Source organism: Ambystoma mexicanum, chromosome 3p (assembly GCF_040938575.1).
Source record: "Ambystoma mexicanum isolate Mex_15411 chromosome 3p, UKY_AmexF1_1, whole genome shotgun sequence".
In the NCBI taxonomy this organism is placed as follows: Eukaryota; Metazoa; Chordata; class Amphibia; order Caudata; family Ambystomatidae; genus Ambystoma; species Ambystoma mexicanum.
Window position 1 is genome coordinate 564,861,938 of NC_090925.1, and position 72,089 is coordinate 564,934,026.

At 46.5% G+C, this 72,089-nt stretch overlaps 1 long non-coding RNA gene across 1 annotated transcript; it reads right to left on the minus strand.

Moving 5' to 3' along the window:
- Positions 1-7,898: 7,898 nt before the first annotated feature.
- On the minus strand, positions 7,899-9,824 carry LOC138579568 (uncharacterized). Its single transcript, XR_011304077.1, has 4 exons — positions 9,717-9,824; positions 9,145-9,276; positions 8,906-9,004; positions 7,899-8,445 (listed from the first exon to the last, which is right to left on the minus strand). It is a non-coding gene; the product is annotated as an uncharacterized lncRNA (long non-coding RNA).
- Between the last annotated feature and the right edge of the window lie 62,265 nt (positions 9,825-72,089).

Here is a 72,089-nt window from a genome sequence, read left to right on the forward strand (position 1 = left end):
CTACTGGGGGAGCGTATAACAGCTGCACGCCAGAACGGTCAAGGGAGCGAAAGCGTGCCTTGAGCACTCCGAATGTGCGCTCCACTATGCCCCGGGTTGCAATATGGGCTGTGTTGTATGTTACCTCGGGTGGCGTGGTGGGGTTCCGAATTGGCGTCATCATTTGGGTGCTCAGAGGGTAGGCACTGTCCCCTGGGGAGGTGGTGATGGGTATCATTAGTAGGGTTGTGACATTACTCAGTATCTGGCATGCATGCATGTGCTGTGGCATTTATACTCACCGAGCAGCCATGTATCGCCATGCCGCCCAGCTTCTAGGTCCCGGTTTAGGGTTGACATTCTGTAAATGAAACTGTCGTGGGTGGACCCTGGATAGTTGGCATATACTGAGGTGATGATTCCCTTGGCATCACATACTACCTGGATGTTGATGGAATTCCAGTGCTTGCGGTTTCTATAGATGTGCTCTGATCCCCTGGGGGGACGTAGAGCCACATGGGTGCAATCAATGGCACCTAGGACTTTGGGGAATTGTGCCACCCCATAGAAATCCTGGACGGCAGCCTGCCTTTCTGCAGGTGTTCTGAGCAGGTATATGTGCCTGCGGACTGATGGGCGTGCAGTCATGATGGCCAAGAACTGGTGTAGGCAGCGTGACTGTGTGGCCTGCGACACCCCCCCCCCACTATGGCACTTGTCCGCTGAAATGATCCGGTGGCCAAAAAGTGCAGTACATTGAGGACCTTCTCCAGGGGGCTGAGTGCTTGGGAGTAGAGGGTGGGTGATGTGAGGTCATCCTCCCACTCACTGACCAGGTCGAATATTATGTGAGGTGGAAACCTGTACCCCCCCCATACACCTGGTCATCAGGCATGCCAAAAAGGCTGGTTCTGGGTGTGAACATTCTGGGCCTGACTATCCTCCTCCGCCTCCGCCTCCTCCTCCTCCTCCTTCTCCTCTGGTATCCCACGACCACTGCTGCTAGGAACGGTATGTTCATCCTGGCGTCTGAGCTTGCTTGTTGTTTGCATGCACATTTATGCTGTGCGGGTCCACGTACGCCTGCTTCCTGCTGGCGTACGTGTTTCCGGATAAGCGCGTCTTTTTTGGCACGTGCGTGTGGGCGTTCTGCGCATTTTCCTCCTGTACTTCCCCGCCCACCCCAGTAATACACGTACCCAGCTCGCCCAGGCCCAATCGTGTGTAAAACTTCCTGCGAGCCCCTGAAGTACACGTACCCCGCTCGCCCAGGCACAATCGCGTGTGAAGCTTCCTGTGCACCCCCGAAATACACGCTATTTTTGACACAGCGGGTGTCCGTGTTTGTTGCGTACCCCTTTGCACATCATTTGTCCTAGAGGGCCACAGTATGGGACATTCATCAGAGCTGTATATACAGCCTTTTTGTTAGCGCAGGGACACTACCGCCTGCCTTCGTGTGGCGGACATGTGTTGATGTACATAGTTGACTTTTGGTTTGTGTCATGAGATCGCCATTTCACTGCTGGGGGGTGGGTGTGCAAGGGGACATGAGTGGGACATGAGTGGGGGCCTGCTGGCAGGTGCCCCTCAGTGCTGGGGGGTGGGGGTTCAAGGGGACATGAGTGGGGGCCTGCTGGCAGGTGCCCTGCACTTCTGGGGGCTGGGGGTGCAAGGGGACATGAGTGGAGGCCTGCTGGCAGGTGCCCTGCACTGCTTGGGGTGGGGGTGCAAGGGGACATGAGTGGGGGCCTGCTGGCAGGTGCCCCTCAGTGCTGGGGGGTGGGAGTGCAAGGGGACACGAGTGGGACATGAGTGGGGGCCTGCTGGCAGGTGCCCTGCACTGCTGGGGGGTGGGGGTGCAAGGGGACATGAGTGGGGGCCTGCTGGCAGGTGCCCCTCAGTGCTGGGGGGTGGGAGTGCAAGGGGACATGAGTGGGACATGAGTGGGGGCCTGCTGGCAGGTGCCCTGCACTGCTGGGGGGTGGGGGTGCAAGGGGACTTGAGTGGGGGCCTGCTGGCAGGTGCCCCTCAGTGCTGGGGGGTGGGAGTGCAAGGGGACATGAGTGGGACATGAGTGGGGGCCTGCTGGCAGGTGCCCTGCACTGCTGGGGGGTGGGGGTGCAAGGGGACATGAGTGGGGGCCTGCTGGCAGGTGCCCTACACTGCTGGGGGGTGGGGTGCAAGGGGACATGAGTGGGGGCCTGCTGGCAGGTGCCCTGCACTGCTGGTGGGTGGGGGTGCAAGGGGACATGAGTGGGGGCCTGCTGGCAGGTGCCCCTCTATGCTGGGGGCTGGGGGTGCAAGGGGACATGAGTGGGGGCCTACTGGCAGGAGCCCTGCACTGCTGGGGGGTGGGGGTGCAAGGGGACATGAGTGGGGGCCTGTTGGCTGGTGCCCCTCAGTGCTGGGGGGTGGGGGTGCAAGGGGAAATGAGTGGGACATGGGTGGGGGCCTGCTGGCAGGTGTCCCTTAGTGCTGGGGGGTGGGTGCAAGGGGCCATGAGTGGGGGCCTGCTGGCAGGTGCCCTGCACTGCTGGGGGGTGGGGGTGGAGGGGGTCATACGCTGGTGATCAGTAGTGCAAGCTGACATGTGGCTTGGCTGGGGGGAATGCCCATGGTGGATGGGCTGCCTGCGGGACATACCCTGCACCCCTGGTTATTCCCCTGTAGTGTGGGCTGCCTGCAGGGGACGTGGAGGGTGTAGAGGGAACACCTGGGAGGACCCACACTGCCAATTCACGTGTAGGACTCCCCTGCACCCCAGATATACACGTACCCCACTCGCACAGGGCCTGTCGTGTGTGAAACTTCGCGCGCACCCCCGAAATACACGTACCCCGCTCGCCCAAGGCCAATCGCGTGTGAAACTTCCCGCGCACCCCAGATTTACACGTACCCAGGCCAATCGCGTGTAAAACTTCATGCGAACCCCAGGAATACACGCACCCCACTCGCACAGGGCCTATCGCGTGTGAAACTTCCCGCGAACCCCAGATTTACACGCACCCCGCTCGCCCAAGGCCAATCGCGTGTGAAACTTCCCGCGCACCCCCGAAATACACGCACACGCTATTTTTGACACAGTGGGTGTTCGTGTTTGTCGCCTACCCCTTTGCACGTCATTTGTCCTAGAGGGCCACAGTATGGGACAATCATCAGAGCTGTATATACGTGCTTTTTGTTAGCGCACATTTTTTTCATGCGCAGGGACGCTACCGCCTGCCTTCGTGTGTCGTACGTGTTTAGGCCTGTGCGCGTCTTCGCCCATGCGCTGGTTTGCCCTATTCGATTCCATGAATACGTGTTGTAGGCGAGTGTGTGGGGATTCCGCGCACTTGCCTCCTCTACTTCCCCCGTGACGCCCACATTTTCACACGTTGTTCCCCATTCCGCGCCCCGTGTTACGCCTACTTTTGTTATGTGTGCCGCGCTATGTGCGCTTTCGCTATGGCCGTAGCGCATGCCGTTAGATGACCTGTGCGCCGGCGTGCGCCACGCAGATTTTCAGCGCACATCCCAGATTTTACTCGCGCACGGACTTCCATGAATCGATGTGCGCAGGTTTTGCTGCAATTTTCACACTTGCACTGCGATTCGCACAATTTTGCACGCTTGAGCAGGAATTTTCAGTGCACATTAATTCCATGAATCGCCCAGTTAATGTTGGATTGTGAGATGAGGCTGGAGAACGCATAAAGTTTTCATTATTGTGTTCATTTGAAATAAACGAAGAGTTGGTATCCAAATCTATTACAACCGGTTCAGGTGTTGGCATTTCTACGTTGGGCGTTATAGGTTTTAATAGAATTAGTGGCGACTTTTCTGACACAAGCGACATCTATCGAGCAATCAGCTATAATAGCATTGTTTTCTTCTGTTTTCAAATGAAAGTCATGTTTTAAAACAGAAGGTATTTCAGCGCCTTTAATCATAGAAGTATCTGACAATTCATGGAGGGTCATTGATAAGGAAATTTCGAAACAGACACGAACAGGATCAAAGGATCAAAGTCACAACAGTAATGTCTAATATCGTTCATTATCGTTTGTTTGGAAGCACTGGAAACGGACACGCCACATACTTGCACATTTACACTAATTTGCGAACGGGAAGGGGCACGCCTTTTCGGCGTGATACCCATTTGTTTGCGTGTGGCGATAGGAATCGCATCACCAACTGACCCCGGCATATTGTTTTTAAGAGTATATAGACCACCAATCATTAATAGTGGGCAATTTTAGAATATGTGGTTATGTCACCAAGCCTTATATAAAGTATAATTTTGCTCAGAATAGTGTTTAAAAAGAGTGGCTAAAACGTAATCACGTAATCTCTAATCGCAAGGCATACATACAATTTTTCCAATCTTAGTAAATCTAAAGAACAAAATGAATACTTGGACGTATGTTAGAAAAATGCAGTGGCTAAAGCTAAATCACTACCAATTCACATGTGATATACAACTTTATATGCTTTACGCCCTTACATAAAAAGAAAGAATAAAAAGCACAGGAATTAGTATAAAATGTTGCACAAAAATAGGGCTTGAGCACACCACTGCCATTATAACACTACAAAACATTGTTGAACATTGTTAAGGAAAATACAGATTTTGGGGCTCATCACAACTTTGGCGGTAACCCTTGCATCCGGCGGTCGTGCTATTACCGCCGGATTTAAGGGTCCGCCAAATCAGGACTTCGGCGGATTTCGCCCCAGGGGAAATCCGCCGAAAATTTGCGCTAAAAGCGCAAATTTTCCCCATTGAGCCCAATGGAGAACGGGGCATTCCCGAATGGGCTCAATGGGGAATTACAATACCGCCGAACTCGTGATCCGGCGCTATTAGCGCCGGGGAGTTCGGCGGTAGGGTTAATACCACCGGTGGTAATACCGCCGGCATTACCGCCAAAGTCGTGATCAGGCCCTTTACCTGCTGTGATTCCACATAGAGTGGGAGAGCCTCGTAACGTACAATATGCAGTTGAAAAGGTTTTCACCATGTAACGTGTGTGTGGTTTCTGAACGACATTCAATGTTGTGCTACAAACGAATCTTGAGGCTGATTCACTTTAACAATTGTGGAGGTAAGAAAGAACTACAAGCTAGAATAATCATAAAAGAAGTTAAGCCAAAAATTAGGCCAAAAGCCAAGTCTGGGCAGCTTCAGGTGCTGAGGCTGTGCGCGAGCAGCGAACAGCAAACAGCACCTTAGGAAGCAGCTTGAGACGCGCTCGCTGAAGCGCGTTCACCCAGTTGATGTAGGCAGGCTCCAAAAAAAAGGGGCAGGCACAAGGACACAGCACAATTGTTACCAGCAAAGCAAATCCCAGATGTCTCAAGCAGCGGTCTTCACCAGAAAACAGCACCTTAGGAAGGCTCTCCTTCAATAATAATAATGTTGTGATATTTACCAGAGGATATATCTTTTATCCTCTGGTCTTCTCTTGACTTTTACTAAAGGATATTTCTCTTTTACTTTGGTATTCTTCTGACTTTTGCCGAAGGATATCTCCCTCTCCCCTTGGTCTTCTCTTCTCATTATGTGGGTCCCAGACGCCTTTCTCAGGTTTGTAGTGCCTCGTAATCAGGCCTAGTTCACTATGCTGTCAGGCATTTGCTTGCATGTACAATTCTCTCAACATATGGGTCCCAGACAACTCTCTTCTGCTTTCTTTGGGGTTCTCTCACCTAGTGTGTTGGTTTCTTCTGTACTCCCTCCCAACCACATCCTCTAGGGGTTTGCAGCTCTGCGTACCTTCCAACTTGGTCAACTAGGTTTCCGGTCCTCTGCAACAGCAGCAAGCTTCTCTAGCTTCCCCTTGGCTCTTGCAGTCTGCTCTTTGCACTCTGCCATGCTGGTTTCTCCCTGCATGTCGGGTCCCACCTGGACCACTAGGTTAGCTTACTTCTGGCACCGGGTTTCCCAACATTCAGGTGACTTTAAGCTCTCCTTCACCTTTTTCGGACGCCCACTTCCTTCTCCAGACGTCCGGGTCTGCAGCATGTCCTTTCTACGCGGCTTCGCTACCCAGCTCAATTCTCCTCTGGGGCAGGACTGACCCTGAGGGAAAGTCCTTAGTCAGTTTTTATGGCAAGTCGGCTCTTGAATCTCAGATAGCTAGTACACTTGTCTTGATTCCATGTAGGGCTCTTCATTGCCCTGCTCTTAATTGTGTCAATACTTGTGGTGCCATCTACTCCCATACTTTCCTCACTCTTGCTCGGCACAGTATTATCTATCTGATAGTTACTTCATGCAATTTTCTGGCTGCCTCTAGGCCCGTTGAGCCCCTTTCCTCCACCCCAGCCCTCGTCTTTCTCCCCCTCTCCCCTACCTGCCTCCCAGTCGACCTCTGTATGTCGATTGGCCCTTGGACCCAGTGTTTGCAGTACCTGTGTGGTGCACTAGGAAGAAGAACAGTCGGAGCTGCATTTTTGATCCAGGTAGCCTCCCGATTTGGTAATTAATAGTATTGTGCGTGCACCACTCCTGCGAAGCATTTAGTTTGAACAAAGTGTATGTTTACTTTTTTTGCAATTTTCGGCCCCCTCGAAGCCTGCAGAGTCCCCTTCCTCCACCCACAGCCAGACAGCCACCTGAAACGGTATTTATTAATTAGTGTTCTCTGCTCCTGGAAAGCACTTCCTTTGGCAAATTGTGGCCTTTTTGGAATTTTTCGATCGTCTTGGGGCCTGCTGAGCCCCTTCCCCGCATCCCCAGCCCTCTTCTTTCTCTCCCTCTCCCATGCCCTCCTCCCTGCCTGCCCTTGCATCGTGATTGGCCCTTTGTGCCCATATTACACAACTCAATAGGGCAGCCCACTGCCCATTGCAGCCCCTGTGGCTAAGGGCTCCAAGACAAAGGACAGCTCATGAAGAGGCACTTCCAAATTGTGTCAGCAGTGGAGGTGGGAAGTGAGCAGCCATCACCCATCAGCAACTAACCAGGTACGTGGGGTGCAGCTGAGGGGGGGGTGACAGCAATCACTGCACCCCATTTAAAATTACCCACCTCTCTACTTAGCTATCTTTTCAACTTTTGTATCTTATAACATATTTCCATGTTAGACTCACATTTAAACCATTATGCCAGCTAGCCAGGTTATAACCACCCCTCAAATTCTCCTACATATTCTTACCCCCAGGCACTTTGTCTTCTTCCCCCATCAGCTCTCGCCCAGAAGACTGACACGGCTTTCGCTTACAGAGCAGGCACAACGATACATCTGTGCCTCTTTCCATTACTAGGGTTGTTGTGGAACTCTGATTTTTCCAGCATAGTGGCCTCTATTTAACACTGTGGACTCTAGTTACCATCCACAGACTAGGTGGGCGTGCTGCCCCCGCTTTCCTTGAGTATTCACTGCAACTGAATTTTATCAACACCCCATGGGATTGGTTCCCTCCAGGCACCCTCACAAGCCAATGACAAGGGCACTGGTCACCATTTGATGACTGACAGCTACAATCAATTTAATCTGTCCCTGCAAGTCCATCACTTAAAGATAAAGAAGTCATTTGGGTTTTTGGAGGGTTTATTCCTCATTATTATCAAGTTTTGTCCTGATGAAGGCCCGGTTTAACTAAAGAGGAGACCAAGTTTCGTGTGGGCCGAAACGCACCGCGGCAACACTATTCTCTGCAATTTCCTCCCTTGCTAATAAAATACCCTGTGAGGTGATAGGTATTCAACCACCAAACAAGTGAGGGACTCCAAGCGAAAAAATACACACGTTCGTGCTTGGGAGAAACAATTATATATATAAAGCAACTAGGAGGCCGAAGTATAGGATCTTGTTTAGGTGAACAGACAAGACTAGACCATAAATACCACCGGTGGTCAAAAAAAACAACAAATTCATCGATACAGACCACATCACAGAATCAGGGATGAAAAAATTCAATTCACATCCTGAATTTAATAGAAAATTTTATTTTATTTAATAAAGAATCTCATAAGAATTGTAAAAACTCCTAATGTTTCTTGTAACATTGAAGTAATAAAATGCAATCCATGAAAGAAATTAGTTCATGAATGTCCAAAAAATTGCTCAGAACAATATGCAACACAACCAGACCCAAACAATTCACCAATCATTCCATTCTTACTAAAACTCTTACACATCTAAAATTCTTACCTCAAATGCAATGGTGAAACACACGAATACATTAACACAAATGGACTAGTTACACAAGGTATTGTAGCATCATGTTCAAATTCCAGTCAGTATCAAGCACTAGATAACTAGAAAGAATATCCTGGAATTAGAAACGTTCAAGAGTCATATCAATTGACAAATTAGGCCACGCCAAGAGTGGACCGCTTAAAAAACCGACATGTTTCTTTCCATATTCATAGTTCTATTAATTATGTGGAAACTCATCAGGGTGACAGAAGTCATCAATGATCGATGGTGCTGGGGTATTGCAAACTTCCATAAACCAGTCTTGTCCCGTCACCTAAACAAGAAAAGAACAGACATTACTGACTTCTAATGAAATTAATTAATGGGTTCAGTATAAATCTGTGAAACGCTCTATTAATGGGCGTAAATACAAGGTCACATGACTTAGTGAAAGAACACATGACCTGTTCAACGAACACCTACAGGTCGTCACAAGCAACAAATGAGGACCAACGGGGTAAGAAAACTAAATGCATTAGGTTCTAACCCACTGTGCAGTGCAAGAGAATGGGTACAATCGGAGGAACTGAAAAGTAGAAACTCTGAGGACAATTGTGTGAGACTAATTCTACCATCACAGAGATTACTCTAAACACAGAATAGGCAAAAATGTTATGAATAACCAACATTTACCACTTCAAGATGGCTCAAAAATGGTAATATCATAGCAAGGTAATCTACTATGTTAATTGTTAGTTAATAACTTTAAGACTGAGGTAAAGAGTGACACTTACTCTGCCGTTGGCCAAAACACGGCATGTACATCAATAATTGGATTGGACAAATAAAACCGGGCACAATGTGACCAAGCGGCAATCCTGCGAAAATACGCCCTAGGGAAAATGAAACAAGTAGAAGAATATAACAGGTATCTGATCAGTTGGTGAATGTGTGGGCTTTAATATTCGCAGATAAGTGGGAATATAGCACAATTGGGTGACAAAAGCATAAAATGAGCGCTAAATGGACTTACTAGGGTGCGTCAGTGCCAGCTGAAATTAAATTAACAGATGAGCTGAAGCATGCGCCATCAGGTTACTGGAGCCACGTTCGCAAGTGCAGAGAGTCACAATAAATGTGTCTCAACAAAAGCCATTCGAAGAGTCTGGCAAAAAACAATAAATGCAAACGTCATAACCAAATAGTTCTACCTATCAGTGTTATCAGTGTGCATGCTGTTGTGGTACATGGTGTCACAGACCCCAGTGAAAACCCGTGCCGTATAGTAAAATAATGTTATGAACGGCACTTGATAAGAGAAAGGGAAAAAACTTCATGCTTCTGACAAGCAAAGGCTGCATAATTAAGTTTAATGCCAGAACGACATCATGAAACAAACAGGTCCTGTGAAAACATGTACATCAGACTCAGACAGGAACAAACCCGAACTGTCCGTGTCTCCAAATCTAATCAGGTAACTCAGTGACGGGAGAAACAACAAACGAAAAAGCGGGGCTCCAGGGAGCAGCACCATAAATCAGCGGTGGGTGCACTCGTATGCAGCCGGTATGTCTTTGCCCGTAAATAATGAGAATATGTGCTTACCAAAGGCAGGGGCCTCCATCTGATGTCCGGAATGGAAAAAGAGCACAGCCTCTCCGAGAGAAAAAGACAGGGACACAAAGTGAAATTGACGGCTCAATATATACTGAAGAGCGTCACGTAGCTAATCACGTGTGAATACACGTATCTAGGGAAATAAGTGCGGCCATATTGCAAGGGTGCTAACCATTCTCATAATTAAAGCCCTCACTGAAATAAGCACAACACACAAGAAAAACCGCATGTAGGACAAAATGCGGACAATTGTAAAGAATAATAAGAACAAATAACAGATAAAAAGAATTAGTAACAGCCAAAACGAATTGCATTTTACAATCCGGATGTTGTCCAGAAAAGAACGATTTAGAAAACGTAGTCCAATTGTTCATTGAGGCCGATTAAATGGCTCTTAGTAAGAAACACCAACCTCATCTCCTCCTTTATCAAAATGCTTCTGCTTGTATTACTCCCCTTGGCAGTGTGTACCTTTTTTAAAACTGTCCATTTCAGATATTTGCAGTCATGATTATTTATCAGAAAATGACCAACCATAGGAGCTGTGATGTTTTTATTCCTGATGCAGCTCTTATGTTCGGTAATGCGGATCTTTATTTTGCGTTCTGTTTGCCCAATGTACAATTTTGGGCAAGGGCACCAGATGGCATATATAACCCCGCTCGTATTGCAGTTGGTAAAGGTACGTTGTTGCCAGGGTTTTGTCAAACCTATATCCACTGTTGTCGTCCGTTTAGTAGAAGAGCAGCATTTGCAGCTACCACATGGAGCATGGCCACTCGGTCTTGTTAAGCCCCATTGTTCAGTGATGGTAAGCTGGGATGTAGAGTGGTCGCTAATGTCATTCCTGGTGACAAGTCCTTTAAGGTTGCGTCCGCGTTTGAATGCACATCTAGGTGCCGAAACCGGATTGCTGCTTTTGGATAACAGATGCCAGTTTTTCTTAATAATACTGACAATTTTATGTGACAGCGGATTATAAGTACTAACAAAAACTAGGCCATCCGGGTCGGGTGTGGAAGATTTTCGCTTGTACTCAGAAGAGCTTGTCGATTTACAATTTGCCGAGGATACCCTCTTTGTATAAGATTATTACTCAAAATCCCGGCTTCTTACTGAAAGGTATTGATGTTGGTGCTGTTACGCTTCAACCTAAGAAATTGGGCAAATGGAAGATTGTCACGGAGAGTTTTAGGATGAAAACTGTCGTACCTCAATAAAGAATTCCTGTCTGTGGGTTTATGAAACGGTTGTACTACTAGCGTATTGTTGGTATTGTTGACAAGAATAGTGAGGTCTAGAAAATCGTTTCTATATTTATCGTAATGAATCATAAATTGTAAAAATGGATTAATGCCATTGAGCCAGTCAAAAAATGCCAGTAGTTGTTGCTCATCTCCGTGCCAAATCATGAGCACGTCATCAATATACCTTTTCCATAGGGTCTGGTGCTGGCGAAAGATGTTGCTTTCGCTATAAATGCTCTGTAGTTCAACTGAGTTAACATAGAGGTTGGCCAGAGTCGGTGCCACCGCTGAGCCCATGGCTGTTCCATGGATCTGTTGAAAAAATCATTATTGAATTTGAAGTAATTCTCTGTGAGAACTAATGAAGTGCACCAAAGGATGAACGAATTGGGCGTGATGCCAGGTGTGCGTTTATCCAACAAAAGCTCTTCAATCATATCTAAAGTAGAGGATTGCGGGATTTTGGTATACAGTGAAACAATATCCAAAGTGACCAAAATATCTTCGCTGCTCTTAAAAGGAAAATGTTCGATGAGATTGAGGACACTAGTTGAATCTTGTACAAATGATTGCATCTCTGGCACATAACCCTTTAGGAAAGAATCTGCAAATTTTGCTAAGGGTTCAAGTAGTGAATTAGTACCTGAAACTATCGGTCTTCCCGGGGGGTTGACCAAGGTCTTATGTACTTTAGGTAAAATGTAAAATTCAGGAACTCTAGGATCGCTCTTGACTAAATATGCTGCCTCTTTGTTGGTAATCCATTTTCTGTCTCTTGCTTTCTCTACTTTAGTTGCAATCATGGCTTTCAAACGAGCCGTGGGATCCTCATTCAAAGGCTTATAGAAGCTGGTATCTGACAGCTATCTAGCACATTCGGAGATATAATCCGCACGGTCAAGTAAAACGGTGGCACCACCTTTATCGGCACTGCGAATAACAACTGATTTGTTGTTTTTTAGTCCGTTAATGGCTGAACCCTGTGCATTTGAACAATTCTGAAACGTGCGTGTCATCGCTGCAGCATCCAGTTTGTCTAGTTCAGAAAGAACTCTTTGTTCGAACACCACTGACTCAGGGCTATGGCTGGAGCTCGGAGGGCAAAATGTGGAGGGGTTGTGTAACCCACTGTTGACCTGCTCTATGTCAAATGGATTGTCCTTGAAGTATTGTTTCAGATGTATTTTTCTGAAAAGATTCTGTACTTCGAGGCGTGTATTAAACCGATCATAGGTGGCAGTGGGTACAAACCCAAACCCTTTTTCCAACACAGTAATCTCTACTTCAGTAGGTGTGTATTTGGAGAGATTTATTAGTAGGCTGTGTTGCTCCTTGTCACCCTGGGTTCGTAATCCCATGTTGACATGTCCTGGTCTAAAAAACCAGTCCAGGGACCACGTCCACGCTGGGTGGAACGAAAGTTTTGAGCTCTCCGTCTGTTGTTGCCATTACCCCTATTCCTGCCTGAGCCACGTCTCTGAAATCTGTAATTAGGATCCTGTTGGAAGCCATTGTCATCAGAGCTGTGTGAGCTATATGAAGTGTTGGCAAAACGTACATTTTTCTTAGCTGTTCTTTGGGCTCCGTCATATTGTTGATTGGGGATATACCCCTCTAGTGTGTAACGGAAAGCCTTTTCGTGTTTAAAGTCAGCTATGTATTTTTTTTAATCTTCTAATCCTGTCCCTCACTGTAGATTCCTTGAAATCGTTCATTTCTTTGATAATTTGTTCCAATCTTATAGTAAAAGCTTCTAGCGGGACTAGCTTCTTAATTTCGTCTTCAAGTTTTGCTAATTCTGCAGTTTGTTTTTCCATCATTTCTTTCGCTGTGTCTATTATTAAAATCAGCCAATCGCGCCCACATTTGTTGGCAATATAACTCCATCTGACAATGAACTCCTTGTTATCAAGAAAAAGTCTGGGTTCATTATTTACAACGAGTCCCTGGGGTAGAACTCCCATTTCTAAGGTACTCTAACATAATGGTACCGTGGAGTTCTGTGCGTATCAAGCGTTTTTTCATTTGGAACAGCTCATCCTAGTTACTGATGTTAGTTAAAGGGGAACTTTCCCCTTCGGTGGAAAATAGGGAGAACTTGGCTAATAATTCCAAGACATACTTGTCATCGTAACTGTGTGTTTTGTCTGCCGCCATGGCTGAAAAATGAGCACTCCAAACCCAGTAGGCGGGAACAAACTAATATATGGTGCCTTATACTGGAAAAAAGGTAAATCCAAAACACAGTTCTACCAAAAAACAATTTCACCGAAGACCACTCTTGCAACTGAACATCTAGATAGGTATTCAACACCTGTTTATCATCAAGAAACCAACTGTTTACATATGTGTTGTTTTTTCTTCGTTGTCTAATGTAATGTATAGAACAATTTTGTATGTTTCATCCAAACCCAAAGCACATTGTGATATGTTTTATGTGAATTATGTACCTTTTAATCAAAAAGAGAAAAGGGAAGCCTCAAGATGAGTCAACAATAATAAAACGTTTTAGGTTCTAAATTTACAAAAGAATATGGTTTGTCTGATTATAAGTTGATATAAGTAATAACTTCAAGGTGGACACTTGATCCTGACTATTGAAAGTCGTCAAAAAATACAGGAGTAGGAGGTAGTTTGTCGTTCTTTTTCTTTTTCTGTTCTTCCCACATCATCCACAGCCAGCTTTCTCCTCACATCTATAAGGTTACCCATCTTGTAACTAGTCTCATCTATATAGAATTATGAAGTTTAGCCAGCGTTACATCTAGATAGAATTGTGAAGTTTAGCATGTACCAGATTTAGATAGCGATGCCATCAAACAACCATACCGAAAAAAATGTGTACCCTCTGCATACACATCTCAAACTCTAACTAAACACAACCATACTTCTAGATTTCCAACAAACCTCACACATTTCTCTACCCTGTAACAACAAAACATATCACACATAGCCTCGCAGAAAAGCACACCCAAGCTCAGTGAACGGTGTAAACTGAACGGAGGCTGACAACACATCACAGCTCTCTTGCCTTTCTCCCGCTCAGTCCTACTAACCTTCCTACCCTCTTCCTTTTCAGATCCGCCAGAGCGCCAGGGGACCACTCTGGTGGGGATAGTGTGTGGAATAAGTACTCTTTAACATTATCATGGTCTACCATTTTGTGAAACCCAGGCCTTTTCTCCAACATACTGCTAGCCCACAGAGGAAAAAGAGGTAGGTAAGGACCCTGCACAGGATGGGCAGGAAGGGACAAGAATCTGTTAACCGAATCCGCTAACCTAAACATCGCCAACCCCAGGGCGGGGAACACACCCACATCAGCCAGGTACACATACCACTAGAGTAATACAGAGGAAAACTGCCACTGCAACATGCCTGCCAACTAGGCAGCCAAACAACAATTCCAATCACAGGTTAATCCTAGATGTTGAGCGCAGAAAAGCAAAGACAAAGAGGTAAGAAAAACACACTAACCCAATTCTAAAACCTCAACTTTCCACCTACACTTCTCATACAGAAACTCATACAACCACTTCTCTGCACAGCAATCTGCACGTACTTCACCACATTGCAACAACAGACTAACACATAACGCGCACAATAGCACATGGGAATTTGCAACGACCCAAGAACCGCACTTAAGCTCAGCGAATGGTGCAAACCGGACTGAAGCTGCCAACAGGACATCACACCTCTCACTTTCCTATTGCCATGACACAACCAACCCCCCCACAACCCCTTTTTTCACACTCCTTTTCAGATCTGCCAGAGTGCCTGGGAACCACTCCGGTGGCGGCGCTGTGCGGTACAAATATAGTAGCCCTGTCTAACAGAAGAAAGAGGAGACAGGATGGGGACTGCTCGGGCCCCATCTGTGTTGTGTGATGGACATTGTAGGGCAGAATGGTGATTGCCATACCACGTTCCCTTCATAGTCTTCCCTTCTCCTGCAAAGGGGACCCATCCCATCGTATCCTCCCACTCAGTACCAACCCCATGGCGACTATCGGGTAGCGCCATCAACTCCCTGGTCACATTGGGAAGGGTCCCCCTCCAGGCGAGAAGTGATGACAACAAGGGATTCCTCACATAACACGCTCACTAAGATCATCCAACCAGCGGCTCTCTATACTACGGTTTGGGTGAAAGTGTTTTCGGATGAAGTTTCCAGCAAGTAGCAGCTGCTCTCTGGAATGCTCTACACTTAGATCTCTGTTTGATGTAGTTATTTAAAACAAGTAGGCTTTAACTTTGTATCTAAAAAAGAATGTCTGTCAGTCAGATCACTGTAATGGTATCTTTGCATTGGGTAGAATGTACTCTTCTTGCTTATTACCAGTAAGTGGTCTTTCCAATGCATGTACATACTCCTAGGGAATCACTTTCTAATCACTCCTTAGGTACTGTGATGAATCTGATGTCATCATTCCTCTCCCAGGGATAGCCTCTCCCCATGTGGCCAGGGGACAACAGTCACTACCTGGTCCTCACTCTTGGTGTGGCTATTTGAGGGAGGACCTCATGGGGGTAGCAACCCTCATGGGTGAGGATAGGCATCATCAGACGAGACATAGTATCCACCTTTCCCATTTAGGGATACCCACCCCCTCCCCATTCCTCATGCCTTGATGGCATACTGTGATAATCCCCTTAAAGCCAGCTGAAAAGATCCTGAAGTATTCTGTAGCAAACAGATTGACAAAGACTGAGATGAGACAGAGGACTGCCCAAATGAAAATTAGTAGACTAAACCCAAAGGAGCAGTTTAGTGTTTGGGGGAAGCGGATTGGCTTGGTTGGTTAGGGACAGCGAGATATTTTCCAAACCCTGTATTATTTAATTAAAGTTAATACCAATCACAATGTCCTTTATGTCCACATCTCAGTCTGGTTCATCACAGTACCTGGAAATAGATGTAGCGCTATACAAATTCTATCAGTCTCATTTCAAAAACAGGTTAATATGGGGCTCATGATAGTACATAGCTCTGGGGGGTAATCCACGTGGACCCATATATCCAAGAGGAGCCAACATGTAATCCTCTCCCCCAATCGGTATCCAACTAAGATAGTTATGAGGTAGCGTTCTGATAATAATGAGGGTCTATTATGCAAGAGGAGGGAATAATGCTTCAAGCAGCAATTCAAACTGGGGTCCTTTGTGAAAGCAGCAACACAGCTTCGTGTTTAGCAGAGCAGTCTTCTGAAATCGTTTATGGAGCGTGGGGGGCAAAGTGCAATCAACATTCCCAGCAGCCACGAAATGTTCATAATAGAGCCAGATAACCATCTGATCATAATGAATGACAATGGCCCGCCATCTTATTTCAAAATGCTGATGTTAAGTGTAAGTCTCAACTCGTCGATTGGGCAATCGCAAGGTCAGAGGGTCCTAGAGCACGTGGGATTGGAGGCAGGAAGCAGAGCCATCCCTGCAGCCTCTCCCAGTTATGGACCACATTGCGGCCTGGACACCCTACCCCCACCTCTTAGCTAAGAGTTGCCGGGACAGATCTACAATGCCCCCCTTCCCACAAGTAGTGCAGGATGGGTACAGCTATCATTTCATACTGTGGGTTAAAACGTATCCCCAGCTAGTCCATTAATCACATTCTGGAGAGTAAAGGGCAGACCACTTCTTTTTTTTTGTTTAACCCCATCCCTCTCTGGCAGGTGTACACACTGCAGTCCACCCCAGAAACTACGAGCCAGGAATGTTGCTGGGTGTCGTGCTCTATCCCCTAGTGCTGGGTGTCGTGCTCTATCCCCTAGTGCGTGCGGTGAGTGCTAGCTCAAAATGTATGCCACAGAGCAGTCCTGCACCATCCACTATTTTAGGAAGGTGCCTTGCAGATCAATGAAGGGTCATCTATCACTCAGGAAGAGTCTAAGCCCCAGCATCACCCGCTGATGGCCCAACTGTCGTCTGTTGCATTCTTCACAGGAAAGTCTCCAGTAACCACCACAGGATAGGCCCAGCCGAGCTCAGTCACCTCGTGGCTGTCATATTCATGTGATGTGCATTTCGTATGCGGCCTACTTTGTTGTCATGATGTGGCAAAAGACAACTAGGGACTTGGAATAACCAATCAATAAGACCATTGCAGAGGTTCGCATTGCTTGGGCCAGTGGTGTAATTGGATTCTATAGTAGGGTCACAAGCACAACTTGTGTGTTCCTATACGGGAGATCCAAAATTATTCCCATTGAGTGTGGCATGAATGGTACAGTTGAACTTACATGGGAGAATCAACAAATTCACTGGTGAAAAGGGACTCGAGAGAAGAGCATTATCTGCTACAGACCCTCAAGTATAGATATACACCAGTTCACTGGATGTAGAACACGATTATGGATACAGGTTCCTTTGACAGACGGAAAAAAGAGGCGCATCTCACATTGAAGGTCCGATCTACTGGCTCATGTGTCTGAGGCAAGGTATAGATTACTCATGAGAAAGTTACAGTTGGTGTGCTAGCGTGTAGGGGACAGACAGATACATTGGTGTTGGGAAAGGAAGCAGATTAGGGAACAGGGTGTACAATTTTGCTTTGGCCTCTTAGGACATTCAAACTTCCAATGATCATCCTATTTACAATAGTTGCCTGCAGTAACGAATCGTTGCTGCACTAAAATCAGCAAAAATCACCCTTATGAGTATATTCATGTTGCAACAATGACAGTGAACACTGGATTTCAGTATGAATCTCTTCTATAAGTCAATCTGATTGTTCTTCGCTCATGTTTAGTAAGTCTTTTTTACCAAATGTCAAAAATGCCCTGGAGTCGATAGGGTATTCACAGTGACCGAATTGACCCCATGTGCAGTGGTTCCTTGCAAATGCCTTAAGGGGCTTGGAGATGCGGCTTTGAAGGGCCATAGTGTGCTTTGCTTATAGAAGAGGAAGTGTCCTATGGTGTTGACTTGGAGGCTGCAGGCACTTCCCCAGCATTTTGGAAGTAAACTGGGAGGCTCTGTTGCGTTTGCTTTTGAGGTATAATATGCAGTGGCAAATGGGGAGGTGTAAATAGCATGCTTGTGTAAAAAAGGACTGTTGGGGTGGGGCGTTTTATAGAACAGGTACCCGTTTCCGCTCTTTTTTTCCCTCTAGGATTACTTTGTGACAAAGTAAGGGTTACATGGGAGTGGATTATAGGGTTTACTCTTACACTTCTGTTTTAAACTTTGGACGCTAGAATTCTTGTAGTGCCCCGTGCTTTTACATATTTCGTATAGCATTCGTACGTGTAGCACTTAACATGCTTTGGGCTACTTGTTTTTTTTTTTTTTAGGTCCAAGTACTCTTAATTAATACTTAAAACAAATGTATGTACCATCAATTGGTTATCGTTTAGACCTACTATTCTGTGAAAAGGGAGCTCTAATTTCTGTAGGAACTTACAGGTTTTTCCATCATAATGTGCCACATAATGTTTGCTGGTGTGCCCTTTGGTGGAATCAGCACTTCAATAAACTATTCTGACTTAAATGGCCTCCAACACTAAGTAGACGTGTCGACGGCAGCTCCAGTGTCCAGGACCAGCATACGGTAGCTCCACCACCCCAGAGTGGAATTAAACGCCTGGGAAGGAGCGCAGACACCCCAGGAGAGTGTCATCGAGGTTAGGAGACTGGTCGAAGGTCGGAGGGGTCAGGCTCCGCCAGGCAGAAGGTGGCAAAGGAACTGGGGCCATGAGAGTCAGCGGCACCAGGCAGGGGAGCACACGACCTGGACCAGCGGCCGGGAGTATTGGCATGATAAGGAGGACACAATTCAGCAGAACCAGCCAGATTGTAGGGGAAGCAATGAGCCGTGCACCTGCTGCGCTCCATGTCAGGAAGGGCGGCGCAGCAGATTCCTCGTGAGGCAGAGCAGAGGAGGGTGTGCGGCAGGCCCAGTAGCCACTTCAGTGCGGGCTGCAGTGAGGTGCGCACCGGGCGCCTTCTACACTTGGAAGGGCGGCGGAGCAGATTCCTGGTGAGGAGCAGCAGAGGATGGCAGGCGCTGGCTGGCCCGGCAGTCACTCGAGAGCAGGCCTCCACTGTGAGGCAGCAGAGCTGGCCTGAAGGCACAGGCAGCAGGAAGAAGGCCCCCAAAGCGGATACTTCAGCAGTGAGTCTTAGCTCCCGACCCAGGGGACTGCCGCATAGAGTCGGGCCAGGGAGAAGGGGAATGTGCACCATTTCGGAGCCCCAGGGCCGACACCCATTTGCCCCCAACACCAGGGAACGCCGTAGTGAAGGAGGAGTGAAGAACCCAGGGAACTGGGACCAGGTCCAGCCCAGGTCCCTCTAAAAGAGATCTCCCAGATGGATAAGGTCAGGGGGCAGCCCTTGGCCTCGGCAGCAACGACAGAGCCCGAAAAAGGGTGGGGGGGGGTTTACAGGGGCACCCATCCCGGCCCCGAATCATTGGAGAACGCTGTAGGAGTGCGGAAAGGAGGGCATGAAGACCCACATAAGAAGCGGGCCACGGCCAGGCCAGCGCAGCCCACACAGGTCCTTGGGGATCAGGGCAAACAGGGGGGACAGCACCCACAAGGTGGTGGGAGGGATATCGAGGCCTACAATAACTGGCAGCCCAGAGACAGGGCAGTAAACAGGGGTCCACGGTTAAGAGGGGGAGAAGGCCCCCACGTCCCTGGCCAGGAGCAAGTGTCAACGAGGCCTAAGGCTAAATCTAAAGGAAAACGCAGGGAGGAAGGGGCAGGGGGTATAAATGACTCCCAAAGCAAAGGGCAGATTTACAAAAGCGGCCCCCTCATTGGGGGACACGCCGGGCACCCTCCCCACGATGTGACCAATCCCTTGAGGCAAGAGACCTGGGAAAGAACATCACAGACTGTGCAACGTAACGCAAGGCCCCAGCAACAGGAGAGGTTTCAGCACCGATAACTAAACAAGACTTCCATGGGTAAATGCTGTCCCTCCAGGCGACCTTGGCTAAAACGTTTTAAGAACAGTTCCAGCACTGCGATCTGACCTCAACTCAGCACTGGTGGAAATGAGGCAAGATGTAGGTCAGCTAGGGGAAAGGACAGACTTACTCAGAGGAGGTCTGCAGGAGGTGGACAAAGAGGCCACAGCAAATAGCAAAGCCATAGAACGCCTAAACGTTGCAACTCAGAACCTCGAGTTACAAATGGAGGATATGGAGAACAGGTCACGGAGAATCAACATTAGAAAAAAGCTACTGCCGGAGTCGGTTCAGGATAGAGAACTAAAGGAGGAGATACAGAGGATCTTCCCAGACCTGAGGGGGTAAGTGGACCCAGGGACAGTTGAGCTGGATCAGGTTCATAGGGTGGGACGCCAAAATAAGGGCCCCATTGCTAGGCCCCGGGATGTCCTGGCTGTATTCACAAGGTATGGTCAAAAAGAAGCAGTCTTGAGGGCAGCTAGGCTACAGGAGCTGGTGCTATACAAGGGACACCAGGTCGCAATTTACCAAGACCTGGCGAATAGCACTCCAATAGAGCATCGCCAAATGGGCCCAATCATCAGGGAGCTTAACAAAAGAGGAATCCGGTACAAGTTGACATTCCCCTTCGGACTGGTGTTCGAGTGGGAAGGGGTACAAAAGCAAGCAGTCTCCCCCCAGGAGGCAGCAGACATATTACACCTGGATTTGGGACACAACCAGCTGGGAGAGTGGCCTTCCCCTCCAGAGAACAGAACGAAGCCAAGACTGTGGGAGTGGACAACAGCGGGGCAAGGTGCAGGGGGGAGACATTAAGAGGCCCGTGCCCGAAACGGGGAGATGAGCCGCAGGGAGGGGGGGCATGGGTGGGATGACGGATAGTAGAGGAGAGGATGAGCACATAGCACCAGAAGTAAAGGAGGTGGTGGACAAAAAGGTTTGATTAGGGGCACATGGGCACTGGGAGCATAAACATTTTGGAACCAGTGAGGGCGGACTATTGGAGCTCACCCTGATGTTGGGATGAGGGATGGGAGGGGTGCAGAAGCTGGAAGGCAGCAGGATCGGGGGGGAGAAGACAGAGGGAGGATCATGGGGAGATGGCAACCGCACAACAAAGGGACATAACTTGTAGAAGACAAGTGACAGGGACCACTGGAGAGGGGAGGAGACAGGGGCATGGACCGTGGGAGGGGGAATGAAGGGGAGGCAATTATAAACATGTTCTGGATACTCGTAAATTCAAATGGCTAACTCATAATGTGAGAGGGCTCAACACCCCCCCCCCCCCCCTCAAAAGAAAGAAGCTGAAGAGATTTACTAGGGAGGCAGGACTGGATAGATTAGCTCTACAGGAAACCCACCTCCTAAAAAAGGATCAAGAGTGACCTAAACGAAGAGGTTTCTCCCAGATATTCTTTGCATCAGGTCTGACGAAAACAGGGGTGAGCGCACTAGCCTTTAAGACCAGCATGTACTTCAGAGTCTGAGGTCAACATGGACAAGGGCAGGAGATATATTTTAGTAAGGGGTGAATATAAGGGACTAGCATATACCATGGGATCAGTATGCGTATCCAACACGGGTCATGAACTATTTTTGAGTGGTCTCCTAGAGGTACTGGAGGTTTTCGCAAGGGGCCATATCATTCTGATGGGGGACCTCAACATGGCGTGGCATAAGACCCGGGACAGGACGGCCCAGGGAAGACCAGGAGGGGAAGCAGGAGAGGGAGCAGTAGCTTCACGCCAACTGCAGGATATATTTGAAAATGTGGGACTAAGGGATGTCTGGAGGGCACTGAAGAGGGAAAAGGAGGGATACACATTCCTCTCTGTGGTTCACAGGTCACAATCAAGAATTGATTATATATGGCCGTCAGCAAACCGACTGGGGAGAGTGGAGGAGGTGGAGGTAGGCCTATTGGGGATGGTGGGATGCCTTCAAAGCAACTATGAGGTGGAAATTCATAGCAGCAAGGGCACAAAGGGAGAAACAGATGAAGGCACTGGAGACCCAACTGGAAAGGGAGGTGGAGGAGATGAGGAAAAGGGCGGGCGATACCCCCACAAGAAACACACTTAAGGCATTTAGGCGAGCAGTAGGGCAATTAGGAGTGCTTAGAACAAAGAAAGCGGGGAGGGGCATTGCTATTAATCAGGCAAAAATACTATGCTAAATCCAATAAGGCAGATGCGCTGTTGGCATGTTTATTAAGGGGAGCACATGGGTAGAATACAATAAAGATTGCCCACGCTAATAGCTCAGGAAAGTGTTCATTCTATTAAAGACAAGGAGGCGAGCATTAAGCTTATACTTTCTTTAATACTGCCATATCAGCATTTTAAAACTTTAACTTTAACTTTTAGTTTTTCTTACATGCTACTTGAAAAAAAAAATCAACAAGTTACAAGATTCATATCTCAACAAAACTGGGTTCCAGAAACCATGATTCCCATAATCCTGAGGCCCTTGTAGTCCTGACCTCTACCCCCACACCAATCAGTGGCCAGATCGGGGTAGAAACACTCTTCCCCCCCTAGGTCCATTCCTCTTTCTTTGCCATCAGAGTTCTAGATCCACAGAGAGTCCAGAATATGTTAAACACAATCCATAAATTCTGCTTTTGATCCACAGCTGGCGTGACTGATCGGTCCAATGGGGACAACTTGCCAGAAGATCATTGGTCCATACTTTAACTTGCTCACACAGTCTTCTGATCGTCTCCTATGAGGACAGAAAATTCACACATGAGGGCGGGAATGAACTACAAATGCTACACAATTCATCACAATTTTCATTAATTTTAGTCATCTCGGGTGGGATATAATGCTTGCCTCCTTGTCTTTAATAGAATTAAGACTTTCCTGAGCTATTAGCATGGGCAATCTTTATTCTACGACAAGACAGGAGGCTCGCATTATGCTTGTTCAAAGCTTGCTATCACTCTATTCGGTATATCAGATACTGGTTTGAAATAAAAAGTCTTAAAGGTGGATTCAGAAGACCAATCTGCTGATTTCATAATATCTTGCAAGGACACTCCTGTCGCAAACGCTCTAGAAGCCATTGCTCCCCTAGCGGAATGTGCACCAAATAATGATAAGTCTATCCCTGCCCATTGCATGACCTCCCTCACCCATCTCGCAATGGTTGCTGTCGCTACTGCATATTGAGACTTCCTATGCGCTATAAGCAACTGGGTTACGGTGTGCGGGCTAATCTGCATTGTTGCTGCTTCATAATGTTTGATACATTGAGCTACGCATAACTTCTTATTCTCTGCAAAATACGGGTAGGAAATTACTCTGGAATCGGTCTTTGTTCTTTTAGCGATAGTAAATGCCACTCCTTCTGGATAAAATATCTTTCTATCAATCTCCAATGCTTTGACTCTCCGGCATACTACTAAACACAGGAGCATAGCGAATTCGCCTGACAATTGTGAACGGGACAAGGCTTCATTTTCCGGCCAACTGAGGAATAGCTGAAAAACGTCTCTAACGTCCCATAACACTGCATACTTTGGCTCCGACGACCTTCTCAATTTTATACCTTTGAGGAGACGCAGGACTGCTGGGTGCTCTCCTACTGGATTACTTTCTACTTTGTTGTGTCCTGCTGAAATTGCGGATCCGTAGACACCTATAGTTCTGTAAGCACAACCATCCTGAAACTTTGAAGCCAAAATATTTAGGATGTTCACTAGAGATGCTGAAATGGGATTGATTCAGACTGTGTTCTGAACACCACTGCGCCCAACTGTTCCAAGCCGTGTTGTAGCACGGTGGAAGGTGCCCAGGAATCTCAGATACAATCTGCAGCGAGGTCTGAAATTCCTGGCAAGTTCCATCTTCTCCTGAAACCCTGCAGGCAATCGGCTGCAAGGAACCCACTTCTATCAGCGGGTGGACCCGGCCGGTCGGGTCGAGTAGAAGGCCCGGGATGCCCGGAAAATCCATAGAAAGTTCCATCGCTACTGGAAACCAGGCCTGTGCTCTCCAACAGGGCAGCACCATCACCACTTCTGCTTTGTCTCTGCTGACTTTCGCTAGAGCTCTTGTGATCATTGCGAATGGCGGGAAGGCATAGTGGACTGCTCCGTTCCATGGATGAAGAAAGGTGTCTGTACCCGCTGCTCCCGGGTCTATCCTCCAACTGAAGCACTTCTGTGTCTGCGCATTCAGTCTGGACGCAAATAGATCTATATCTAGGGGTCCCCCATATGTCTTGCAAGCGCTTGAAAATTAGAGGGTGTAGCCTCCAATCGCTGGAGTCTACAAGATATTGGGCTTCATTATGAGTCCGGCGGTAACAAAGGCGGTAAAACCGCCTGGTTACCGCCGGACTCATATTACCATTCCGCCTCTGTGACTCCCGGAATTACCAGGGCATTACAGCCCCGGTGTCCTGGGAGTCACGGAGGCGGAATGGTGTTAATCCCCATTCCCATTGAGTCCCATAGGACTCAATGGGAATGGGGAACTGGAAACACCGGCACCATCTCGTGATGGTGCTGGTGTTTCCATGTCCGCCTGCAGGCGGGAGGTGTTCAACCCGCCAGGTCAGACCTGGCGGGAAGATCACCTTCCGCCTGCAGGGGTCAGGATCGGGCGGTCCAGAATTAACAGTGGCGGCGGGTTTACCGCCACCGTTAATTCCGGGCCGCCCGACCCGTAATGAGGCCCATTGAGAGTTCCAGTCTGCTATACTGTTCTGACTCCCTGGAAGGTATTCTGCAGTTACTGCAACTGCAATGTTGTTCTGAAGGCCAGAAATCCTTCGCTAGTTCCGCTAAGATTCTGGATTTCGTTCCTCCTAATTTGTTGATGTAGCGGACTGCAGAGATGTTGTCCATCTTGAGCAATACGCAGCATCTTATTTTGTCTTTCGTGAATGCTTGAACTGCGAAGGAGCCTGCTAGAAGTTCGAGGCAATTTATGTGGAGACTCAATTCTTCGTCGGACCATTTCCCACCTGTCTGGATTTGCTCGCACCTGGCTCCCCAACCTGACCTGCTTGCGTCTGACTCTATGGTCAGTTCTGGAACATCTCAGAAAATCACTCGTCTGTTCCAGGCTTCCATGTACTCCAGCCACCAATGTAGCTCTGTCATGGCTTCTTGGTCTAGGTTCACTAGCTGATGATATCTCAAGCCTCCGCGTAGATGTTTGATTTTGAGCCTCTGTAATGCTCGATAATGCGACGGTCCCGCAAAAATGGCCTGAATGGAAGCTGCTAGCAGACCCACTATTCTGGCCAGATTCCGAAGCAAAAAAACTCGCTTTGCAATCACTGTCCTGAGCTCCTTCTTTATCGCTCTTACTTTGTGACCTGGAAGCTCTAGAATCGCTTTCACGGTATCTATGGTGAAGCCTAAAAATTCCAATTTCTGAACTGGTGCTAATTGGGACTTCTCTAAATTTACTTAGAATCCCAGAGATGATAGGAACTTGAAAATCCACTCCACTGCACATCTCTCGTGAGGGTCTCTTTGCTGAAACCCATCACTAGGATATCGTCCAGATAGATGATCAAATGAATACCCCTCTCCCTGATAGCTGCAGCTACTGGTTTCATTACTTTGGTGAAAGCCCAAGGGGCTGACCCCAGCCCGAACGGCAGGCATGCAAATCACCAAATCTCTCCTTCCCATCGGAACTGGAGGTACTTACTGAAAGGCTGCTGCTATCGGAATCGCTAGATAAGCGTCCTTGAGGTCTAGGCGGGCTGGCCAATCTCCTGAACGCAATAGGTCTCGGAGGAGGTGTATGCCCTCCATCTTGAAATGGTTGTATTCCAGCCAACTGTTCAAGTCTTTTAGATTTGTGACTGGACAAATCTTTTCCCCTCTGCACACTAGGAACATGTTGCTGAGAAAAACCTGACCCTCTTTGCTCTCGCGCTCTATTGTGTTCTTCTCTACTAATTTGCTTAACTCGCTGTGTAAAAGCGTTTTCTCTTCGTGCGGCATGCAAATGCGGGGGGGGCTCTCTGTCCTGCCTTGGAATGCCTATGAAATCTGGGTGAAGACCCGCTACTGCTTGTAAAACCCAAGCATCGCTTGATAAAGCTTGCCATTCTTTCAGAAAGCAGAGAGTTCTCCCTCCGATAGGAACATTTGGTGTACTGACCGCCTGTTGCGCTGGGCTGACGGAACAAACCTCTTCCTCTGGGGCCTCTTGGATGTCTTCCTCTGGCCGGGAAAAAGGTATCTTGCTGATGGCTTTCCCAATATTACACGCGTGGACCTTGAGGCCTTCTTTGATAGTTGTAGTGACCGGACGAGCGACCTCTGAATCGTCCGGTCCCAGCCAAAACACGCCCTGGAAATATCTTCCTTAAGAGCTCTGGGCTTTCTTGAGAGCTGCGTATGTACCAACAAATTGAGACATCTCCTTCGCGAAGGCCTCCGAGAAAAGAAGACCTTTGGCGCCCTCACCTGCTTCATATGTGGCTAGATCGCTGAGCTTTCTATCGATCTTTAGGAGGACACCTCTTCTCCTCTCTGAAGAGAGAGTGCAGTTGGCGTTACCCAATAGGCATACCGCCCTTTGTGCTCAGTTACCTAGGGCCTGATTGTCTACTGGGATACCAGTGTCTTTTGACTTCTCCACTGGGTCCATAATTTTAGCCAGTGGTCCTGCTAAGTCCAGGAGCTTGTCCTGACACCGTTTCCACGCACGATCAACACCTTTCCTAATGTCTTGCGTGGATTTGGTAACAAAAGTGACCATCTTTGGGTCTAGGTCTGGTGTATCCGCCAGCTTCCCAGGCAGCTCTGGCCGTGGACATTCTGATCGCATGCGGGATCAAACGTCTCTATCCAGCGGCTTCCTGATGTGTTGTGACATGTATAATGCTACTCTGGGTGAGGGCACCCACTCAGATGACTTTGGGTGTCTAATAGCCTCTAGGTCAAACATATCAATTATGTTGTCTTCCTCCTCGGGAACATTTTGAGGAATGGGTTGAGGAATATCTTCTTCTTCGCCGTCTTGGTCGGCGGGGGCGTTTCCCTCTTAATACTCCCCTGAATTGTCCACCCCTGGGGCAGGGGGTCTGTTGTGGCCATCTGCCAACTTTGCTATAAAGGTTTCTTTCAATCTACGACTGGGTTGCTCTGACTTTGGGGAACAGAGTTAACCCTACCCTTTGTGCCCGAGGGGGTCAAAGAGTCTGCGCTCTTTCAGGCTTTTTTACACCCCTTATTTTCAACCCTCTTCTGAGGGTGTCCAGCTGACATCCCTTCCCCAGGGCTGTCTGCCCGTCTTTTCCTGGCTGCCAGCTGTTCCTGCTGCTCAGCCATGCATGCTTCCAGTATTTCCAACCTTTCAGTCAAAGGTTGCACCCCCTGAGAGACCGCTTGTGAAAGTGAATCTTCCAGTACCCTCTTGAAGCTGAGGGATAAATCAGTGTCTTGCCAAGTGGGCTCTTCTTCCCACTCTTGTTCACTCCACTCTGGTGTGGTGGACTGGGAATCTCTGGGGTGCGATGAGTGAGCCATTGAATGTTGTTAGCAGAGCTAACTTCTTGGGAGTCAGCTGTAAATTAAGGCTCTGAATCAGAGTTTGCTTTAACTGCACTCTGTGCCTTTCTAGCTTGTCTGTGAACTGTTCAACGTTCTCTGCAGTTGATGCAAAATTCCAACAAAATTGTATTTTTTGGGGAAATTCCTCTCAGGCACTGACTCGCACGACTCTCCCCTCCGTTTCGCTATGCATACGTGCGAAAACGAGTGTTAGAGGAAAGCGGAGCATGCCGGGAAGGTTCTGAGGCAGGATCTGCCTCGCTGGGTCCCAATATACTCCGCATTCGGCGGCGCAAGCTGCCTCCGCTTATACGCGTGGATGCAGGCCACTGCAGGGTCCTCGAGCCTTCGTGTTTGCTGGCACGAGCGAAGTCTCCGCACACGCCAGAGGAGAACGGGTCGGCTGCCAGAGGCAAACAGCATTGCCCGCGGCTCCGCTCCGCTTCTCCCCACTGCCGCTCGTGTTACAAATGAATTACAACTACCACATGTAAACGGTAATACATACAGCCTACGGTAATAAATACAGACTCATATACTTCAACGCTACAAACGCTGTTAAATGAATACTTGTCAGCTGTTAATTGAACACTCGCCACCCTATCATCTAAAATATCATTGATAGTAACAGCATTCTAATAACTATTATATTCTAATAGGCAATTGCTAACTTTTATAGTGCATATAAATGAGACATAACACTTATCTCAGTATGGCAGCAAAAAGAAAGAGGAATGGACCTAGGAGGGGGAGAGTGTTTATACCCGATCTGGCCACTGATTGGTGTGGGGGTAGAGGTCAGGACTACAAGGGCCTCAGGATTACGGGAATCGCGGTTTTTGGAAGCCAGTTTGAATTTTGTTGAAATATGAAACTTGTAACTTGTTGATTTGTTTTTTTCCAAGTAGCATATAAGAAAAACTAAAACAAAGTTAGTTTTAAAATGCTGATATGGCAGTATTAAAGAAAGTATAAGCTTAATGTGAGCCTCCTGTCTCGTCATAGAATTATAGCAATAAAAGACGAACAGGGACTTCGCCACTCCCACATGGAGGAGAGACAGGACTGCCTGGACAGGTACTAGGACTCCCTATATTCATCCCAAAACCCACAGAGGCACCGTCAGAAAGACTTCCAGGGAAAGATACAGTTGCCTAAAACGGGCCCTGGTACACAAGAATTATTGGGTCGGGAAATAACGGAAGAGGAGGTGAGAAGTGCCATTGAGAAATAACCCACGAATAAGGCCCCAGGTCCGCACGGCTATACAGTTGTCTTATTTTTAAAAAAAGGTACCGCCTCCCTCCTGCTCCCCCAACTGACACCTATTTAACATTTTCAAGTTAACAGGACACATAGCACCTTCCATGGAAGAAGCCAAGATCACCCTCATACCCAAGCCCAGTAAGGACCCCACGGAATGCACCTCCTATAGGCCCATAGCACTCATTAATGTAGATGCCAAAATCTACACTAAAACACTGGCAAATAGGCTTGAGGCCCATCTTCTTTCACTGATCCACCAGGACCAGGCAGGTTTTGTTCCAGGAAGACAGACAGTGGACAACATCAGGAGGTTAGCACACCTAGTAGAGAAAGCCCACAAGACGGCCACTCCATCAGTCTTGTTATGACTAGATGCAGAGAAGGCATTTGACCGAGTGGAGTCGTCCTCCTTGTTTAAGGTAATGAAGAAAGTGACTCTGGAGATTTTCTTAAAATGGTCCAAGCCAACTACAACACACTGGTAACGAGCCTAATGGTGAACGGCTCCATGTCACGCCCCAGTCGCCTGGGAAGAGGGACTAAGCAGGGGTGTCCACTCTCCCCATTGTTGTATGCAATCTACCTTGAGCCTCTACTACAATCAATATGAGAGTCGGAGGAGATCCAAGGTATACCCTTCGGGGGTAAGCAACAAAGTTGCAGCATTCACCAATGATATGCACCTGACTCTCACCAGACACAGAGATTCAATAACAGCATGTAAGGAGTTCCTGGGAATATTTGGGGAAATATCGTGTTTGCGGGTTAACCTCAATAAATCGTAACTGCTAAACCCAACAGTGGCTAGGGAAGAAACAGCGGCGTTAAAGGTCTCATCACCCTGTTTATGGAGTCCAGGGGGATAAAATACCTGCGGGTTAAAATAACACCTGCGCTGTCGGGGTGGTTCGTAGCCAACTACCCACCTATACTAAAGGTGATAAAGAAGGACTTTCAAAAGTGAAGGAATCTTAGGGTATCATGGATGGGAAGGATGGCAGAGGTCAAAATGGTTACACTCCCCCCGACTGTTGCACCTGTTCCAGGCAATCCCGCTAGCAATAACTTCTGGCTTTTCCAGGGAACTGGGGAAAGCAACAAGAGAATTCATCTGGGAGGGGAAGAAGACACAAATAAGTCGTCAGATACTGATGGCCCCAAAGAGGGATAGTGGATTGGCTCTCCCCAATTTCCAACAGTACTACGAGGCTGCGCAATTGCGGGTAATAAGAGAACGGTTTTTCAGGACAGACGGGAAGCAATGGGTCTCGATGGACAGAGCGGTAGCACAACACGACCTGAGGGAGGTTCTATGGCTACCGAAACATTTCAGGCTGACCTGTATAGGAGTGCCATAACCAAATTACTGGCGGACACCTGGGACATACTGGCGAAGAAACGGAATTACAATCTTCCCGTCTCCATCTACACTGATCTATAATAATGGGGACTTTACCCTGGGAATGGAACATGGGGCTTTCGCGAAGTGGTGTGAGGCGGGATGCAGGTCGATACAAGATAGGTTCCAGAAGCAGAAGGTTTGTTCCTTCACAGAATACAAACAGGAGTTTGGGCTGGAGGAGGGGGGAAAGAACCATTATTTCCAACTGAGGCACTGGCTGATGAACGGAGATGTTAGGGCAGCCACAACTTGACAGGTTACCCCTTTCATGAAGGTCTTGCTAACCCATGATGGTTCAAAAGGCCTCATATCAAACCTGTACAGAATATTGGCCGACGCCTCCCCTCGAGCCACCTGGCTGTACATGGCGTGCTGGGAGCAGATGATGGGGCAGGAAATAAGCAGATAGGAGTGGGAACATCTCTGGAGAAGAATACCCAAAATGGCGAGGCCGACAACTCCAAGAAACATGGTATTAGAACTTGTACAGGTGCCACTCCTGCCTGCCTACATAGCATATACCCTGACATATCCAAGGGCTGCTGGGGGGGGGGTGCGAGGAAGAGGGCACGACTTCCCACATTTGGTGGAAATGCCCCAAAATGGAGACTTTCTGGAGGCAGGTGGTACAGGCACAAACTCAAGCATTTGGGGGAGGGGCCAGAAGATCCCCGGAGCATGTCTTGCTGTGTATAAGAGAGGGTGGGGAGGAAGGGGAAAGTAGAGGCAGAGAGAACGCGATGGTGATACCGACACTGGCAGCAATACTTTAATAGCCCAAAGGTGGACGGGAGCAATCAACCTACGGTCCAAGAGTGACTCTGGAAGGTGTGGGAAGTGGTGGCGCTGGAATTGGCCACATATGCAATATAGAATAACCTTGAAAATGTTCCCATAGACTGGGGAGAGACATTGGGATTTTTGAAGGACGACTTCAGGGCCTAATGGTGCCCCAACGCCTAAAACTCCTGGACCTGCAATAAGGGAACAAAGACGAGGAGAGCATGCCAGAGGACAGTGCTGCCATTGCCCCCTCTTATGTCCTTAATACCAAATATTACATAAATACACAGGAGCCTTTCTTGAAGTACATATCCATTTAATCTCCAATTAAATAACTGCCTCTGCTGCCTTCCTCCACATTCTAGATTTCCCCAAGGCCCTCCACATTCCACAGTTACATTCCATAATGATTTCTATGAAGGCTCTACTAACCTAAAATAATGAATAACAATAACGCATAACAATCCCCCCTTACTTATCATATAACTACATACTTACATGTTAATAAGTGTACTACATACAGGTTCTTAAATATCATTTAAATTTGTACTTACAGATTGATGAGTTCACAATTACATTTGTTCAATTAATTGGTCTGGCTTACGAATCACTCGACAAGGACGATCTCTCAGAATCATGTCTCTTTCATTAGAGTTCTCATAACCAGTTAGCTCACCAGAACTTGAATTGACAGAACCACCACCAGAATGTGGATTAACCGAAACATCACCCCCACCCACATGTTCGGACTGTCCCATACCCACTGGAACCTCTCCCGATTCCATAGAGACTTCATCCAAGATACAATCATCCATTAGTTCAACATCAGGTCTTTCATCATTCCCAAAGTCACTAATAGAGTCTTCTTGAAAAATTCTCCTAAAGAAAGAAGCATTTCTCGTGATCTCATAGTTGTTTTCTCCAACCGCTGTGATCATTGGTCCCTTCACTTTTTTTACTCTTAAGATCGTGGGTTTATATCTTGAATCCAATTTTGTGCGCTTCCTTTGTTGCACTAATACAGCATCCCCCCCTCCAAGATGATCATCCTTGGCCTTTCTTTTCTGATCAGCCCATTCTTTGATTCAGCTTCTTTTCACTCTATCACGCTCTCTGATCTCATTATCCTCCTCCAAGGTATAGTCCTCCAATTGAGGAAGTATAGTTCTTGGCTTATACCGCATCATTAACTCTGATGGTGAATATCCAGTTATTTCATGCGGGGTATTCCGGTAACTCTGTAGCATTTGTGAAACAGCTTGTGGTAATGACATTGTCCACAATTGCCTTTTGTCGAGCCCTTTTTAAATTGAGCATACATCTCTCAACCATGCCATTTGCTTGAGGCCATAGCAGTGTAATCTTTTGATGCTTAAATACCAAATGTGCCGCAAATTTTCCAAATTGATGTCCTTGAAATGGTGGCCCATTGTCAGTTTTCATTACCTTTGGAATACCCCACTCGCGAAACAATTCATCCAAAACTACAGCTACCTGATGAAAGGCAGTTGAAATTACATGCTTCACCAGCGGGAACCTGGAGAATTCATTTAGAGCTACCAATAGATATCCTCCCTCTTCAAGGGGCCCATAAAAGTCAAGAGCTACTCTGTTCCAGGGACCCTCAGGTAGTGGCACAATATGAAGAGGAGTTGCATTGCTACTTGAAGCAGTCACTTGGCAAGCAGCACAATTCTTTAAAATATCTTCAATAATCACATCCATGTAAGGAAGCCAGACCTGATTTCTCAATATTTTCTTTGCATTTACCACACCACGATGACCTTCATGTGCCAACATCACAAGAACTTTCCTCAAGCATCTGGGTGCTACAAGTCTGTTTCCTCTCAAATGAATTCCATCATCCCTTGCAGTCAATTCGCTACTTATTCTTGCCAACCTTTGGAGATCCTTCATGTCCACATCCACCCCTCCTTGTATACCTTTCTCTCTGCCCACCCACCTCCACTTGCCATCCCTGGTGAGGCGAACTGCTGCTTGAATTGTAGGATCACTTTTACTTTTCTCCATAAATATTTCCTTGGACACCGCTGGTGGCAAAGCATTAAATGATAAATATGACATGTAATCCTCCGCCTCCATTTGCATCTTTACATCTGGTTCTTCTCTCGGATGTCGAGACAAGTGGTCTGCTGGATTAGCTTTTTTTCCTGGCTTATGTACAATAACATAGTCATACTCCTGCAATCTTATTCCCCATTTCTCAATATGTGGAGGCATCTTGATTCATGGATTCCCAAATAGTGAGATTAAAGCTTGATGATCCGTTACAAGCGTGAACGGTCTTCCAACCACGAAGTGATGAAACTTCTTGTAAGCCCACACGGCAGCTAAACTCTTCCTTTCCGATTGCGAATACGCTTGCTCAATCTTATTAATGGCCCGACTAGCATATGTCACAATGTGCCGTGCACATTCCTTCCTTGGTTCCACTTGTGCTAGAATCCCCCCCAATCCCACAGCACTAGCATCCACAATGATTTCAGTTTCCCAATCTGGGTTAAAGTAAGATAAATGCTGACCACTGACAAGTTCTCTTTTAAATTGACTCAAAACCCTCATTGCATTTCTCATCCCACGTAAAACACCACCTCTTTTGTCACGCTTCCAGTTTCCAGGTCCAGGAGTGGCACGAACCAACCTCCCACCCACCCTGCGGTCTGTGCGCCTGCAAGCGAAAGCCCACACAGACCTCCGAGACCCCATTGGGGAAAGAGGGTTAGGGAATCGTTGGTTGGATGGGTTCAGTTCTTGAGGGTAACCGGAAAAAGGGTTAGGAGAGGGGAAGTGGGTAGGAACGGGGACATGGGAAAACACCATGAAATACTGTTACATGATATGCATACATTAACACTAATGCATGAAACACAATTTAGGATCAGAAAGGCACTTAGCTCTGGGGTGAGTGCTGGCCACCTGCCTGCGCACTCTCAGGCCCAGTTATGGAGCAGTATCAATGCTGCAACGAGAGCAGGAATTACTATACGTGTTTCTTCACACACACACTAATATACATCACACTATACATGCGCCAGGTTAATGCCCCTTTCAAGTCTGCTTTCTGCGTATTAGCAGCATGCAAGGGGGAAGATTCATACTGGCTGTGCGGTTTTATGCCGCACGTGGCTCCATGTTACACCTATGCCTTGGGGTGCACAGTCTTGTCAAGTCACCTCCTAGGGTGCAGGTTTGTGCTATTTGCTGCACGTGACGAGTTGCGACTGGCTTAGCGGCACAAATTGGCTGCAAACGCAGTGTTTGCCGCGTGGCTAATTAGGTATTCTGAAATATGCAGAGAATATGCACTGCCCGGGGGCGTTGTTCGGTGCGTATGCACGCTATCCACAACCCGCTAATGTCTATGGCATCAAAGAATTAGACAGGGACTTATCTTTCGGTGAAGCAGGGGACCTGGAATGCTGGGCTGTGTCCCCTGCGCGTGCCCCTCTGCTTCCCTGGCCGATGTTATTTGTTCAGTAATGCGGCAATGGGCAACTCTCGCCGTGTTGTGGACCTCCCCCCGTGCAGCGCGACTTATCTTTTGCAGGCGAGGGGCCAATGGAGAAGTGCTGTGGGGGGTGGCCCCTCCTGCTGATCCCTGTTGCAGAAGCTCCGACCGGCACATCTTCTCAGGTCACGTGTTGGAGCACAAGCCCCGTGTGTTGGCTCTGATGTGCACGCACGCGCGTGCATGCGTGCCTCGCCCAACATGGGCCTAATCAAGTAGTTCCTGGCCCGGGGGTGCTTGGGTGATTTAGTTCTGTAGGTTCCTTTCCTGCAATGAGGACACAAGTCTTTTGTAAGGCTGTAGTTTGTTCCTTTTTGCTGGGGTCTTTATTTTACCAATATTTACAGGTGTATAAACCCCAATTGGGCTTTGTTCACAGGATGCCAAGCTTTGTTCCCTGACAGTACTCTCCCCCCGCACAGAAGGACCTGGGTTTAGGCTTGTCTGGATAATTTAAGTGAAACCTTTTTACCAACCCTGGGGCATGAACATTCTGAGCAGGTTCCCAAGAGCGATCTTCCGGCCCGTACCCCACCCAATCTATGAAGTAATAGAGCCCATCTTTTCGTTGTTGGGAATTCAAGATAGCCTGTACTTCATATTCCGGATGGCCTTGAACAATTATGGGCGGTGGCTTTTCTGTACGAATAGTGGGGAGACTTGGTTTCAATAATGAGACATGGAAGGTGGGGTGAATTTTCATTTGACTAGGTAGGCTCAATCTCACTGCTACTGGATTGACTATGGCCGAAATGGTGAAGGGACCAAGAAACCGAGGTTTTAATTTACATGGTCATGTCATTTTAATGTTACGTGCGGAAAACCACACCCGATCTCCTTGTTGATATGGGGGGCTTTCCCATCTTTTTTTAATCAGCATAGGTCTTATAGGTTACTTTCGCCACCTCCAAGTTCTTTCGAAAATGGGTCCAAATTTGCTGGGCACGGGCATGGCGTCCCGTCAGAGTGGGCACATTTATTGGTGGGGAATTAGCGACCATGGGCAATACCCCTTGGATGAAAACCGTAGGTACCATGAAATGGGGTACATTTGGTGGAGGTATGTTGGGTGTTATTGTAAGCAATTTCTGCTAGCCAGACATATTGTACCCAGGATGTTTCAGCGCTGGTGGTGTAGCAACGCAAAAACTGCTCCAGTCATTGGTTAACTTTTTCTGTTTGGCCATCGGTCTCCGGATGGTAACCAGAAGACAAGCTCACTTCCATGCCTATTAATTGGCAGAAAGCCCGCCAAAAGCGGGAAGTAAACTGAGGGCCATGGTCTGTAATAATACGTGTTGGCAAGCCATGTAACCGCACTATGTTCTGCAAGAACAGTTCTGCCAACTCTCTCGCCATAGGAGTTCCTTTACAAGGGATGAAATGACTCATTTTTGTGAGAGAGTCGACTACCACCAGAATTGAAGTGAACCCCTGGATGGGCGGTAGGTCTACAATTAAATCCATGGTAACTGTATGCCATGGAAACGGCGGTGTAGGCAAAGGTTGCAACAATCCTGCCGGTTTTTGATGGCTGGCTTTCTGCCGGCCACAGATACTACACTCAGAAACGTATAGACGCACATCACGATTCAGAGTGGGCCACTAATAATGTCGAGCCACGTTTTGCTGGGTTTTAGTTATTCCTGGGTGACCAGCTGTAGGGGCATCGTGACACCACTGTATGACTTCCTTCCGCAATTTAACCGTAGGTAGGTAGGTATAAAGCCTTGGCGTAATAAGGAATGCCATTCTCTAATGAATGTCATACCTCTTTTGAACACCAGTCTTGCAACTCCTGAGCTGACATGGCCTTGAGAACATCCTCAAAGATGTTGGGTCTGCCCACTACTCTGATGATGCGCGTAGCAGGTACTATAGTATGAGGTTCTAGCGCCTCCCTTGGTTTCTCCTTCCGGATATCGTGATAGTATATCCGCTTTTCGGTGGTCGGCACCTGGGCGATAGGTAATCAAGAAATCAAAGTCGGCAAAAAACAATGCCCAACGTAATTGACGAGGACTAAGAATTTTTGCAGTCTTAATGAATTGTAGGTTCCGATGGTCTGTAATCACTGTTACAGTGTGACGAGCACCTAACAGGTAATGCCGCCACTCTTCGAAGGCTGCCTTTACCGCCAATAATTCTCGATCAGCGATAGCATAATTGGCCTCTGCAGGGAGCAATTACCGGGAGTAAAAAGCAACCGGATGCAATAAACCAGTCTGAGGGTCTGTTGCGACAATACCGCACCTAGAGCGTAGCTAGAAGCATCAGTTTCTACAATGAACAGTAAAGCTAGATCCGGATGTCTTAATACAGGCGCTGAGGTGAAAGCCTGCTTTCATTGTTGAAAGCCTTGTTCCGCAGCTTCACTCCACTGGAATGCCTTCCCCTTTTTGAGTAATGCTGTAATAGGTGTTATCAACTCTGAGAAATTCTTAATAAAACGCCGGTAGAAATTGGCAAAACCCAAAAAGGCTTGCACTTCTTTGACCGACGTGGGAACTGGCCATTCTAGGACAGCTTGTACCTTCCGCTGATCCATTTGAACTCCCGCCGGCGTCAGGAAATACCACAGGAATTCCACAGTGGATTGGTGAAATTCACATTTCTCGATCTTAGCATACAGTCGATGTTCTCGTAAGCGTTGTAATACAGCACGAACGTGCTTCACATGTTCATGCATATTTTGAGAGTATATCAGAATATCATCTATGTATACTACTGCGAATACATCGAAGTACCCGCGCAGGACTTTGTCGAGAAAGTGTTGGAATGCTGCTGGGGCATTACACAGGCCGAAGGGCATGACATGATACTCATACAAGCCGAATTTGGTCCAGAATGCCGTCTTCCGAGATCCAAGATGGCCGCCGGGACAGGGAGACGCACATAGGTCGCGCTCCGCCCGGGCCGCCGCAGAACTGACAAATAAAGCACCGCGGAAGCGTGGAATATATCACGACGACAACCCCGAGAAGTGCAGGGCAGCACTCGGCAGCGGCAGACGACCTCACATCTGCGGGGGACACCCAGACGCGGCGCGCGAGAGCCGAGCGGAGCGGCCGCCCCTCCCCCTCCGGAGCCGCACACGAGCTCCCGTAGACGAGGGGAACCAGCAAGGAGATTTAGGCGGCCGCCGCGGCGCCCGGCCAACGGCGCCGCGGCACCCGGACAGCGCACACGAGGGAGGGGGGGTGCCAACACGCCCCCCGCCCCCCCCACCAAGAGGCAGACGAGCGGAGACCGGGGCGAGGGCCGGCAGAACACCGCACGGCCTGCACGGACGAGGAGAAGGCCAGGCACCACGAAACTCGTCGTCGGTCGCCCGGAGGCGCAAAAGGTGAGCGCACCCCCCCTCCCTTCCACAACACCAGTAGACTAGGGGGGACCCCCCCAAATATCATACCAGCCCAACTCCAGGGCCGAGAAGAGAGGGGGAGTGCCAACGAAGGGGGAAAACGAGATCAAACCAGCCTCGGCCGCCCCTCCCCCCCCCGGAGCCGCTCACGAGATCCAGCAGAAGAGGGCAACCAACAGGGAGACACAGGCGGCCGCTGCAGCACCCAGCATACGGCCCGGCACCCGGACTGAGCACACGAGCGAGAGGGCACTAATAGACTCGGGGGGCCACCCCCCCCCCAAAACATCATACCAGCCCAACCTCAGGGCCGAGAAGAGAGGGAGAGCGCCGAAGGGGGAAACAAGGACAAAACAGGCCTGACTGCAGACGGAGCCCTCTCGAGGGCACCAGCCATACGCAGGAAGACCCTCAACCCCACCAACAACCCCACATACCGGGGGAGAAGCCACCGAGGACTATAACCAAGACACACCCCCCGAGTCCCCCCAAAAGCACACCGCCATTCCCCATACCCGGAGGAGAAGAGGATCCCCCAAGGAAGACATGTCTAAATCAAAGGGGAAAGGGAACACGGTACTCCCGAATTCGCAGTCCTCAAAACAAGATGCAAACCTTGTCCAAATGTGGTCGACTGAATCACAGATCCACACCAGGGGGAGACCCCGGGAAGACTCCCCAGAGGACCGTAACCACACCAATGCAACTCCAGCACTTCCATCAAGGGAAGACATGCACTCATGGTTCGCGGAGCTACAGGAAAGGTTTATGACCACAGTCCAGGACCAGTTCACCTCAATGAGAAACGAAATGAAACAGGTAGTCCAAGAAGTGAAGAGAGACATCGCCCAACTGGAAGAGAGGACCGACACGGTGGAAAAAATAATCCAAAACCTAGAAGAAGAGACAGCCCAAAACAGTGAGACCCAGGAACACCTAGCACGCCTAACCCACAACCTAGAGATCCAGTGCGAGGACTTAGAAAACAGATCACGCAGATCTAACATACGGATCAAGAATATCACGGAGGCAGTGCTCGACAAGGACCTCAAGAATGCAGTACAGGAAGTCTTTACAGACATTCTGGGGGCACAAGAAAAGGACACCATAGGGATAGACCGAATCCACAGAGTGGGCCCAAAAAGAACAGGGGCGCCCGGAGAAAGACCCAGAGATGTTCTAGTAGCCCTATCTTCATACCCACAAAAAGAACTTATTTTAAGAAAGGCGCGTCACCTGGACCACATCAGGATGAACGGGACGGACGTACAACTGTACCAAGACCTGGCCTCGATCACACTACAGAAAAGGAGAGATATGGCGCCGCTAATCAAGGTACTGGTGACAAAGGAAATTAGATACAAATGGACATTCCCCTTCGGCCTACTGTTCAACTGGGAAGGTAAACAACGAAGAGTGACAACGTGCGATGAGGGACTGCAGATAATGGACATACAAACAGAGGACACGGCGGAACCGCACGACAGAACAAGGGGCGGCTGGCAGAAAAGGCCGAGAGGATGGGAAGAGATACGCAAAAGAAAGAAGCAAAATGGGTAATCATACAACTCAACATTAGCCCACGGAAAATACTAATTGGCGGCCCGGGAAGGGCCCTCTTGGGATCGCAACTCAGGAAAATCTGAGATCATGTGGGGTTTAGGACCCCCCGCGAAATTGTTACCGAGTACTATGAGGGCCGGGAGCGATAGGCGCAACGCCCTAGCAACCATAGGTACCCGGGCCCTCCTCGGGAAGTTATACGTTCAAAAGTTGGAAGTTGGGGAGTTGGTGAGGGAGGGGGGGGAGGGAAAGATTCCGGAAGACGCAAAGTTCTCACATCGTAAGGAAAGGGGTTATTACCAATCTCACAGTACGAAATGGGAAAACTTAGAATCCTAACATACAACGTACGAGGATTGAACTCCCCGATAAAGAGAAAGAAAGTGGAATCCCTGCTGAGGAGAGAAAAGGCGGACATCCTCCTGCTACAAGAAATGCACATCAATGCACAGGACAAGCAGAAAATGCGCCTCAGGGGATATCGGATATGGGCACAATCGAATGCCATGGACAAAAAAGCGGGAGTCCTCATAGCCATTAAAGAAGGGGCAAAGGTCACTCTAACGGACAGGCACACGGATAAAGAAGGGAGACTAGCAATGGTCAACGTCCACCTGGACGGGTCCCATCTAACTCTGGCCTCAATCTATGCACCAAACACGGGACAAGACGGATACATTCGAGGGGCTCTGGAGAAGCTAGAGGGCTTCGCAAAGGGAGAGGTGATTCTGGGAGGAGACCTCAACCTGGCATGGCAACCACAAATTGACAGAAGCACAGCGGGCCCCTCCACACAGGGCGCCCCCTCCAAACGACTAAAACAAAAAATGGACCAACTCGAACTCTGCGATGTGTGGAGACAGCAAAAGGGCCAGCAGAGAGGCTACACCTATTTCTCTCACGTCTACAACACAATGTCAAGAATAGACTATTTTTGGGTTTCGGTGGGCCTAATGGGGAAAATCCAAGATATTGATACAGGGTCGATATCCCTGTCGGACCATGCCCCATTGTGGCTGGAGTTAACAACCCCAGAAAAAGGAGGAGGACTGTGGCGCTGGAGGCTACCACAGGATATCCTACAGGATCCAGCAATGGGAGAATCGATTAGGGACAAGATAACGGAATACTTTTCACAAAACGACACAGGCGAGGTCCCACTAAGCACGGTCTGGGAGGCATTCAAAGCAGTGACCAGAGGCAACATCTTAGCCCTGAAAGCCTCCAAAGACAACCAAAGACATCGCTGGGAAAAAGAACTCGAAAAGAAAATCTCGGACATACAGGAAGAAATTATATCCCACCCTACTAGAGCCTCAAAAAAGGCCCTAAAACATACACAGGGGCAATTGGAAATGCTTCGAACAAAAGTGGCGGAGAGATCCCTCCAATTTCTAAAACAACGGCTATACATCAAAGCCAACAAGGCGGGCAGACTCTTAGCAAGACAGCTCCGAGAGAAACAAAAATCAATAAACATAATGAGCATGCAGGACAAGCAGGGAGGACTACATACACGAACCTCAAGCATAGGGAGAATCTTTATGGATTTTTACCAAAATCTCTACACCTCGGAACAACCGAACGAAGCAGACCAGGACGCTTATTTGCAATCCCTCCCCTTAAAAAGAATCCCAGAGGAAGACAAAATAGCACTAGAGAACCCGATCACGGAGGAGGAAGTAAAAAAGGCAATTGCGGCACTCCCAACAGAGAAGGCACCCGGACCAGACGGTTTCACCGCCCCATTCTATAAAAAATATGCAGATTTGCTTATCCCCATCCTCACGAGACTTCTAAACACCTTTAAAGAACAGGGCAACGTGACCCAATCAATGAATGAAGCGAAGGTCCTGGTATTCCACAAAAAAGGTAAAGACCCATCCCTCCCCAGTTCATACCGCCCCATAGCTTTGATTAACATTGATGCAAAAATATACACTAAAATTTTGGCAAACAGGCTATCCCCACTCCTCCCGTCTCTAATAAACCCAGATCAATCAGGATTTATCCCAGGGAGACTCACGCATGACAACCTGAGAAGAATAATACACCTGGTAGAGAAGTCCGAGATCACCCAAACACAAGCAGCTTTGCTCTCATTAGACGCCGAGAAGGCTTTTGATCGGGTGGAATGGTCAATACTATTTAAAACACTAAAACATATGGGTTTCGGAGATCAGTACATAAAAATGGTGAAAGCCAACTACACCTCCCCATCCATTAGGGTAGCCATTAACGGGGCGGTCACGGACAAAATAGAAATAACACGAGGCACAAAACAGGGATGCCCACTGTCCCCTCTGCTATACGCCATTTTCCTGGAACCACTTCTAACTAGAATAAGGGAGACAGTGGCCATCACGGGAATAGAAATGGGAGGCACACAACACAAAGTAATAGCATATGCAGATGACATGCTGCTAGTCCTTAAGAACCCGGAAACAGCACTTCCCCAAGCTATTAGAGAGCTAGAAACCTTCGGGGCGATATCGGGCCTCAAAATTAACAAGAACAAATCAGAACTCCTGCTCTTGTCCGGAGGGGGGCAGGAAACGGAAAGAATAGCTATCTCGCAAAACCTGAAAATAGCCGACAAAGGAATTAAATACTTAGGGGTCACACTAACTAGTAAGATAGAATCATTATATAATGAGAACTACCCCCCCCATACTGGGAAGGGTAAAGAGAGACCTGGAGCGCTGGAACCCCCTAATGGTATCATGGTGGGGTAGAATTCAAGCCATAAAAATGGTCATCCTTCCCAGGGTGCTTTACTACTTTCAGGCTCTCCCAATCAAGGTCCCCAAATCATTCTTTAGAGCACTGACCAAAGCCATCTCATCCTATATATGGAACAAAAAGCCCCCTAGGGTTTCCAGAGCGACCCTCACTGCCCCAACAAAGGAGGGGGGAATGGCCCTTCCACACTTTCGCAAATACTACATGGCAGCACAACTATGGGTCCTGAGAGAATGGCTGGGGGACAATCAACAAACAATATGGGTGTCTCAGGACAGAGCGGTAGCCAGAGCCCCGTTGGAGGAAATACTTTGGAAAGCAAAGCAACATAGGCACCCCAACCTCCGCATAAGCAAAATCATGACAACCACCCTCGAAGCCTGGGACGAGCAGACAAAGAAGGGCATCATGACCACAGTGGAGGGGCCTTTCACACCCATCTGTCGAAACCCACAGTTCCCACCGGGAATGGAACAGGGAGCCTACGAGAAATGGGAAGCAGCAGGTGTCACAAAGATAGGCGAAATATTCCAAGACAAAGAAATAAGGTCTTTCGAAGACTGCAGAGAATTAATAAATCTAACGGAAGCAGACAAATACAAATACGGACAGCTAAGACACTGGCTCACAACCTCAGACATCAAAACAGCTGCCACAAGGGATCTCAAGCCATTCGAGAAGTTTCTAATCACCAACTCAGGAACAAGAAAATTGATCTCCTCGCTCTACACATTCATTAACACCATTGGGGAGGAACTCAAATGGTCATACATGGTCAAGTGGACGAAAACGTTGGGGGAGGAAATCCACAAACGCCAGTGGGAAGACCTATGGGACTCCATACCGAAAATGACCCGATCAGTCCAAAAAAGAGAAATGTGGATAAAAATAGTAACCCAATGGCACTACACTCCAGAGAGACTACACGCCATGTACCCACAAACAACAAACACGTGTTGGAGAGGCTGCTTGGAGGTGGGCACATGGAGACACATCTGGTGGGACTGCCGGGAAATCAAAGCCTTCTGGTCCGAACTAAAGGTGGAAATTGTAAAAATATTTCCAGAAGCTGAACACCTAGGCGAAAAAGTATGGCTTTGCGGATTCAAAGATCAGGCAGCTAAGAAATTCAGGAAATCACAATGGCGGGGCTTCATGGGCCTACTAATACCCGCCTGGGCGTCAATAGCCCAAAACTGGAAAAAACGAGAGCCCCCATTTATGTTTACTTGGCTCCAGAAAGTATGGTCACAACTGACCATGGAGAAGCTAACACATACTCTACAAGGTACGAAAGAGACCTTCACAAAGGAATGGGGAGAAATACTTGAATATTTACAATCAGATTACATGGAGCAATGGTGCCCTCATAATATAAGAATATCGGACTTAATGAGAACATAAACCTGCACAGAAATGAAGAACTAACGAGATCCTTCCGGGGTGGGAGGGGGGTGGGAGTTGGGGAACGGCCTGGGGTTCACATTGTTGTAATTGAAATTGTTAAATAAACCTTTAAAAAAAAAATAAATAAAAAAAAAAAGAATGCCGTCTTCCATTCATCACCCGCTCGTACACGTACCAGGTGATAGGCCTCCCGTACATCCAGTTTAGTATAGACTGTTGCATTATGCACTTGATCCAACAACACTGGAATGAGGGGTAACGGGTATCTATTTTTGATCGTGATGCGGTTTATACCCTGGTAGTCAATGCAAGTTCTCAAATCACCGGTCTTCTTAGGTATAAAAAAAGAGAGGTGACGATACCGGTGAGTTGGAGTGTCTAATAAACCCGTTCTTGAAATTAGCGTCAATGTAGTTCTTTAGATGTAATGTCTCAGCTTCAGTAAGTTCATAAATGCGACTACAAGGTAACACTGCGCCTGGCTCTAGGAGTCTTGGTCTATACGGCAGTCGAACGGTCTTTGGGCTGGCAAGGTTTCTGCAGCCCGTTTACTAAACACCTCCTGATAATCCTGGTATTCTGGAGGCAGGGAGCTTAGGTCAACACCCTCCAAGGATGTGCCGCACAGGGCACGTCTGGCCGTTTGTGCCAGCGCTAGGTCTTGTATGGGTTTATAGCAATGCGTTAAACACTTTGTGAATGATAGTATTACCTTGCCTTCTGACCAGATCACCTGTGGGTCATGCTTATAAAACCATGGTAGACCTAGGATAACGCCAAACTGGGGAGCTGCGATCAGATCAAACTGCATACTTTCCATATGATTTTGATGGCAAAGTAAACTTAAAGCCTGTGTACGGTGTGTGATAGGACCGGAACACAACGTCGTCCCGTCCACAGCTTTCACTGGTTCTGGAACTTCTTTTCAACATAGGGGAACTCCCAGTTTGTTGGCGTAGGCAATGTCGATGAAAATACCCGTATCCCCTGAATCTAAGAGAAGGGTAACAAGAACCTCCTGGCCAAGAAACCCTAAGGTCCCAGACATTGTTACATGTGGAGCATAATTCAAAAGTCCAATGACATGGGTAACCTTCATCGCTTGGCTCGACCGTACTATCCCTACAACTGTCGAGCCGAGGCATTTCCCTGTATCTTAGGTTTTGTGGGGCACTCTTTTACGAAGTGTCCTGTAGTACCACAATACAAACAGAGCCCCTCCTTAAGCCTGCAGTCTTTTTCTTCTTTAGTAAGTGGTCCTCGAGTGGACCCAATTTGCATGGGTTCATCCCCAGACATCTTTTCAACAGGTCCTGCAGGTCGAGAGACACGAGATTGGTCTAACCGTGCTATTGGGCATGGATCACTATGCCTTTTGTCTCCACGACGTTCACCCTGTCGATGATCTAGGCGTAAAGCCAAGTTGATCATGGCGGGGCAGTCTCTAGGTTGAGGATCTACCTGAGCTATTAGATCTTTGAGATCGTCTCTCAGGCCTTGGTAAAAGAGGGACATCTGTTTTTCTCAGGGCCATTCCGCCTCAGCCACCAAACGGTTAAATTGAGTGACATAGGTCACCAATTCCTTACCTCCTTGTCGTAAGGTCAAGAGTTCCCGATCTTTGTACATGGTTGCCGCCCTACAGTTAAATATTTTTCCAAATTCTGACTGGTACGCTTCCCAATCATATAATACCCCTTCATCCCTTTGTACTAGAGAGTTTGCCCAGGCCGCCGCATCCCCAGTGAGATAAGATATGACGAAGGCAGTTCTCGCCTGAGTAACTTTAAAGGCAGCCGATTTCATCAAGAAATGGAGTTTACATTGCGTTAAGAAAGTCTCATATTTCTGCGGATCCCCTGAATCTCTCTCAGGTGGGGCCAATGGAACTACGGATTCTGGAGAGACATGTACTTGAACTGGTGTGGGAACGGAGCCTTCAGATGGGAGGGGAGATTGTTGTGCGGTCAAACTACGCACCTGGGTTGCAACACTGCATAGTCCTGCCTTGTAGCAGCGGGTTCGGTCTGTAAGTCATGCAAAACCTTAGTAAGTTCCTCCATGGTCTGGCGATTCATACCACTCTGGGACCTGTCACACTTGGGCTTGTGCTACTGTCACGCTTCCAGTTTCCAGGTCCAGGAGTGGCACGAAACAACCACCCCCCCTGCGGTCTGGGCGCCTGCAAGCGAAAGCCCACACAGACCTCCGAGACCCGAATGGGGAAAGAGGGTTAGTGTCAGGAATTTGGGATGGTGGAGGAAGAAAAGGTGTCAGGGTCTTCAGAACGCCTAAAAGACATACATATGACAAAAAAAACTACATTACCCAGCAACCTTTGGGAATTGTGTAGTTCTGGCCGTACGCACGTTGAGCCAGCTGTCTGTAATTAGTAACAGCTTATTAGGGCTCAACGGCGCACGGCAGGTGTGGCTTATTTTGTGTTTGGAGGCGAAGCCATGTCGGAGGATCTCACGGAATAACGCCCGCTTGCTGGGCCAAGCAGCAACTTGAACTAAGGAAGAGCAGTGCACCGAGGCTACGCGCTGTTTCCATGCCACTCTGCATTGTTTCCTGAACGCGGCACGGAACGCGAGGCGGCGGAGGTCTGACTCGCGCTGCTATTACGGCGTCATCAGCTAACGTCTGGGAAGGCTTCCGAGCTTCCCAGACATTCAGATAAGTGCTTGTTGGGTTTTTTCTTTGCTGTGTACTTGCATTTTTGTAGCAATGAACTCCGCAATTGCCACTCACAATGATTTAACAGGGACTCTTGGTGTTATGTATGTGTGAGGGCATTAACCTGACAAAAAGGACAGTCTACACGTTTGAGTGCTAGTGTCATGAACTAGCTACACCGTGTGGGTTCTTGAAAACACAGTACTATGTTTAATGTTGCTACTCAGACCACTGGGTCATGTATGTTTTATGTGTGTTCATGTGCTACTGCTTGCCCATAGGGCCAGGTGTTATGTTCTTCACGTTGGGATACTCTCCCATGAGTTTGTTTCATTTCGTGCTTGCATAATCTGTATTTCATGTAACAAGAGCATTATGAGTACCTGTAGCAAGAAGGTACTGGGACCTTAGTAGTTGTGCAGTAGTGTCCAGTATTAAGAGGACATTACTGTTGACCTGTGTTTACTTTAGACTCCTTGGTACTTTATCTCATGTTAAGCAGGGTAGGGTTTTTACCTGGTTACGTCCAACTTAGGTGTTCCCTAACCCTCTATCCGGTTTCCCTAACATTCCCCTCCCCGTCCACAACCTCTTCCTAACCCTCTTCCCCCCATTGGCTGCCACGTGGTATCCTGTGTATATATATATCAGGTATCTGTGCCAACCACGGGTGGAGGGTCGACTTCATTCGGCTTCTGTGGTTCGGGGGAGAGTGTCGACACACTTTCCTCTAGTATTGGTTTTGACAGTTAGAGAATCGTTGGTTGGATGGGTTCAGTTCTTGAGGGTAACTGGAAAAAGGGTTAGGAGAGGGGAAGTGGGTAGGACCGGAGACATGGGAAAACACAATGAAACACTGTTACATGATATGCATACATTAACACTCATGCATGCAACACAATTTAGGATCAGAAAGGCACTTAGCTCTGGGGTGAGTGCTTGCCTCCTGCCTGCCTGCTCACTCTCAGGTCCAGTTATGGAGCAGTATCAATGCTGCAACGAGAGCAGGAATTACTATACGTGTTTCTTCACACACACACTCATATACAACACACTATACATGTGCCAGGTTAATGCCCCTTTAAATTCTGCTTCCTGCCTACATATTAGTGGCATGCAAGGGGAATATTTGCACTGGCTGTGCGATTTTACGCCGCACGTGGCTCCGTGTTACACCTATGCCTTCGGGTGCACAGTCTTGTCAAGTCGCCTTCTAGGGCGCGGGTTTGTGCGATTTGCGGCACGTGACAAGTTGTGACTGGCTTAGCCGCACACGTTGGCTGCGAACGCGGTGTTCGCTGCGTGTCTAATTAGGTATTCTGAAATATGCAGAGAATATGCACTGCCCGGAGGCATTGTTCGGTACGTATGCGCGCTATCCACAACCCGCTAATGTCTATGGCGCCCAAGAATTAGAAAGGGACTTAGCTTTCGGTGAAGCAGGGGACCTGGAATGCTGGGCTGTGCCCCCTGCGCGTGCCCCTCTGCTTCCCTGGGCGATTTCCTGCTATTCGTTCAATAACGCGGCAATGGGCAACTCTCACCGTGTTGTGGACCTCCCCCCGTGCAGCACGACTTATCTTTTGCAGGTGAGGGGCCAATGGAGAAGTGTTGTGGGGCGTGGCCCCTCGTGCTGATCCCCGTTGCAGGAGCTACAACCGGCACGTCTTTTCTGGTCACGTGTTGGAGCACAAGCCCCGTGCGTTGGCTCTCATGTGCATGCGCGCGCGTGCCTCGCCCAACGTGGGCCTAATCAAGTAGTTCCTGGCCCAGGGGTGCTTGGGTGATGTAGTTCTGTAGGTTCCTTTCCTGCAATGAGGACACAGAAGCCTTTTGTAAGGCTGTAGTTTGTTCCTTTTTGCTGGTGTCTTTATTTTACCAATAATTACAAGTGTATAAGCCCCAATTGGGCTTTGTTCACAGGATCCCAAGCTTTTTTCCCTGACATCTTTTTTCAACAATTGTCTTAGAGGATCAGTTAGTGTTGCAAAGTCAGACACATATCTAGCACAATACCCAGTCATTCCCAGAAATTATCTTAATTCAGTGACATCCTTTGGTGGCTCCAATCCAAGAATGACATTCACCTTATCTGGGTCTGCCTTTATGCCTTGTTCTGAAAATGTGTTCAAAAACAAAAATTAAAAGAAAATTGCAGACTTTGTTTATTTACATCACATTTCAATCCTTTTAAAGTTAAGCCACTCTTTTGTAAGAGCTCACATACTAGTTCTAGTGCCTCATCATGTTGTTTTTGATCAATTCCATAAATAAGTAGGTCATCACTATAATTGAAACCATTTTTCACTGGTGCTATAACCTTTCTTATTCACTCTTGAAATATTTCTGCAGCAGATGAGATGCCAAAACTTAACCTCTTGTATCTGAATAAACAGTCTTGGGTGCTAAATGTTGTTATGGGCCTAGATTCTGTGTCAATCTCCAATTGATGATATCCTTGATTCAAATCTAGTTTTGTAAACCTTGTTGCCGGATTTAATCGGATAATCATGTCTTCAATATTAGGACCTGGATGTTTTATTCTCTATATTGCTATGTTGGGAATTCTCATATCTACACATAACCGAAGACATCCATCCACCTTTGCAACCACTACTAACGGAGATACCCAAGGTGTGGGACCTCCTTCCCCTCTTTCAATGATGTTATTCTTGACAAGTTGTTGCAGTTCGTGTGACACCGTCGCCAGGAGATGAAATCCTATCCTCCTTGGATGTTGAGGAACTGGATTAATTTTGGGATCAATATGTAAATGTATTGCATCCCTTTTAACTTTCCTACGCCAGTGAATAAATCAGGGAATTTTTCCTTTAGCTTTTCTAAATCCAATGCTCTTTCAGTCATCATGTGTATGTTGTGGCATTGTGATGGTATTCCTTTTATCATTTCTGACTGATTTTAGTTGACATCAATGATTCTTAGTTTCGTCGCGGTCTTACAACTTAAGAGACATCTTCCTTCTACAGGACTACTTATGACATGTATTTCAACTGGTATACAGTTATTTTTATGAACCAAGTCACAATTAAATTTTCCTTTCGAGGTTTGCGGTTGTTTTGCTCCCCATTGAAAATTGTTGGCCTTCGATGGCTGCAATGAGTATATCTGAGCTATTCCCTTATATGCCTTTTCGCTCATCACATTCACTGTAGCGCCAGTGTCAATCAGAAAGGGTATGTTTTGTCCACCTAGACTCACTGTGACTTTTATGGCCACATTCCCATCTGACGTGTTATATTAGCCTTACATATTCTTTGCTGTACCCGTCATATTCCTGATATTCTTTATTCATACACATATTCATACCATCTTCTTCTAGTGGTGGGTTCTCATATGGATCTCCATACGAGGTTCCTTCTTGACTTTGTTCTTGGTATACATGTGAGGTTTGAATTTGATCTTGTTCCACTTGTCTTATTTCATCCACTTGCATATTATCCATAGCCCTCACCACTCCTGGTTGTTGAATCGGTTGGCTTGGATTTACTCTTGCATTCCCACTTGACCCTGCCAATTCCCTCTCAGGGTATGCTCTTCCATTGAAGTTTCCCTGAATGTCATACCTTCTACTTGGGAATGCTTGTATGTTTGATTTATATGACGGCATTGATGCTATTCTACACATCATCTGAAAATGGTTTTCTTGATCACAACGCAGGCACGTTTGGCCTAAGGCAGGTCATTGACCTTTATGGGGGAACTCAAACCCACATCTGTAGCACTGCCTTTCTATTGGGTTTCTGCGATTGTTGTTCCATCCTTCTTGACGAGGCATTGACCTACCTGGTACATTGGAGTATCTTCTTTGCCACAGTGTGTTCCGGCCCTTGATTTATAGCAGCAATATTGTCCAATCTTTTTGGGTTTTCCATATTTGCCGCTTGGGTGTCAACTCTCTGGTAAACTCTCGCCAATTCCAATACCTCTTTTAATGGAAGAGATTTCTTTAGTAAGTGCTTTCTAAACTGAGATGATACACAACCTTCAATAATTCGTAATCTGATGGCCTCATCATTATTAAAATGTGTGAAGTCACAATAGGTCGCTTTTTGCTGGAGGCTCAGCGCGAATTGCGCTATGGTTTCATGTGGGCTTTCTGTGCACTGGTTGAAGATATATCACTCATAGTCCCCATTTGGTGGAACTATAATTTGGCTATTTATTGCAGTCACCAAAAGTTGATATGTTCCTTTTTCCTCCACGGGAATTGTTTTGATAATTGTTTTCATTTCTTTCCCCACTAAATTTATGAAGATGTCCAATTTGTTTACAGCATTTTGGTTTCCAACAGCTCTTAAAAAATCCTCAAATTCATCCAGCCATTCTTGGCATCTCTGTCCGTGATCTTCCTCTGGTTGAATGGATTTGGCCTGCGTAGATAATTAGTTGGATTTCCAGACATGGCTGTTTCCAAGATGATCTGAGGTGAACTCATATCCCCACTCACATTTTCAGAAGACATGTTAATTATTTACCTGTGCAGTTATTGACTGTATCTTTCTTTGAAAAAGGTAGCAGGCGCCCCTCTCCAGAAAGAACATTGCATGATAACCTGTTCTGAGATGAGAGTTTGCAGTACACACTTTTTGCTCAATGTACCTTTCACAGATGGTATATATCCATTTGCATCTATCTTTCACTTGGTTTTATTTATTTTTTTAGTTTACTTATGTTCTTGTCATGTAGCATTATTGACTGTGTTTTTCTTTCTCTTTGTTTTAATTTTCCAGTTTACTTCTGTTATTGTCATGTAACAATTCCCTTTAATTGTTTCCATGTGATTCCATAACTTCAATGTTGTTTCAGGCTTATGCATGTGCTTTTATTGTTGCTTCATGTTTGTAATTGAAATTTTAATGTTGCACTTAATTGTTCTAATTCCATTTTATTTTTCATTCCTTTCTGGCATATGACCAATTCCCTTTTGAGTTTAGTGACAATGTTCTTTCTATTGAATTTCTTGAAGATTTAGTTTTACTTTCTTTCTTGTTTCGTTTCTTTCCTTTACATATACCGGGTTGCCATGACGATTTCTTTCAATGTATATTTCCCAATATGGCGGCACGTTTTCCTGATGCCTTTAGGTCCTTTCCTCTGACGCACGCTGCTTCCTCTTTCATACACACGGAAGCATTTGTGCGCACAGAGGCACGTATCCCTTTACTAAAGCCAGCGCTCACACTAGCCAGGTAAGTCTGTTAGAATTCTATTTTAAATGATGCGGTGCCTCTTATATATTATTTCCATGCACGCTTTGTCCCTTGTGCTTTTGAATTTCTTAATCCACATCAGTACTATTTATTCCACTTTGCATTTCGCATTTCTTACCGTTTCATTTCTTGTTTCGTGAATCTTCAGCGTCTATCTTCCTGTAGCGTACCGAGTACTGTCTGTTTCTTTATTCCGTTTACTTCCTTACTTGCTTCAGTAGTCCTGTTCCTCTATTATGTCGGTTTCGTTTACCCTCGTCGCCATTTGTTATGTCCTTAATACCAAGTATTACATAAATACACAGGAGCCTTTCTTGAAGTACTTATCCATTTAATCTCCCACTAAATAACTGCCTCTGCTGCCTTCCTCCACATTCTAGATTTCCCCAACCCCCTCCACATTCCACAGTTACATTCCATAATGATTTCTATGAAGGCTCTACTAATCTATAATAATGTATAACAATAACACATAACACCCCCCAGACCTCCCAAGGGGGAGGTGGAGGGGTGGTGGGAACATTTAACATGTTGTAAAACCAATAAAGAAAATTTAAAAACAAATCTGTCACCACCTTGCATTTATACAGTAGGAAACACTGCTCATTATGAGGCCCAAGAACAGAAAGTAATTCAAAGGGAAACCCTGCCCAACACATCCCATGGTGGAACAAGAAACAGTAAAGCTGAGGTGTGCCAGGTATAGGACGCGCTTGAGCTTATTTATCACATGGAGAGTCAATCTATTAGTCAAACAAAACTAGCTGCTGCTGCTGCACACACATGGAACAAGTAGGCACCTCAAACCCACTCCACATAGAAAAGAAACAGAAATTGTTCCACCAATAGATGCGCTGCTAGCTAACACGAATTAACGTATGCTTAATTAGTGATTTTGAATATTGCCATTGATGCAAGTTCAATACAAAAGTGTTTCTCAAGTAGACTCAGATAGATTTTGACATTATTTAATTATGTTCATTTTCCGTGTTCAAATGTCAGAGTTGTATGCCAACACGTGTTTCGACCACTACAGGTATTTTTCAAGGCAAAGCTCTGCTCCAAACAAATAATATAAAACCGTTTGAATTTGTAATGTTACAACACAATACATATTGAAAATGACCCAACGCATAGATTAAAGGGAAAAACATAAAACCATAAAGTAAGGTATACATTACCACATCACAATGTCCAAAAAAACTTTTTTGAAACAGGAACATGTCATCAGCAACATGTAAAGAGAAAGGAAAACAAGAAAAAACAGGAGAAAACTTATGCACATTGAGCATCTGGATAATATTATGGTATGTTATCTGTATGCCATCTAAATGATATATTTAGTTTGCTGAAAACCATGCCTCTCACCGCACCCGCTAGCCAAGTTACCTAATGCAAAATGTGTGCATTATAAATGAGTGCACAATTATCACTAGTTCCCTAGACATTAGAATTACCCAATATGAAGTCTCTCTGATAGATATCAGCTTGTGAATGGATGCAAATAATGCAGCAGAAGTTACTTTATGGTTTTATGTTTTTCCCTTTAATCTATGCCCCTGTCTATGTGTTGGGTCATTTTCAATATGTATCGTGTTGTAACATTACGAATTCAAACGGTTTTATATTATTTGTTTGGAGCAGAGCTTTGCCTTTAAAAAGACCTGTGGTGGTCGAAACACGTGTTGGCATACAACATCCCAAGGTTGGAAACGTTCTCTTCTTCTTCTTTTTAATTCAGCTGCTGGGTCATGAGGTTCCACTGCTCCCCCTTGCTTTTAAAACATGCTCACACGGGAAAGACCTGGTGTGACTGGAGCCAACTTAAGTGTCCAATCTGGTCAGCAACTCAGACAGCAATCCATCACCCATCATTCTCTCTAGTTACTCCCACTATTTTATTCTAGGGATTTATTTCCGATTACTGACTCATCATGATTTTCTATTTCCAGGGTACATTGTACTGATTACTGTTATTACGGACATTCTGCATGTGATCTATTCAGACCTCATCCATTTTATCAGTAGGACAGGCAGCAACACCCGCTGACGAAACCTGCGTCTGCTCTCTTTTGCTTAGTAAAAATACGGTCCCAGAGTTATGCTAAAACAGACATGCTAAGTTACGTGCAACCCCTATACATTACCCAAGTAGAGATTTCGAAGGGGCTCTAAAATCTCTGGTTGGGGCCTGGAGCCATGAGATGAGCCGCCTAGTCTCTTATTTTTATTGCAATTCAAAGAAACAACCCAAGAGAATATTCCCCGCCCCCTCTGTAACAAGGCAGTGCTGCAGCCAGCAACAATCGTTCATCTGGGCACGCTGGTGGATGCCATGGTGTTTGGGAACACAGACTACAGTTCCTAGGAGAACCGCAGTCACATGACCAGCATCCAGGCTCAAAGTCACATCCACACGCCATCACACAATGCAACTAAGACGCTCGCATTGCTCACTGTCAATACAGCTCTAGCAATGATGTTGGCTTTTAAAGAACCTGGTGAGTGGCTTTGACACATTATCCGCTATTTTTGTTCTCTGTCCTTAGCGAGTACCAGACTCTTGCCTGCCTTTTGGATTGCCTAAGCCATGCCCATTGTTATACCGACACTACCATATACCAGACCCTTGTCTGCTTCTTGGACTGTCTTGCCTCGCCCTCCTAGGTCATATTATTAGGGTATTTACTGAGTGCAGAACGCACTACGGGAAGCACTGGAGCACTTTATAATCATATGGGCTGGGGGATAATGGTGAGGGAAGCAGAGAAACAAGGGAGCAGGAAGCCAACGGGCGGGCGGGCAGGCAGTTTGATATCAAGGGATCTACAAGCAATAAGGGAAGGAAACAGTGGGGTGCAGATCACTCAGTCTCAGGGGTATTACCCAAATTGACCTTTTACAATTAACCTTTTGTCCTAATTGACCTTCTGCACAATTGAACTTTATATTATTTTAGTTATTTTATATATGTATTGGATTGGTTTTGGATTATAAATAATATAAGGGAATTGGGTGGGGGTTGCAGTGTGTTTTGGATTGGGTGGGGTGTTTCCCCTGCCTATGTGTCATAATTGACCTTTTAAATTAGGTCAATTCTCCCGAGGTCAATACTGAAAAGGTCAATTAGTATACATCCGTCTCAGGTAGGGTCAGGGCTGCAGGGTGTGTTCACCTAGGTGTTAGGGAGGAGCCATCCATTGATGAGGAAGGTCTTGACCTGTTTCCAGGGACTGTAGAAACGAGTACTGTCCTTGTGTCCAAATGTTCTATTCCGATACTCACACTAAAATTAAATTATAAAGGTGTAAAGGGAAATGTATGATCCAACACAAAAGTTCTTGTTCCAAAAATAGGGGCTCCCTCCCCTGGATTTCTCTTCAATGAATACAACAGTTCCTTGTGTCTTTCTTGGCCCACAATAGTACCGTCACAACCAAAGCGCCCTAGCTTTGTAAATCCTTCCACCAGGCTTTTTCTCTTACGCTTAACACAGTTCTGATATTCCTCTGTTTAGAAGTTCTTGTTTCCCACATACTTGTAATTGCCTGCTATATTCTCCAGCCACGGTGTCTGCATTCATTCACACAGGATTTCTAACCATTTCCACAATTGTATATTTTCTTGGTTATATAGTATATCCTCTTGGTATACATTTCGCTTTGGTTTTCCCATGTATTTACATCCCATGCATTCACTTTTTATTCTTTCCCCCTTTTTACAGTTGGTTTCTTTGCTTTCTCTCTTTCTGGGGTTCTTGCTATTGGTATTTGGGGAGATCAAAAATACACCCCGAGGCCCCCACGGTCTTTGGGCAGACACCTTCGCAGTCGTTCAGTGAGGGTATGCCACCTGGTTTCCCTTCGTGGTAGTTTCCTGTTTGTGTTCCAGTCTCTTGTGATGTCTCTCCCACTCGCCTGCTTTGCATCAGCTCCAGTAAGAAAGGGGTTGCTTGCGGCTGCGAGCGAACGCCCAGAAGTCTTTCCCTGGCTCCTGGCAGCATGACCCGCTCTGTCAGCTTATCCCTTCTTTGCTGGCGAGCCACCCGCCTCCATCATGCCTGCTTCCAATTTTCGGTCCTTTGAGCCTCATGGAGAGGTGCAAGGTTTTCTCTCCAACAGAAGCAGCAGCTCTAGGAATGGTAGTCAGTGCTTGGTATAAAATGAAGGTCATGTCCTTCATTTCCATACCTATGGACAGAAAAGCTGATATTACTAAAAAGGTTTGGTTTTAGAAGTTCACTAGCTTTAAAGTTACAAAGGTTATATGTTAAACAGTCACAAGGGTTCATGCTGATGTTACCAAGTCTGTTTAACAATTTTGGGGAAGCCCAAGGTGGGCCTTACTGGGGTTAATCATTACCCCTCCCTGCCTCTTCCTTGCTCCAGCCGTGTGTATATTATTTCCTGTGTCACATGGGGGAATATTGGAGGTGGAATAGGCAAAGGGTTGAGGGAGAACATCACAATAGGCCATCGGGGCCTGTGGATGGGAAGTAATATGTTTTAAAGGAAAAGGGTATGTGTCTTCATCCAACATTCCGTGTCCTCTCCCTGAGGATCACCTCCCCCTTGTGATCCTCTCTCAGACAGCCACCCCCAGGGTTTGTATCAGAAAGGGTCTGCCTCACCCTGGCCACATGAGGGAAGGGTACCTCATAGAAAGGAGTGATGACATTGTTGGACTCATCACAAAGGCCGGTCTTCTGGTTCTTTCCTTGTTGCACGGGCAGAGTTAAATTCTGCTCATGTCATTACTTCTGGTAGATCATAGGTCTCCACGGATGCTGACTGTCTCTGTGAAATAGCTTGGGGACTTCAGGGTGACAGTCTTGCTTGTAGATGATACAGCAGGAGTTCAAAATGATATGAACTTGCACCAGGAGACAGTGTAGTTTGATGAGGGTCGTGTTGATGTGGTCGAATTTGCAAAATTCTTAGATCAGACGTGCTGCAGCATGCAGGATACATCGCAGGGCAGCCGCCGGAAGGCTTTCCCAAAGGGCATTGCCACCATCCAGGTAGGAGAGGACCAAGGCTTGGACAGCAAATCTGAAGTAATTTTCTGGGATGAAGGGCTTGATTTGTTGCAGGGGAAAAAGTGGGATACCAAGCAGTTTGTGCCTTTCTTGCTTTGTGCTGTTTGAAAGAGAGCCGTCTCAACAATGTCATGACTTGGTTCCGGTGTCTAGCTGGGGTGTGAAGCCCTCGAGGTTCATAGCAGAAAGCCAGACCTGGATGTCAGGGTGTTCAGTGTTGTTGGTCAGTCATAGGAATTCAGTCTTCAATGGGTTGAGCTCCAGGTAAGCACTGAGCGGTTCCATGAAAAGATTGAATATCATAGGGGTGAAGAATGGACCCTTGCAGCACTCAACAGGTGATGGGTAGAGTTAGTGATCCATTTGTATGAACTGGTGGCAATCAGCGAGGCATGATTTAAACTAGCGGAACACGATCTTGCCAATACCCATGCTGTGGCATAGATTGCCAGTGAGTGACTGGTGGTCACCTGTGTCAAGTGCTGCTGAGAGGTCATGAAGAACCAGGAGGCAAGGATGACCATCTACGAGGATTGTAAGGGCATCATTGATCACCTTGCTGGTAGCAGTTTCTGTGCTGCAGCTGGGTCTGAAGCCAGATTGGTAGGTCTGAAGGAGCTTGCTGGCTTTGATGTCTTGTAGGAGTCGCTTAGCTACTGCTTTCCCAAGGATCTTACCTACAAAAGGGAAGATGGGTGATGGGGCGGTAGTTGAGGAGGTCATCAGATCCAATGTTGGTTTCTTGCGATGTGCGAGGATTTGTCTGGTCTGGAGGGTCAAGGGGAATGTACCTTGATTTAGGGAGCTGTCGATGATTGCCCAGTAAGGTAGGAGTCAGGAGGGCTTCAGTCAGAAGGGTCTGGAGCTAGGGACAATGTCATCTGCGTATAATGTGGCCTTGAGGTATGCAAGGGTGGCATGAGGCCTTCCATAGCGAGTGTCTTGAAAGTTGTCCAGGTAGATTTGGCTTTGCCAGATGGTATGTGTAATGTGCCATCAGTTGTGGCGTTGGTGTCTGTGTTGGTGGATCGTGCTGATCTTGTTGATGAAGAAAGAGTTGATGGCAGTAGATATTTCAATCAAGTGCAGTACAGATGGTTCAGTGAGGCAGAGAGCTGATGCAATGCTTCATGGCTTTGAAGAGGGATTGGCTTTCATTGTTGGCCTTGGCTGTGGGGTTTTGATAGTAGTTGACCATGGCAGTGGTGATAAATCATCTGCATGTTGCACTGAGGTCCTTAAGCAGGTCATGGTTGGATGTGCTTCATGCTCCATCAAGTCTTTTCGTGTTTTCTGATGTTTGTTGAAGTTGAGTTCTTCACTGTACCAGGTTGTGGAAGGTTTAGACTTGAGGGTGCATTGTTCCACTGGTGCATGATGGTTGAGGTGTGTTTTGAGTGGTGGTGTTGAGTTCTTGGAGTAGCGAATCACAAGCCTAGTTCGTCAGAGATAGAGTTTGGTGAGGTTTTCGGTGAGAACATCCTCTGGGAAGCACCTGAGCGATATGAAGGCTTGCTTGGTTTCTGTTGGGTTTTCTTGAAAGGTGGGGTGTGGCTAATTTCAAAAGGGGATTGGCAGATGGTCTGGCCAGTCAAGCAGGATTGGAGACCTGTGATTCATGATTCACACACATGCAAAGTACGGGTTTGCATTAATGAACATAAATCATGTATCAGACTGAACAACAGAACATCATCAGTAGCAAGACATTTTCATGATAGTGGACACACTGTCGCTCAACTCAAATGTGCAGTTTTGGAAGTTATACCAACCAAAGGCCAAAACAGAAACGAAGAAATTGAGAGCCCAGAAAGAGGCACAATGGATAGAAAGGATGGGGTTGATTGCTCCAGATGGAATGAACGAGAAGCTAGATCTGAGTTGTTTTTTATGAACCATTCCAACTGTGTCTTATTGTTGAGTAACACAAAAATGTGAATTTTTGGGCATATAAGTATTGAATACAGTAGGGGAACAAGTTTCACATTTTTATTTCTTTTTGAGTTTTATATTTATTTTTATTATTTATTTAATTTTTATTATTATTGTTTAATTTTTAATATTATTTTTTCATTTATGTTTAGGTGCAACTTGCAGTGAGTGGTAATTATGTGCATAAACATCACATAGCGTCTTTTGACGGATTGGAATGAGTTCCGTTTACTAATACATAAGGTTTCATTCACCATTGCACTGTTCCAATATGGTTCCTTAACAAGCATGAGGAAAACTAGTCATTTGATCCATTCCAAAATGGCCGCTCTATACAAAGCAACGGTTGCCTAGGCAACAGGTTGCTGCCACAACACTTTTTCACAGACACTCGCGTGAATGCGCTCAGCTCCGGCAGATAACTGCGACTAACTACAAGTAAGTGGATATTAAACAGAAACAAAGAGTTTGACACGTAGAGTGATTTATACTTACTCACACGCGTTCAATCTCTTTACAGAGACCGCAGTTGCACGCGTTAGTCTCCCGCAGACAAGACCGCAGGTGAAAGTGGCAGGCACCACAGTTAGACCGTTCGGGTCTTGAAGAATTTAGCAGATTTACGATATATGCAAGTTGATTTGCATACATGATGACACGTATTGCACTGAATCGATTTTGTAGCTGGAGTTTATTAATACATACGCGGTCGATCTCGTTACAGAGACCACAGCAGATCAGATATTCTTCCCACGCGGGTGAACGTGCACATTTTTTTGATCTTTTACGTTTTTTTAAGGTTAGTGGTATCGGCTTGGCAGACTTATTGAGAGTAAAATGTTATGGATAAGTAGGCGTATACCATGACCACCACACTGACGATTGTTTTTTTATTTATTCTTTTATTTAATTTTTTTTATTATTTTCGTTTTTCTGTTATTTTTCAATTTTGATCATTTTCAACCTCGACATGATTCATGAAACTCACATCACCTCAATGGAAAAGGGGTAATGTACTATCGCTACTGTGGTGTTCTTTTTTAACCTTTATGATCTTTATAACATATGCATTCAATATGTTGATATGTAAATGTTTCATTAATGTTTGGTGACTGATGATATTTGTGTTTGATTTTTTTAATGCAATGTCGACTATGTTATGATAGTTGAGACCGAATACTTTAAGAGAAGGTGTAATCACAGGCCCTGAGGAAGGGTTTCGACCCGAAATGCATAGGCTGCATATGTGATGAATTCTGCCACGAAAATTTGATTTGATTTAAAGAAAGCTAATGAAGCCTGATTAATTAAAACTCTTTTCGAAAGAAAGAATCAATTCAAGAATATTTTTTACCATCATCTTTGAACTACACCACTGTGCAGTGGAATAAGGGTGTGCAGCCCGCACCGCTGGCCACACGGCCAAGGTCTTTTCTTTCACACACATACATACACATCCAGGGCAGAATTGGTACTTTATCCAGATAAAGGCTTCTCTGCGCCAATGTAGAGGCTTGGGCCATCTCCACAGTCCAGCCATTCGCACATAGTCAAGCACTGCATACATCCATTAAAAATAAACAGAGATATTATGGAGTACAGTAAACAGAAAATGCCTTACCTCTGTATTGAGGTCTAGTGAAGTTAAAGAGTGAACTGCACGTGGAAAGGTACAGAAGTCTCCTGCCATCAGTGTGGGGGTAGCAATCAGATATGAGCCTATGCCACTGTCTCCTGTGCTGTTGTGAGCAGTAAGAGCTCACGAATACAGCCATCATAAAACATGATGGGGAGTGTGGGGGGGTGTTGTCTGCAAAAATGCAGCCAGTTCCACTTCATGGGGAAGGGGACAGAGAAAATGCTAGGCCATGTGTTAAAATGGGGAGAGTCACCCAAGGTTGTGAGGGGGCAAAGGGGTGACCATTGAGCTGTGGAAAGGAATGCAATGGGAATGTGCCCTTTTGGTATAAGCATCAAAGGAATTATAAGGTAGATAAAACAAAAATATAATGTGTAGCATAGGGACAGAATTACATAAAAATAAGCAAGAAAAACAAAATTGATGAAAGGAGGTGACTGGCAAAAGGATGAAATGTGATGGTCAATAACAGATTGGATGAGGCAATTAATATGAAAAAAGGCAAAAGGTCCGATATGGGGATGTGGCGGGGGGGGGGGCGGCTGGTGTTAAGAGGTTAAGAGTGCACAAAAATAGCCAAGGCTTGCTCTACGAGTTTAATGGTCCTTAGATGGATTGCTAGAGGCAATCGGTATTGCCACTGACCCTCTCACGACCCACCAATATGCAGAATCCATGGGATTTAGCTCTGCCAAGAGTTCAGTAGTTTGGTGGCAGTAGGTGAAGAGGGGTATAAAACCTCAAGTTTGCAGATGAATTTACGCCAGTTTGCCGATTCACAAGATACCAGCACTTCTCCCCAAGTGGTAGCCCTTTCCCATGATGCCAGAGTTTTGAGGCTGCTACTCAATAGCCCACCTGGGCAAAGTATAATGTGGGAGGATCTCAATATCCCCCCCCCCCCCAGGGATGAGAACGACCTAGGGTACAGCTGTTATGAGAACATCACACCTCCACATACTCTAGCCACTTTTCCTCTGCTAGCCTCTTTGCAGACAGACCCATGTACTGTGTGATGACTCCAATGTAGTCATCACGTATTCCCCGGCGGTGACCTCCACCCCATGTGCCCTGGGGACGGCTGTCACTCGCAGTCGCGGCCATCGCCGTGACTGGCAATTTCTTCCACGTTAGAGTTTGAGGAGACGCAGAGGAAGGTTACTTTAGTCCCTTTTCTGTGTTCGCAGCCGCCGCTCCAAACGCGGGACGCAACGCTGCCGGGAGTATTTAAATCCCCGCCTCCCAGCATGTCGTTGCGTTGCAACCCCCTCTGTTGTTTACCTTTCGACTCTGGGTCCTTCGCTCTTCCTCTGCACCTTGCTTTGGAATTACTCAGATGTTTTTCCCCATGGTTACTTTCTCCGGTGTCCCTGTCCCCGGAACACCGTACTTTTGTTTTCTCTCTGCCGCCTTCCCTGGGCGGCGCTAGCTGTGTCTTTTTTTTTTTTTTTTTTTTTTTTTTTTTTTTCTCTCTCTCTCTCTCTCTCTCTCCCCCTCCCTCTCCCTCTCCCTCTCCCTCCCTCCCTCCCTCCCTCCCTCCCTCCCCCCCCCTTTGCTCTTTGAGCCCAGACAGCGTGGGGTTTTTGCTTCTCCGCAGTGCTTTCTTGGAAGATTTCTAACTCCACCTCAGCCGTCAGCTGTTGCCTTCTCCGCCTGCTCTTCAGGCCTAGTGCTACCATTCGACTTGGACGTTTTGAGGGCCACTACCCTCAGTGTTGGAGATCCTTCGCTTCCTTCTTCATCTGTGAACAACTGGCCTTCTGAGACAAGTCTTGAAACCTCTTATCAGGGTTTTTTTTTCCCCTTGCGGGTTTTTCCCTGTATTTTCTGGCTTGATTCCGGAAAGGAGGTCACTGTGCCGCTGTTCTCACCCAGCGGCCACAGTGGCTTCTCTCCGTGACAAGCCCACGCACCAGAAGAAGGAGAGAGACTACCTGGCACGTCGAGGCCTGCAAGATACCATCGACTCGGAAAGCTCAGGTGAGGAGAGCGTGTGCACAGGGGGGACTCAGCCAAGGGTACCGTTCAAGTCACAACGGCAGCCGCTACCTGATCCTGGGGTGGCTATATGAGGGATGATGACATGGGAGGAGACAACCACCGGGAAGATGTCATGGCTTCATTGGATAATATGCAGTGTCCCTCATTTTTCCATGGAAACAACCCCTGTATAGCCAATATCCCCAATATCCTAATGGCCTATTGCCATGCGTCTGCCCCCCCCATGGAAACTAGAGCAAGATTTCCACAACATTTAAACCAAATTCCCATTAATGGTCTGAAAAGTAAAAGCTGCAAGAAAAGCATTCTCAGTTCCAATTCCCCTGCATAACAAACTGATATTTCCTATGGAATCATTAAGTACTATCGATCAGTTGATAGCAGTGGACTCCAATTTCCACAACCAAAGATGAGGAGGATTAAGGAAATGATGCAGAGCAGCAAGAGCCTCAAGCTCAATGCGCGTGCTAGTTGTTTTGAGAAAGCACCAATGCACAGGACATTTAGAAATGGAAACCAAACTATGAGAAGATGCTCAGGAGAAGCCGTTGCATCTCCCTTGGAGGTGTGCAAAAGCTGGAAGCACTAGGCAGTGTGGCGGAGCCAACGTGCTTGTCAGCAAAGATGGAAAAATCATTGCAAGAGCAAGCAGGACCGCAGAAATGGCAGGAACCACAAGATGATTGCTGGGCGTTCGGCACCTGAAGGTACCAGCATTACCCTCACAGAGAACTGAAGGCAAGCAGGCGCAGAGCCACGGAGAGACATGAAGGCAGTCCCGAGTGTAAGGCAGGTGGCAGAGCTGCATTGCTAAGCACAAACAGGATCAAATACGCAAGGCAAAACAGTGAGTCAGCCAAAGTGAAGTGGGGCCATTGGGGCATGTCAGCGACTGCACCAATCACAATTTGAACTGTGTAGTGCCACACAAACAAACGATAAGATTGTTTTTAAGTCAAAAAGGCAGAATACAAATGTAACCCCTAACAATACATAAGAGCATGCGTGAAAATATAATTTTTCAAACACCAGTTCTTCGTCTTTTTCTCTGTTATAATATCACACAACAGTTTTTCCCTGCTCCACAAACAGCAACTCAAACAAAGTTGCAGGCACGGCTCACAAGCTAGGAAATAGCTGCCATCAAACTAGCAGGCACAAATACCAGGAGGTGATGACCCTTCCCCCTGAGCTGAAGCCCAGGATATAAAAGAACACATGTTCAGCCTTCCCCTGCATGTGTATTTAATTTGTACTCACCAAGCTTTATGTTCACCCTGTCAGTGAGTTACCTTTGAAGGACCCTGTGTTATTTACAAGTCATGCTAATGCAGCTAAAAAGAGGTATATAAAGGACCAGCCAACTCTACGAAGACAAAGCCTAGCGAAACATGCGTTATCGCCTCTATCCGCTCGAGTGCTTTGTTGATGCTAAATAAATGTATCTATGTGACTGTTATTCTGTGAAAGTGGCTAATTCTTGGTTTATATCCCAGGCGGAAAGGCCCTTTTAGGAGGGGCTTACACCCTTGCTCCGATTTGCACCTTTTGACAGATGGTACCCTGAAGATGGAAGCTCATCGGCTAAATCCAGATGGACTGTGTTCCGCAGTTGATAAAAGGCGACAGATGACAAAAACAAACATCCATGATTTGGACTGTTTTCCTGCAGCCAGTCTCTAAGTTATCCTTGCCAGATTCCAGCCACATTAATTTACCCCGACCAAGGTGCTCCCCTGGAATAGCATTTTTGCTTTAGCTACACCGGCACAGACTGGACTGAGCGAGCGGAAGGACAGAATAACCAGTGAGATTAGTGCCGATTGAAAGAAATTGTATGAATACATGATTATTTTTCTTTAATATTGCAATAATTGGGGACCACCGCTTTAAGTGAACCTAGGCATATAGGGGTATTTATGCTCTTGAAATATGGGGAATACAAGCATCATATGTTGTGGGTGTAGAAAACACAAACATATTCCGACTCCCCCAGAAGGTTCCCCCCCCGGGATGGTCATTAAAGGTTAATAAAATAAAATAAAAAAACACAACTTTACTGAGGGAACGGGTGTTATTTTTGAAGAAATGGCACCGATATACTTCTGACAATCCCAATTTACAAATTCCAGGGCATGGGACTATGGGCCTAGAAAAATGTGGGTACCTCAGGGAATGGTCATCAGCAAAAGGACTAAAGAAAACTAAATTGCTTCAATAGGAAACATACAATAAATGGGAATATTACTCTAGGCAGAAAGCAATGAGGGAAGCACAGCTCAGAAAAAGATAAGGCTAGAGTATACCATCAACAGAAGTTAAAACAGGGCTGGGAACAGGATGAAGAAATACTCATACAAGAGAAAAAGACTTATGTTGCTCTTAGGCCTCTGACAGAGGCAGGAAGACCCCTTGTTGCAACATTTATTGACTAAACTACCTCTTCCGCCTCCATATAATATGGATGATAAGATAGCTACAATTGGCGATGATGACAAGGGACCCTCTACTCAGGGTTCCATACTTACAGAAACTCCGGCACACATTAAATCATGGTTGGAAGTCTGGATCAGGGCAGGAATGAAGGGCCCAGCCCTTAGTTATGAAAACTCAGTCCGAACTGGCAAACAATATCATTGTGCATGAGTTTTCTGGATAAGTGTTTGAAAAATATAAACAACATAATGGCAGTCAGGAGGGGTCTCGTGAGGGAGTGGCCTTTACCTGACCAGTATGATGATATAGACCACAAGAGCTTTAACCTAAATGAATTGGGATGTGAACAGGTAATTCAAATCATACTTGAGCAGCTCACAAAAGCCCCAGTCTCCACTCATGCGGCCCCTATGAGGGAAGTTCCGCGGCTCAGCCCAGACCATTCGACTTATGTAAATATACCATGTAATAGGATGGAGCTGTTGTCTTTTACCAAAGATTTCCCTGACATCAGACAGAACCCTGAACAGTGGTATAACTAGAGTAACAAAATTATACGCACAAGCCCATTAACATTAGGGGATAGTGACCAGCTTTCTTCTTGCATTTTACCTCCCAACCTATGGAGACAGTGTAGGAAACAGAATAGTGAAGAAACGTCAATCAAGTGGGAGGATCTGGAGAAGGAAGTAGTAAATTCTAAGAGGGGTGGGGGGAAGCAGGGCAGTTGCATTAAGACATATTGGCCCTACTCAAGGCTGTCATCAAAATAATGTATTTATTTATTTAGCAATTTAGCAAATAGTGCCTCGGAAACAAATGAACTCGGATAAATTTACCTGCAGACAGGACGAAGGTGAGGAAGGAAGAGGTTTTCTTCTCTTACAGTGGTATGAATCTAGGTACCATAGAAGGGCAAAAAGCCTTTCGTTCACACTTTGTGGAAGGACTGCTCCAACACTTGAAAAATGACATACAAACATATGAATCAACATGGCCCATGCAGACTGCTGTTCAAATTTTTACTATGGCCAGATATTATGCAAATAGGCATACAAAAGAAAAGGGTGAAACAGAAAAGAAATTAAAAGAATTTCAAGACAAAATGTATTAATGCAGCAAGCATTTCCAGAAGAAGGCAGAGGGAGAGGTAGGTCACAGGGAAGAGAAATGTTGAGAGGAATGTATAGGGGAAAAGGGGAAGTGTTCTTCCAGCATACAGAGGAGGAATAGTGGATAATGGACGACATTATTGCAAATGCTCAGATCATTGGATTTGGGCATGCCCCACGCGTCCAAGGGGAAGAGGAAGGTCTACAGGACGAGGAATAACAAGAGGCAGTGAGAGTCAGTTTGATGGTAATAATGCGGAAAACCAGGGTCATGGTCAGTCTAATTATTTTGATCCAAGGCAGAGACAGCAGTATTCTGCCAGGGACTATTATGAAGACCAGCCATATCCAGATTACGCAATATAGGGTTGCCCAGGAGAGGGAAAGGGTAGAGTTCAAATATCCAGCTGACCCCACGGGTCCATATGTGGAACTTTGAATTGCTGAAAAGAAGCAGAAGTTCCTTTTACATACATGAGCAAACAATAATTCTATTTCCCACAAATTAGTGCCTTCAATACAATCTCTGGGAAAATTAACACCTCAGTGAGATTTTCTAATAATCCAGTCTCTAGTCTAGTATCAGAGCCCATTCACCTTAACATAGGGCCCATTTCCTGCATGGCTCAGTTTGTTGTAACAGTTAAATGTTCTTTAAATCTTTTGGGCATGGACATATTGAAACGCTTGCATGCAAACATTTACTGTTCGCTGGATGGCATCTACCTCACTTGCACTGCTGAATCCTTAGCTAAATGTTATGTTTCCACCACTAACACGCTACCACCTGAACTTGAGATAGTGGATAAAAGGGTGTGGGCATCCGGTAAAAAATAATGTAGGATGTATGGAAGTAGATCAAATTCAAATTCATGTGAAGACCAATGCCTTACTCCCAAGGATACCCCTATATAATATATCCCAGGAAGAATTATTAGGCATAATGGGAGGGATTCATGATTTACTGGCTAAAGGGATGTTAAGGAAATAGCGGGGAGCCCATGCAATAGTCCAATTCTGTTAGTGCAGAAAAAGAGGGATGGCAAGAAAGATTCACTTAATGAATGATGATAGATTTGCGCGCTATCAATAAAATTGTTGTGCCCCAGTTCTTTCAGATATGACATCACTTCACTCTGGTTCCTCCGTCCGCACGATACTTATTGGGTGTGGATTTAAATATTAATTTTTCAGCATTCCTATAAATGAGGACAGCCAATATCTTTACCTTTAGCATAGACGGTCGCTCTTATACATTTTGTAGAGCACCACAAGAATACACAAAGCCCAAGTATTTACAGCAAAGAATAAATAAAAACAAAATTGGACACTTCTACCCCATCTCCAGGCACTGTGCTTTTGCAGTATGTTAATGACCTACTTACTGCGTGGACTGAACCACAGGCCTGCTGGAGTTTTAAGCTCCCTTGGGACATAAGGTTTCCCCAAATAAGGTACATGTTTGTCAGCAGCAGGGCACTTATCTAGGTCATTTACTTACTAAGGGAGAGAAAAGATTGCACCTGCAACAAACACAAATGATACCCAACATGCCAGTACCCAACACACAGCAGGAGGTATAGGATTTGTGGGGATGACTTCATTCTGTAGACAATGGATGCCAAACTTGTCTTTGTTCTCTAAGCCCTTAATGGAACTTACTACTAACGCTACTCCTGTACCTCTCCCCTGGACTCAGTCTTATCAGGAAAGCTTTGGGGCACTCAAGTCCGCACTATGTAACTTGCCTGTGTTAGAAACACAAGACTATACTAAACCCATTTCTCTGTGCATGAACTAAAAGGGTGTGCTTTGTCGGTCCCAAATCAACCACAAGGGGAGAAAAATGGGACATGCGCCTATTTTTCAACCACCCTAGACCCAGTGGCACAAGCAGAAACCATAGTATTGGGCCATTCTTTAACTGTTGTTGTTTCCCATGCAATAGATATTCTCTTGAACAAAACACAAACATAACATTTAACTAATGCACAGTTCGCTAGTTAAGAGTGGGCCCCGTTTGCAATCAACATTACTTTGCAAAGATGTAATACCCTGAACTCTGCCACCTTGTTGCCCCTCCATTCTGAGGACCTCAATGTTTAGCATGACTGTATACTAATAACAGACGAGGAGACAAAGGTCCGGGTTGATTTGACTGATATTCCGTTAGAAAAGCCTGATGGCATTTTATATGTTGATGGCTCTTGTTTCAAACTCCTTGATAGCTTGTCCACTGCAGCTTATGCCATAACTATATTAAAAAACGTTGTGGAAACCTGTAAAATACCTCAGCATTCAGCACAAGCAGCTGGAATTATAGGGCCAACTAGACGTGTCAGCTCATCTCTGGACTTGCAGTGAACATTTACACTGATAGCCATTATGCATTTGGGGTTACCCATCATTTTGGGAGGCTCTGGATGGAACGCAGCTGTCTTACCTCCTATGGCACCAAAATTCAACATGGCAAACGTATTACAAATTGCTTCATTCTCTGGCCTTGCCAAGCCATCTTGCTATTATAAAACGCAGTGCGCATAAGAGAATAACCAATCACATGGGCAAAGGCAATGCCCAAGCCCCTTATTCGCTCACGTAGGTTTCCTCTGCACGCACAAGAAACAATTCCACTTTTGAGAATACACTTGACATGATTGTCAGTATTCAAGCAGATGCTACCCGTTAGGAATTGAAATAATGGGAGATTGATGCAGTTTGAAGAAGGGTGTTGGGTGAACAGGGAAGATGGATGTTTCAAAACCAATATGTCGCTATGATATCCGTCGCCCATGGAGCGGCTCACATAGAGGCGGATGGTACGATTAAATTATTAACTACACTTTGGAGCAACCCAAATATACACAGAGCAGCCATAGTGTTTTGTAAACATTGCATTATATGGGCCACACATAATGTTGGGCAAGCAGAAGGAGCACCAAGGGGTCATTTTGGTCCCCAGATATCCCATTTGAAACCCTACAAATGGACTTCATAGATTGCCTCCTTGTCAGAAGTACAAGTATTGTCTGTTCAGAAAATGGGTAGAGTCATTTCCCTTGAGAGAGAACACTGCACGGAGTACAAACAAAGCCCTTGCCAAAGAATATTTTCCAAGATGTGGTATGCCCCGCTCAATTGAAGCGATAATGGTGTTCATTTTGTCAATACAACGATGGAACTGGTATGTCAGGCATTGGGCATAAGGCAAAGGTTGCATGCAATTTATCACACACAGGCGGCAGGTTTAGTAGACGTTGTAATGCCACACACAAAACACTATCCAAAGCTTGTGCAAGTAGCAATTTAAGCTAGGTGGCGGCCTTACCTTGAGCTTGAGAACTGTTGCACATTCTGGAGTGGGTTTGTCCCTTTATGAGGTTATGTGCCGCCCAGCTAATGTGTGGGGCTTGCCTCATCCAAAACAACCGATGTGCCTTGTCCTATGCAGATAACTATTGTAAGGAGCTTACTAAAGCATTGTCCATTATTCATAAACAGATCAAAGACTGTCTACCCCATCCCTTGGAGGATCCGGGACACACTATCCCGCCTGGCGACTGGGTGCTGACTAAGAACTTTCAAAGTACCTCTGGTCTGCAACCCAGGTAGAAAGGGCTAGTGAAGGTGCTCCTGGCAAAACAAACAGCAGTCAAAAGGGACAGCCACAAACACTGGATTCAAGACAGCCATGTGAAGAAAGCAACTCTACCCCTCCCTACAGTGTGCCCCAAAAATGTTGTAGGACCAACAGAGGGGCCACGCTCTATATCTTAGACCAAGAAAACTTTAATGAAGCTTTACAAATGGATTATTTGGGAACACTCACAGGAACGAGCAGCTACCGAGGTGGCCAAGACCGCCATCTTTAAAGGACTACATGGGAGTGAGGTATTTTGGACACTTCAGAAAATATATATTTGCTGTCGCTACGGATTCACCGACCATGCCTTTCCATTGTTCTCCTCATGAAAACAGATAATTTCCCAAAAGAAATGATATATTACACACCGACAGAAAATGGTATCATTCGAGATTGTGCTTTCGGTTTGTAGATCCTGCTCGTACTGCTTGCCACTTTTGTATTATGTGATATGTATTGGCCCCTTTTGATAAAAATCTACACATGAATCCTTTTCTAATGTTGCAATTGCAACTTTACCTCCTGATCAGCATAATCATGAACGAGCAGAAATTAATTTGCTATCCTTATGCATAATACACACAGGATGGTTCAACACAGCAATTGCTATGTATGCTTAGTTTCCTTCTTTTGTAGAGGCAGGGCTCCAGCTGCAACAGTTGCCCCTGTTATGGTATGTGTATTTGTACAGTGCACAGCTAAGGGCATCTTGGTGCAAAGCAGTGGAGATGAGGAAGTGAATGATCAGAATAAACACCTAAAAGAGGAGGTCGTCAAAGACTGCCGGAAGACCAAGTGGTCGACAGTAGCTCAGAGACCCCAAGGTAGCTGATTCCACGGCCTTGCGGCTACCACGGAAAAGGCACGGAAACCAGTCTGACAGTCGGACACGGGGAACTGATAGCAGCAGCGCAGCCTGGGAACAGAGGGGCAAGCAGGGACATGGTGGGCACCAGGCGCATTGATTTAAATAGAATCTGCTTCTCAATCGGGAGCCAATGCAGCTGTCTAAGAAGCAGTGACAAATGTGCTCGTGCCGGTGGCGCAGAATTGCTCTGGCTGCTGCATTCTGGAGCAACTGAATCCGATTTATCAGGTAGTATGGTTGGCCATAGTACAGCAAGTTACAATAATAATCTGTGCTAGGAACGAGTGCCGCTACCATAGGGGCATGGAAGTGACAGGGAATAAAGGGGAGACCCTTCCGCAGAGTGCGCAGTTTGAAATGGCCGGGTTTACAAACTGCACTCACCTGCTCCGTCATTGAAAGGGAGGATGAGCGCTTCACCCCCAGATTTTTCACCAGAGGGGATAGAAGAGGGAATGGGCCAAGGGAAACAGGCCAGAAATCGGGGGTCCAAAAGGAAAGTAGGCTAGTCATGCCTACAACAAGGACATCAGTCTTGCTGCCATTAATTTTCAGTGAGTTATTAGCCATTCAGGTGCCAAGATCCTCAAGGTGGCTCCTAGGCCGGGACAAAGTTTCAGGGCGAGAGTTCCAAGTGAACCAAGATTTGGGTATCGTCCACGTAGGAGTAAAAACGGAAGCCATGTGACAGAATCAGAAGGGGACAAATATAAATGTTGAACAGGATCTGAGACAAAGTTGATCCCTGTGGGACTCTGCAAAACAGTGGCAAAGATTGGGACCGATCAGCAAGGAAGGCAGTGAACCAGCTCAACACATGCGCCCCCCCCCCCCCGACCAGCGCTCGACAACCGAGAGATCAGAGTGGAATGATCCACAGTGTCGAACGCCACCGACATGTCCAATAGGAGAAGTACTCCCACCCGTCCTGATCGACAAGGCAGTTTAGATCATCCAGCACAGAGTTGAGCACCGATTCGCTTCCCCTCCCTGGCCAAAAGCCAGACTGAAAAATATTTTAAAAACCTGGAAGTTTCCAGAAAGGATGAAAGAAGGGGAGAAACAAGAGCTTCCAAAACCTTCATCAAAGACGAGAGGAGAGAGATGGGGCAAAAGTTTGCAAACACGCCAGGGTCAAGAGAGGGCTTCTTTAAAAGAGGAAGCACACAGGGATGCTTCAAGGTGCTGGGAATAAACCCCTCTTGAAATGAGAGATGAACTGCTGTTGTAATATGGGGCATCAGGTCTCCTGAGATGTCTTTGAGCAAGGCCAGCAGGATGGCGACAGCTTGTGAGTCCGATTTAAGACCGTGAATGGCTTTAAGAATGTCCTGATCGGAGAAGACAGGAAAAGAAAGCCAGGCGGCCTTGGGGGCTGGTAATTCTGAAGAAGTCTGAACAGTAGCAATCCCAACAGAGTCATCTCTAATATCCTTACGAATAGATTAGTTATTTTTTCATTCTAAAATGAAGAGTCAGAGAGAGCTTGTGAGGGTGCCACAAAGGCACCAGCCTTTATATGTGTGGAGAGAAACTGGAGTAGTTCAAATAGTGCCTTGTGCCCATTGACAGCACATCCAACCTTTTTACTGAAAAAAAAATGTTTGCAGCCAAAATTGCATTTTGATACAGCGACAAGTGAAAGGCCATCGCTTCTGGATCCAGACCCTTGGGGTAGACAAGCGAGGGAGGATCACCTGGGTATGGGGTCCTCTGGGAGAAGTCCCCAATGGTGAGACATTGTATCCCCTTGTCCCACAACCCATGCAACCCCTATCCCCGCTCATGTTATGAGAAACTACAACTGATTCCTCCCCACTTTATCTTAACAGTACTGCACAGAGAAAGATGAGGAACGAGGTCAGAAAGATTACCTCCCCTAACTTGTATTGGCCCTGTCCCTTTAATGAGGCCATGCAGAGTCGGATATGTAACTCGAACAATGTACACCTGACACTTCATAACACTCCCTGTGAAGACAAAAAGTGACGCACACATGCTAACCAGGATGTGGAAGTTGGAAAG